This window comes from Dermacentor andersoni, chromosome 4 (genome assembly GCF_023375885.2).
Source record: "Dermacentor andersoni chromosome 4, qqDerAnde1_hic_scaffold, whole genome shotgun sequence".
NCBI classification, from domain to species: Eukaryota; Metazoa; Arthropoda; class Arachnida; order Ixodida; family Ixodidae; genus Dermacentor; species Dermacentor andersoni.
In genome coordinates, this window is record NC_092817.1 from 175,625,721 (window position 1) to 175,697,809 (window position 72,089).

The 72,089-nt window shown below is 45.8% G+C and overlaps 1 protein-coding gene across 2 annotated transcripts; it reads right to left on the bottom strand.

The window, feature by feature from the left end:
* Positions 1 to 4,906: 4,906 nt before the first annotated feature.
* Positions 4,907 to 55,070, bottom strand: LOC129384872 (uncharacterized). 2 transcript variants are annotated; one of them, XM_072287574.1, is made up of 7 exons: positions 54,852 to 55,070; positions 53,203 to 53,374; positions 47,816 to 47,931; positions 32,976 to 33,120; positions 15,841 to 16,044; positions 12,818 to 12,943; positions 4,907 to 5,777 (listed from the first exon to the last, which is right to left on the bottom strand). In XM_072287574.1, the coding sequence occupies exons 1-7, from the start codon at positions 55,013 to 55,015 to the stop codon at positions 5,583 to 5,585; spliced, it is 1,122 nt and encodes a 373-aa protein (XP_072143675.1). In that variant the 5' UTR covers positions 55,016 to 55,070; the 3' UTR covers positions 4,907 to 5,582. The 2 variants fall into 2 exon arrangements, with proteins under 2 accessions (XP_072143675.1, XP_072143676.1); XM_072287575.1 differs by lacking the exon at positions 12,818 to 12,943.
* Between the last annotated feature and the right edge of the window lie 17,019 nt (positions 55,071 to 72,089).

Genomic DNA, 72,089 nt, shown 5'->3' on the forward strand with positions numbered 1-72,089 from the left:
ATCTGCCCTGTATATCACTATTGTTGTGAAGTAGAGGGTCTGATCCGCCACGACGGCTCTATGGAAGGTGCAGTGCCAGGTGCCGGGACAAAGAAGGGTCCCGATCGACGTCCAAAAGATCAGAAAAAGTCGCAGTTTCGCCCGAATGGCGAAGCATCGATTGCCATAGCAAATAATTGGACAGGTATATACGAGATAAGATTAGTCGTTTTATCGGCCGCGTAAACCTGGAAACGTTCGCTTACTAACAGAAGTAGTAAGCATGGTGTCAGCACGCACAAGCAAACATGAACAGACCACACTCCATGAGCGTAGACATCCACTGTCAAAACGCTGGTGTGAGGAAGCGGGGCAACAACAGCGAGCAACATCGGCAGTAGCGAGGCGTCGGTGGCATACCAGGCTGGTGCTGCTTGCTGGGTGAGGCAGCACGTGGGCGCTATGGAGTCTGAAGCGTCTACATCATCGGCGGCCACAACTTTGGCAGTAGCGAAGCGTCGGTGGCATGCGGCATTGGTACCGCAGGCAGGTTCTTCTTGCTTCGTTAGGCAGCACGAAGAGCTACGGAGTCCGAAGTATCTAGATCGTCGGCAGCTGCAACAGCGGCAGTAACGAAGCGTTGCTGGCATGCGGCATTGGCACCACAGGCAGTTGCTGTTGTGCATGGTTTTACTGGCTGCGCGCCTAACTGCACTGAAAGTGAACCTATACTCCACGCGTAAGCTTTAGATAGCGACTGTGCCAATGAGCACCTGTATTTTCTTTATTCTGCACACAATTCTTTTAATGAATAGCCTTCCAGTCAACATCATGCAGTGCTTCTGCCTGGCTAATTTTGATAACAGCCATCGCAAACATTATGTATTGAGTAAAAGAACTTAAGTCGCATTTATTGCATCATTATTTACACAAATTAGGTACAAATAATACGTAAACAATTAAAGGGTAATAACATTGCCTATCAAATTTTACTGAAATGTCAGGTCTACTTCAAAACTTCGCAAGCTCGTCTCTGTACCTCCGTAAGCTTTCCCGGAAACTGAAACGGCGAAATGGACATGTCTTGCGGCACCATGGCAAAAGAGCGAATGCATGGCTTAGCGAGACCCTAAGAAAGGCTCAACTGCCATTGTGCTACTCACGCACAACCAACGAGAATATTATGTTTTATTTACAGGCAGTGGAGAAAACAATAAATGACGCTCAGTGGGCGCTGGCGCAATCATAACAAAACCACGACGCCGACGTGGGTTGTAAACGATTCTAATAATAATGACAGCCGTGCAGCATCCGTTGTCAGCGCCGATGATGTAGCAACGGTAGAGCTGGCCCACGTGGCACGCACTGCAAAATTAATTTCCCAGTGATCATTGACGCCGAAGCTCTGCAAACTCACAAGCCATGAACCCGACAGCGAGGCGCTCCGACTCAGTCCACTCTACATTGTGGCTTCTTCAGATCGAGTGCGTCTCCCGTGTTATTCGCATCACAACGCAAGTGGCACGAATGAAAGAATTCCGGAGTTTTACGTACCAAAGCCACGATTTGATTATGAGGCACACCGTAGTGGAAGTCTCCGGATTAACCTGTACCACCAGGAGATCTTTAAAGTGCCCCCAATACGCGGGACACGGACATTTTTGTATTTCGCCCCCATACTCGAACCCGGCGGTCCCAGGTTCGAGTCCCGGACCAGGACGAATTTTTTTTCAAATGCGAGGCTTTTCTTTCGTGGAATCCGTATGGGTTTCTTTTGTAGCAATTACTAGGAACAGGTGGATTTCTGATTTTCGCTTTAGAACTCGATTTGGTCACAAGGATGGGCTGTCCCTGTCACTTCGAAAAACCACTTGAAGGACCTTCTCGGCACATATGCGCAACCAACTTGGTACCCTCTTACCGAACAAGCCATACCTTTGCAGCTGCAGTGTGGCCATCAGCCTGCATTCCAAGGAAGGCCACAACGCGTTCCCCATACTTCATTGGATGCAGTCATTCGAAAACAGTCTCTGAAACTAAAGCTTACTTTAGTCGATATATCACTGCTTATTTCTGTATTGTAACGTTACCTGTCTGTGCAACATTTTCCCTGTTAACTTCTGCAAGGTTCTCTGATCCAGCACTACAGAATCAATGTTGCCTTGTAGATTCTTCATGCGCGCATATATATCTCCTAATAATATCCCCCCACGTTATTTTCTCAGAGCAATAAAAACACTTGCAATACGGTCAAACAATTCTTTGCTTCGATCTATGTTATCAATACCTGTTCACAGGTTAGATATCGCAAGAGACGCTTTTTTTTTCTTCCCCTGTGCCACTAAATCAAGTTGCCCTTGCAGGTCTATTTCACTCCTTGCCATTTCAGAAATCGCCTACAGAGCATGCCTACCCCACCGCCTACGCTTGAATCTCTCATTGTGTTGCTCCATTCCCTTGCAAAACAGAAAATACCAGCTTTGAATCTCGTAGGTGTGGTTAGGTCAAATCGTACACGCCCATACTTCGTCTTTCGGCGGCGCTTTGATTTCCAGCCCTTTATCGTGCTTGAAACTACCCAGAATGTTTGTGCAACAAATTGCACGGTCTTTATATACTTATCTTTGGTGCATTCTTTCTTAACTTCACCTATTTTGATCCGGCTCCTTGCTGGTGTGTCACTAGATTCCTCGCTCACTAGGAAGCTTTAGCTTAGGCCCAACTCCCACACGGCCTATTCAAATACATTACAAACGCAAAAAACGCTTTTCTGAGATGACCCATGGACCGATGTTAAAGGGAAGCTGAAAGGTTTTCCAGAAAAAATGAGTGAACATCTGTACATAATGGTTTTCAACCCTCCGAATTCGAATATCGTAATGAAATTGAGCGAAATAAAGCGCAAATTTATTTTATTTCGACGAACAGTGCAGCAGCGGACACGCCCAGCTCGCGCGTCTCGTTTCCGCCTGTGATTGGTCGGGCGCCTCGTGACGTCAACACTAGTAACCGACCGCTGCCGCTACACATGAAGCGCGGTGCAAGGTAGTTTGGTGCTATTTTTCTGAGACGGTAATGGAAAATTTAGAGAGACTGCGTTTTTCTGAGGTGTTCGGCGTTGCTCCCTACATGTACGAGCCGATTGCGAAGAGCCGGCCTCTTGAAGAAGCAAACGATGCTGGTGCGAGCAGTGCTTTCGACGCGAACGAAAGCAAAGTCTTGGGATCTCCTCGTGTTGGAAATGCTCTTTGGTGAGTATGTTTTTTGCAAAGCGATCTAGTGATCTCGCCGAACTTTCGCCGATCTAGTGAGCTTGTTTCCGGTCAAACAACTGTAGTGTTGTGTTCCTGCGTGCCTCCTCGTGGAACGTAAGCGGGGATGCGATCGTCGGCATTTGTGCGCTGTCCAAAGCTGTCGGCAATCTATAAAGACGGTTTAAACGCGTGAAAAGCTTCCTGGCTCATGCAGTACGTGTAGTGACCTTCATCTGTTGACTACCACGTTGACTACCACTCACGTTGATTACCACTCACGTTGACTACCACGCGCGTTGACTACCACTCTACATACAGGCAGACGCACCAACAAAGGAATGCATGGTCGATCGAAGCAGATTACGATGGCACGCACGCAGAAACAAGCGCGGTCAGGCACGGTCGCGGACGCTGCGAAGGAACGAAACACTAGAGTTGACGTCACAACACCGCGGTTTCCGGTCTCCACTCGTATCGTCAGCGTCAGCAGCAGCGCGCGGCATTCGACGGGGGGCGGAGCTACAGCGCAATTTCAACCGACGATTACGTCACTCCTGACTGAAAAAAAAAAAACCCAATTTTACCTACATGGTTTATAAGGTTCCCACATCCGTATATGAGCGTCTTCTTGAATTCGACAGACTCTTCAGCTTCCCTTTAATGAAATTTATTGCGTTTGAGACAGAAAACTAAGTTCTAGTGATTGTTGGAAGCGGAACTTCCATTTAGTGCCTGAATATTGTTCAAAGAACATCCAAAAATTCGAAACTTCGAAAAAAATAGAAGCACGAAGTATACACATTAGTAGCTCTGCATCAAGAATAGATATAGTGGTCCTCTAAACGGCATCCATTAGACCTTTCAAATCGGACGAATTCATATGTGAATTTACATGTCACATGAATTTGTTACGTTGTGTACAAGGGTTCTGCAGAAGCTGTATTTGAATATTACGAAATTTTTTGAGAATCATTTGTGACACATCAGTTTTGTGCACTTTAGACGTACTATTGATGCAATTCACAGAATTCTGACATAAATTTTCATTGCTGAGTTACGAAGTTGTAAACTTGTTTTGTTTTGAGAAAATTTGATTTTTGCCAATTTTCAATAAAAATTGGTGACTTAATTCGAAAATTCGAATCCAACAGTCCCTAGATTCTAAATTTTTTTTCTTTTTTAATCTAGACACCTCGTAAAATTCGTTGCAGTGGTTGCCGAGAAAAACGAATTCTCTTTTTATATGTATTTAGATAGGAGCAGCCGAGCTAGAGCTTCCTCTTAATCGACCTTTTTATACCTGAGGCCTCCTAGAAAAAGTACTGCCCACAAAGCGAATCTGCGTCTCGTCGTTGCAGCTACAGGACGGCTAAAATATTATGCAGTCTCGCCCAAAAGCGGAGTCGCGATCCGCTAAGTGGACTTGCAGGTTGACGTCAATGACTATAATATTCGTTGTTCTGACTAGCCTCTGTATCTTCCGGTGTATTGCGAGCCCCACTCGTTTTCTTTTTCAATTTCGCAATCTTGCCTTCAACATCTGGCACCATGCGCAACGTGATCTTCACATCCATAGAAACATTCCCGAACTCACTAACTTCGTTGGCTATTAGCTTCGCCATCCCTGCTACTTGTCCCAGAAGTACGTCAAGTATTCCTGCAACTAGAGCCACCATGTTCCGTTCCTGCATTGTATCACGTACACGTACCTTCGCCTTCGATATATCGCTGCACCGACCAGGTTCCCAGGAAGCGCTCTAATCTGGATTCGCTGTTCTGGCAGACGCACCGCAGTCTGGCGTCTCAAACGAGTTTCAGTTAATCGCCATATAGATGCAAAAATGACGGGTGCGCGCGCCTTGAGATTACTACATGACTCTTAGCCGCAGTTGTTCCTGCATCTTGGACGAGTTGAAGCATCGGGAGTAAAGTGCTACGTGTGTTGTTACCGTGGTGAGGGGCCATGCGTAATTCTATAATCGCGTGCAGGAGTGACGTTTGCAGAGCACAGAGTATCAACACCTCAGTGCATCTCCAAGTCAGGAAAAAAATGCATGACTTGTAGTGTTTGCTCCTATACTACTGCATGTTTTTTTTTTTTCAGTGACTACTTCTTTAAGGCCGCTTCTGGCCGCTTCTGGCCGCTTTCTGGCCGCTTTTGTATTGAACAGTGTAGTTGACTATACAGTTTAGCCCAGCACTTCTTGCGCAGTATATTTATTGGCCTAGTGACGTCAGGAATAATAGTGACGTCGAATAAGTTATTCATTTCAATGAAATTCATTTCGCAAGGGTATCACTAGCGTAAAAAATTGATAATAATTGATGGCATTGTGGGCGCGGTTCTTGCTATCTGGTCGATAGGCACGCCTGCTCTTGGCTGTCCGAGGTGTAGTTGAACGCGAAAAAGCGGGCCAGAGCCTTCAACACGCGCAGTCTCGGGAACTCTCCGAAGCCGCAGTAGTCCTTGGCATCCTCGAACTGGATGTTCACGGCGGCGAAGGTGTAATGCACGTGCGTCATATTCTTCTTGGTCTCGCACAACTGCATAAAGGAAAATAATTTCCAACCTTTATTTTAGCAGTCACAGTGTCAGCACTAAGCCATGAAATGACATGCATGATTGAAGAGGCGAATTGAGTGATTTATTTTGCTTATAAGACGTGAGCAAGAGTGCCTAATAATTTAATTTTGTTTTGGTGGCGGCGGCGGCGACGGCGGCGGTGTGTGTGTGTGTGGGGGGGGGGGGGGGGGGGGTTGGCATAACTTAGGTAAAGCAACAACAAGGTCATGTCGCGTCGAGACTGCATACTTTGCACATCTAGTATTTCGGTGCCTTAAGTTTGGTGGCAGAGTACGTTGCCAGCTTTCCTGGTCATACGGCTCGCAGTTTTGTCAGCGCATCCCTTTGAAACTATAAGTTGGCTCCACAAGGCTTTCCGTTTTATACTGGTCCCACTTAGCTTTCCCTTATATACTGCATAATGGCAAAACATTGCCGCAGCTGAAATACCACGACGTAAGTCGACTCCTAAAAGTGCTTCTGAAGCCTCTAGACAACACGCGATGAAGGCGGAAGGTTGCTTCGAATCTAGAGATTTATTTAAAATAAACTAATAAAAGGCTGACGGGAAGGTAATCTGAATGTTTTTGGACAACATTCAGATTACACGTTTGGCAAGCGGACTTATTTCTGTCGACATGAGGGTGCGTTTCTAAATATTACTACTTCTCAGCAATCGTTGACGCTTAATTATGAATGCCGTCGCAAGTACTTATGAGTCCCTACAATTATAGGATACATCTTGCGTTACCACAACTGCACTCTTTATGCGTGAACCTACCGTGTGTGTACATCTACGAATTTTGTGTCCGTTCGCTTTGCATTCACGATCCTTTCGGTACGGCATAGTCCGTAAGTGAGTATATCCTGCGATTTCAATGCCGAGCAAATGGCCGATATATGCACACCATTCGCTATATCTCGCGTGCTGAGATAGGTTTCCGCCAAATAACAGCTGCGACTAACTGCAAACATATTTCGACATGGACTTGGTATGTGGGACAGCATAGGCAGGGAAGGGTAATTGATAAAGCGCAGTGGTGTTGCATGCTGTCACCCTCAGAAAGTGGCTGGAAAAGCTATACATCTGGAGCCTGACTGCCAGATGACAACTACTTATATGTCGACCGCCTTGTGGCCATAGGAAAGTTGTAGGCTAGTTAATTCGTGAACGAAACATTTGGAACTATAAATTAAAGCTACTGCAAATTGTGTTTGCCGCTTTCCACAGTTACATTTAGGCGATTGGCCAAAATCTTTAACGCCACTTCCATTTCTCGTGGGGCATTGCTCTATGTTAGGGAGCGGTCTATGCATGAGGAGTGCTTATCCCTGCTTCTCCTCCGCCGCAGGTCTACCCGGCTTTGCACTATCTTAGGGATCGGCCCACGTACGGGGAGTGCTTAATGCCTGCTTCACCTCTGCCGCGGGTCGGCCTGGCATTGCACTATCATAGGAACGGCCTATGTATGCCGAGTTCTTAACGCCCGCTTCACCTCCGCCGTGGGTCTACCCGGCTTTGCACTATCTTTGGGAGCAGCCCACATAGGGGGAGTGCTTAACGCCTGCTTCTACTCCGCTGCGGGTTGGCCCGACATTGCTATATATGCAGGTTCGTCCTACTTATGGGGAGTGCTTAACGCCAGCTTCACCTCCGCCGCGGGTCTACCCGACTTTGCACTACTTTAGGGAGCGGCCTACGTATGGGGTGTGGTTAACCTCTGGTTCACTTCCACCGCGGGTCTACCCGCCATTGCACTATCTGAGGGAGTGGCCTACGTACTGGGAGTGCTTAACGTCTGCTTCACTTACGCCAGGGATCTGCCGGGTATTGCACTATCTTCGGGATCGGCCGACGTATGTGGAGTGGTCAACGCCTGCGTCAGCTCCGCCACGGGTCGGCCCGGCGTTGCACTACAGCTTTTGGATTTTTTTTTTCTACATGTGGACACGATACTGCAGTAGGTAGCCCTTTACACCTTCGCTGTACAAGATAGCTCGGAACTTGTTGCGCAGTCAGTTTGGCGAGTAGTAAAGCTGAGCGGGACATGTTTGTGACGCTTTGTTTTTGCCCCGGCGTTACTGTAACTCATTTCGGTACTTTTTATGGTAGCTTTTTGCCACGCTAGCCGCAGCCGGTGTTGCGACGAAATTAACGAAAGACAGGTCGGGCTTTAATGCAGTTAGTGTAACAGTTAGTGGACCCGTTAAGTGAATCTTACGGGTCCATGATTGTGGCGCTGTTCATGTCTCCGCTTCCCCAGCAACATTTGCCTTCGTTCTGTACTCACGCTTTTGAAAACGCAACGAGCGATTGCCAGCAGTGAAAACATGGGAGTGTGCACGTTGCTTGCGCCAGTAAAATGTGCAAGAAATAACACCGAAGATCAATAACCAGGAAATTGTATGCGGAGAATTCCGTCTTCCAAACGACTGACAGTAACCTTTAAACCCATGAACTTGTCTTAAGCGCGCCTAGAAGTCGTTCAGCTGGCGTCTGGCAGATAGCCTGTCTTGTAGCTTTCAGGTTGTGGACACTTTTTATATTTGGTGTACCGATGCGTCCACTGAGACCAAGGTCTGGCGAAGACGCGCAGTTGCCCGTGAGTTTGTGCTTGAAAGAGCACGAAATAAGACTAGACAATGGTCAATTCTTGGCAATAAGATGCCTTCGTCATATTTTACGGTATTGTTTTGAGCACGTCGGGTGCCCTCCACGCCGTGTTTGTAAAAGTGAATTACGTTTGTTCGTAATGCGCACTTTCACTATTTACAAAGGCAGTTCTTCAATAAGGTCTAAATACAAAAACGGCACATGGTTGTAATAAGTTTTTCCATATGGCGGGTGGGGGGATGCAATCCGGCGGAGCTTTGTACGGGAAGTACTGCTGCCTAGCTTTGTGCCATAACAATAGAAGGACGCATAGGAAACCCGGAATGGCCATTTTTTATAGAGCGTCAAGATTTCCTAATTTCATAAGACGTCTTCAGTCTAATTTATGAAATTGCACATTGCGCTGATGACAGCTTCGATGAAGGCTTGTCAAGAGTGCTCTCAATCGTATTTTCATAAATAAAAAAGAACTATTCCCGACCGAGACAGTGAGCGGTTGAGCACTAGAAGCAAAAACGAATGTCACGCTGATGTGAGCAATGTACGAATGTGATGTGAGCAATGCACTATGTAAAATGTGCCAGGTAGCGTTTAAAGTGCGCGCGCCCAAGAGCGAAACCGGGAGTGTAGTTCTGTTGTTCGCATCCGCGGCTGGGTGCGCTAAAGTCAGTTTGGTCGCTGGGTGCCACAGAGCCACAGAGTGCCCACTATTGTTGAATTATTTCTTTAGGGAGCGGCCACGTTAATCCACTCGCACCACTCGGAGGCACCGGCGGAACCCTCCTCTTCCGGTGATCTACTTTGGCTCCGCTATAGCTCGGCCCTCACAAAAACCCTCTCGCCCCTTTTCCCCTCCTAATTTCCCTTCAGTGGGTGACATAGAGAAAACTTGTCACTATAGGAAATGCTATTCGTTTTAAAGCCAAACAAAAGGAACCTCTTCCACACGAGGACAAAGTTAGATTGCAGGGTTCTAAAAACTTAGTATGCCCCTGGCGATGTTTAGGTAGGTGGTTACATAAAGTTGACGTCATGATATTGAAATGAAATCACAATAGTTTTAACTTATAGCCCTCAAGGTGACCGCAGCATGGGATGCAGGTGTGCGATATATTGGTACGACGAAAATAATCGCAAAATTTTGTACTAATCAGCGTGGTTGGCGATGTCCCGACTCTGAGCTAGAAGCGCGGTCATGGCCTTCTGTGCTCAGTTCCAAAGCTCCCGTACTGCCCGGTACTTCTCACAGCAGTGTTACCTAACTCGGTAGCATAGCGAGCACTTTATCACGACGGATTCATGTCCGGTTATCGTGAAAACCAAATACCTTCTCTAAGGATTACAAAAAAATAGAAACAAATGTGTTCCGTTGGTCTATACTAATAGTGATTATGGTCGATAGTCCAAAGATGCGCTTAGGAGTCGAGCATGATTTATGGAAGCTTTTCGACACGTTGGGGCTTTTGTAAGCATAAATGAGCGTTTCAGCCATCTCAAAGCTCGTGGTCCCGCGAGCGAAGGAGAATAGAAATAGTCCTCATTTTTCGCACTTTCCATGTCAGCGTCCTTTAAAATTTTGCAATAGCTCTCAGGGGCTTCGACTAGTTGGTGCATTTGTATAAAGTACACATTGGCCTGAAAAAAAAAAAATAAGAACATAAGAACGCCTAAAACATACACCCCACGCGTCGGTGGTGCTTGGTGTTTACTCTCCATTTACTTAGAAGGCGCCCATCGGAAGAGGGTTATGCGTCTGGTGCATACCTGCGAGTGGTTTTATTTATTGTAATGCGTGAGCTACCATGAACGACAGCGCATACGCAAGCATATGCTGCCTAAAACACGCCAATGTAATTCAGTGACATGTTGAACCGTGTGCGTTTTGCAGGAAGCTGGGCATTCCATCTCTATACAGAGAAAGAATTTCATGAACACTGCAGAAATACGACCCAAACTCGGTTGCCGAAATGAGCTGAAAAACAGCGAAAGCCTACAACTTCTCGCGAGAGGTGCAGTTGGGTCTCAAAAGTCTGTCAGGTTCGTTTGGAGCAGGCACGCTGATCACCAAGCGATAAATTGACCTAGCCACAAATCTCTTATTTAGTGAAAATTATGCAGTTACAACATGTGTTTACTATCTACGTGAAGAAAACTTTTGTGAAACGGTTACTGATATGCCATTAAAAGGTTATCTATGGCACAGGTTAGCAGCTACCGATTGTATTCTGCCTGGCAAATGTGGAGACCTACACTTCGCGGCCCACGTGACACCGAAATGATGCTATCACCAGGATCGGCCAACTTTCCATCACGCCATCTACGTGATCAGCAGACTTGACAATTGTGGTATCTGTAAGACCTGTGCATTTTACCCGTCAAGAAGCCCCTGAGCACAAGTGCGAAACTCCGAACAAGAAGGTGTAAAATGCTCATCTTCAATAAAGAAATTATGCGCTTTAAGGTGCAAGTCTGTTGCATTGAGAATATGTAGTTAGCATTTATAGTTTCACTGAGCTATCGCATGGAGAACAGACAGGCAGCTGGCACAAATTTAGTGGTTCTACCTACGGTTTTATATTGCACGATTCGTTGTGTGAGTGTAGTCCAGTGTGTAGGATATTCGGCGAGGCATCAGGAGCAGCAGTGGCTACAGCCAGGAAAGTTCGCGTGGGTTTGGTCAGAAAGTTTCGTTTTACAGAGCTATGAAACTCAACGAACTGCCTGAGTCGCCAGTACCTCACACCAGCTGCAATTTGGCTGCAACCAGAGCCCTTCTCTGCGTAACACTACAGTGCTAAATTACGCAATGCGCTACGAACGTCAACATGTTGACAGCGCTGATCATACTTAAACTACAGCGTGAAATTACAGAATGAGTAAGAATGACAGGACGTACACAGCCCGCCCGCAGCTTCTGTCGCAATATGTAATTTCGTGTTACTTTGCGCTGTCGTTTCAAGGACAGTTTACCAACATGCCGAGCAAACGGTTCTTTTGAACCCCTCGTTGGGGTTCAAACACTTCGCATCGTCAAAAACATTCAACATGTTTACTGCAAGTAGGTGGCTTATACAAGCCATTTCACTTGTCAAACTGCCTGCCTGCCTGCTAGGTTGCCACTACTTGCTCTCCTACTACTTTGGAGTGCGAACATTGGAATGAGTAGTTGCTGTCATCCACGGGCATCTGTAAGGTGCGTTTGATACCAGCTGGAAAGCTTCTGGTACATGTTCGCTACCGTGGTGATGTTACTTTGCACTCTTCCAGTAGCTTTAGTAGAGTACAAACTCAAGAATAGCAGCGTTCACCAAATTCTGGATGAAATCCAGTTTTGAGCTTCTTTTGTGGTCCTATTCACTAGAACAATGAAGGTAAATCGTGATCGGAGAGCAGTAATATTCCTTTGAGAGTCTGTATGGTCTGTCGAATACGGCCGGAACTTGGTAATGCGTGGCAGCGATATTTGTTTTTACTTTATTCTCAGCTTATCCACTATACAGTAGCTTTTGTCAACGAAAGTACGGATATGGTGGCATAAATGGGTTTGACACAATATGTGCAGTGAGCAGAAATTTAAGGACTCGCGCATACGCAGCTATGCGTCCTTCGCAAAACATTTCTAAGTGCAGAGAACGCGGTGACGACTCACAGGATACTCTCTTGTCCTTTTACCTTGGTTTGAAAAGGCAAATATTAAACTTCAGGTCCGTTTATCTAATTTATCATCGCCGGCGACGACTCTGCTGTCGGTTGCGTGGCGTTCTTTCCAGATAACACTGCAGCAGTGATGATTCCTGACAAGCCCAGGAATCGTGATCAATGATTGCTACCCAGAATCTAATGCGTCTTTGTTTTTGGCACCATTTATTGGCTCAACTCATGCATCCTGATATTTTGTTTGCACCGTTATTGAGTTTTATTTTCTGTGAGCAGTTGGCGTTACTTAACCGGTTTTTTTAGAGCAAATATATTGGCTTATTTTTATCCTCTCTGATGACGAGACCATTAGTCAATTCATCAGTCAACCATCAGTCATTAGTCATTAGTCAATCTGCCGGAAGCATAGAAGTTAGCTAATTATGACTGCGATCAGTGGTTATCAGATTGCAAATGGGATGAACGTGTCGGTGTGCCTGTTTGCAGAATGTGACAAGTCGATGCTACACAGGTGCGCCACTCAGAAGCCGATTCATTGCCTGAGCTGCGCTAAACAATCAGAGACATGCCGGAGGGATACTCAGTCGACGTGTTCGTCTGAAAAAGTTGACAACAGTACAATGCCCCAGTGGTTAATTGTGGTTCTTGCTGTCTCCTTACCCACAGGCACGTTCGCTCATTTTTCGTGGCAGTAAACGAAGAGTTAAACTATAATCAATTACGGACTCCTCCGTGAACTTATGCTCTTACCTTCAATCGAAGGGAACGTGCGGTGTCGTATGTAAACAGCCACTTCTCTTGCTTGTTGTAAGTGAATTCTGATTTATAGGCGAAATCGTATTTGAAATTGCTACTGTATTTTTGGTCAATGCATGCCTGTGGGAATTGGAAAACAAAAGTAACATTTGTTATGAAGTACTGAGCATGAAAGGCTTCTAATTGCAGTTGTATGCATCACTTTACATGGAGTTTAAAATAAAGCTTGTTCATTATGTGTGTTTTATAACAGTCTTAAAGCAAGCGCGAGCTCGTTCACCGTAACGCGAATGCACGCTTTGTTCTCGATAGCATAGAAAACGGATCAACAAATTTATCCAAGTGAGGTGAAGAAACCACCGGCGCTTCACTAATATTGGAGGAAGCATTAGCTCGGGGTCCACTCCACGGACTCGTATTCAAAGACTTGTAAAACGCGGGAATATTTTTATGAGACAACCGCTGGACCAATTTGAACTATATCACATTTGCGCGAAAAAAGAAAGTTCTAGTAACTCTATGAGCAGAATGTTGATTTAGGACCCAAAAATTATTATATGAATTACCTAAAATTGGCACGTTTCTAAAGACAGAAGCCCTAAGGTTTCGCATCCGTAACACTTCATCAAAAATAAATATTGCAGTTCTGTAAAAAACATCTGCTGACAACGTAAATGGAAAAATTACATATATGAATATACATGCTTTGTAAATACGCTAGAAAGGTTCTAAATATTCTGGAAAAGTTACACGCCCAAATTAGCTGCATCAGTTACAGGATTGTATAATGCATAAAAATTATTCACTTTAGGAGTAGTTTTAGATGCCATTTACAAATTTTCGATATCACTTTTCATCGCTGAGTTACACAGTGGTAAACCTTACAGCAGCGTTTCTTTTTCCTGAAATTTTACGATTTTCAAGAATGTTTAACAAAAAAATGAAGACTTATATAGTCTGCTGCCCATATTCGCTAGATGTTAACGTTTTCTTACAAATGTAACCAACATTTCTAGTTCACATAAATGATATTGCTCATCACATAAGTAACGACATAACCAACCGGTTATTAGCAGACGATTGTTTATTATATCGTGAAATCAATAACCAAAACGATCAGGCGTCACTTAGTCAAGCCCTTAAAGCTGTAGAAGTCTGGGCCGCAAAAAGTACAATGAAAATTAACGAATCTAAATCAGTCATGCTCAGAATTACAAACAAAACAAAGCATGTTATTAAGTGTAATTATGAGATGAACTCAACAATTGTAGCCGAAGCTGAAACAATAAAATACCTAGGTTTAAAAATTTCGGAAGACTTAAGTTGGAAAGCACACATAGACAGAATTTGTGGAGCTGCAGAAAAAAAATTACGGTTTCTTCGCCGAAAATTAAAGCTACCAACCACACCCGTCAAACAACTTGCATATTTAACTTACATTAGACCGACGTTAGAGTATGCCAGTGTCATTTGGGATCCGTTTCAATCAGGATTAATACACCGCATAGAGAAGATACGGCGAAAATCTGCAAGGTTCATTCTTTCCCGGTATTATCGTACTGACTCTGTTTCCGAAATGCTTTGGTTGCTTGATTTGCCTCCACTGGCTCAACGGCGGAAGTTGGCTAGACTTTTTGTTATCAAAAGGCCACGTCAATATTGAAACCACACCCTATCTTGCTCCCAGGCAGGCTAGAAACGTCAGGTCAACCAATGATTGCATGTTCTCAATTTCAAAAGCATATCTGGATATGTACGCTAATTCATATTTTTTCGCGAACGAATAAGGAATGGAAAAGTTTGCCGGCGTCTGTTTTGCAGTCGAGTAGCATTACAATCTTTGAGGAACGCGTTAAAACTATTTATGAAATCGAATTTTAGTAATGTCGTGCAAACGTTGTCACACTATTCTAGAAATACATACAATAGTCTTTCTTTTATGCTGTTTCCGATTTCACTGTCACAATGTTACAAACGTGTATTTTTTAGCCAGAAGATTGTATTTGTATTTGGTTATTTGTTTTGCATTGTATTTTCAACATTCATTGCTTCATGTCCTATTTACGTTTGTAAGGTGTTTACATTTTTTACGCTATGTGCAAATTTGCTGTACCCACCCTGTTACGGCCAAGACGACCAAAAGTATTTAAAAATAATAAAATAATAATAAAAAACATTATAAAATTCGGTGCAGTGCTTGCCGAGAAAAGGGGTTTTATACCGCCCGTGATTTTACATAGCAGCGCCCGATATATGCTTCCTCCTAAGTACCTATAGCGACATACTCGCCGTAGCTAATTGGCATTATAACATGCATACACTCGTGCACTTACGTCATGCTAGCCATGTCAGGATAAAGGTATGTTGAAATTAGTGTTTTGCAATGAAAATAATATATGACAAAGCAGAGTACCTTGCATAGTAAAAATGCATGAAATGGAAGCTAAACTCAGGAACTATATTACCTTCCCTCTTTTCAAGGTGACTCCGGTATCCTGCAGTCAAAAGGAGGATAGCCGCACCCAAGTTCACCTATGATGTGCGAGACGGAGAGCCCTATTCAAAGAAAGCGGAAGCTTAATCCTGCGTGATCATTGCTGTTTGTCATCACTCCGGCACATTGGAGGTGTGTCTACCATGTGATCCCAGCTAACGTTAGTCAAGCTGTTAAAAAAAAGATAAGGGTTACAGAAACAAGGTGCAAGATTCAATCATAAGACCTACGGTGTTTGATCGCCAAAGGTCTGACGACCAAATACAGTAGGTCTAAAATCGTCTCTTGCATCGCATTTTTGCGATCTTTTTTTTTTTTCGTTGAGGAGATTTGCTAACCTTAGCTGGGACACCTTGTACGCAGACGCAAATATCCAGCCGTGCTAACTTAGTTTGTTCTTCCCAAAGAGCCAGCTTCTTTCCGAGCTGAACAACGGGAACCGAGGGCGCGTTAACAGATGTTTAAGGCATTGATGGTCGTTAGTTGTACCAAGTTCACAAAAGGCACTAAGTTCTTTGCTCACCTCAGTAACGTTGACCATCTGACCCATTGGGGCGTGCTCGTCCGCTGCGCACGGAAAGCCAAGCGTATAATTTCCTGTCGAGGGGTACACGTTGTCCGGATATTTCGGCCTGTACCATCTGCCGGCCATTCCTAAGGTGACGGCGAACGCAATATTGGGTGGCCAATGGTGAGAATCGACCGCTAGGCTCCAGATAGTGTTGCCCTGAGAGGGAGAGACGGTAACACAACTGTGAACGCCTTACACCCCGGCACAAGAGAAGAACGCGTTATTGTTAAGTGGTATATGTGGCTTCACGCAGAAGGTGGTAATATATGTAGCTTGCCATCCAAAAGTCTGCCCTCACTGACACGTAAAATGCCTCTTTCAGGCCGCAACAGGAGCTTTCACTCTCAAGCCATACATAAGCCAAAGTTTATCACGGCCCAAACTGGCCGTGAGAACCATGCTTTTGTAACGAGGAGAAAACCGCCAGCAAAACAAGTAACACTCTTCTTTGGCTAGTCGGGGGGATCTGCCCGACATTGCCTTTATAAAGAAACGTAGAGAATACTTACGAAGGGAGATAGAAAGGCATATTGAGCGTGCCATTCGCTTGGTAAGACTCAGGGCAAAAGTGACGACCAAACAGTGTGTGAGGTCATCGAAGCATATTTTTTTTCAGAAAGTTACTGCGTGCGTAAATAGAGTGTTTTAGCACAGAGTTTACGGTCCGCTCCGCTCAGACTGGCCTATCACAACAATTGGCACGCAGCCGCTCAGCAAAACGCTACTGGGAACACTGACGCGCATGCGCACAGCACACATAGCGGCAGCGGAACGTGGGACGCTGACCACGTTCCGCTAGGAAACTGATTTAGCGGTGCGTCAGGGAGCGTGTAGTTGCTTTCGTAATCGTTTTACCGCCAAGCTGAGAGCACGTCAGTGGCATCTCTGGAAGACGCTCTTGTTAGATAAGCGAAATCAATGCATTCTGTGCAGCCACCGGTGCGCGTGAAACATGTGCGGAGCGGAGCACAAGCAAACGCTCTGCTAAATCTGTCTAATTACACTTCCATGGCATTGAAGTCCAAAAACAAGCAAGGGGCTGACAGATGGAGCAGCACACTGTGGTATAAAGTTTGTAAATAGGGATATGGTGCCTCAGAAAGGCTGGCCAACGTTTCGATAGGAGGACCTAACTTCGTCAAAGGCGGACTCGTCATCCTCGGCGTGTTAGCTTTAAAGGGTTAGTGCAGTGACGTCACGTGCGGGTGTTGTGGCTGGCGGCTGGTTTTAAAGAGAGAGACTACCAGAGGAAACAAGCGCTGTCGTCCGGCGTCTGTGAGCTTCATCCCCAAGACGAGGGGGCAAGACCGTGATAGTGGACAGGCGGGGAGAAAAGAAAAGAAACAAAAGCAGAAAAAAAAGGAAAAAACAAAAAAAGAGAGAAAAGGGGGGGGGGGAAGCCAGGGCGGCACCAAGAATGAAAAAAGGGGGGAGAGTGAAAGAAAAAGAAAGAGAAAAACAAAATTTTTAAGAACGACGGGGGCTTGGGAGCGTGTTGGGGAAGCGAGAGGTTAGGAAGCATTCAGGGGGAGTCGTTGGCGGCATGCTTTTGTGGCATTAGAAGGGGTCAGTGCGCGAGTAAAACAAAAGACAAAAAAGAAAAAAAACACGCACACACACAAAAAAAGAACATGAGTTGAAAGTGACTTGAGTAGCATAGCAGCTATACGTCGAGTAATTTTGAAATACTTAAGATGACGACGAGGAGTCTGCGGTGCAATGTATGGCGTGACTGAAAGGCAGCGGCATGGTCTTTCAAGGGGCATTGCCCCAGTCACTCAACGTAGGTGTCGTTACGGCGGAATTCAGAAATGGCGATATTATGGGTTGAGGCACCGAAAAAGGCATATTGACTTCGGCATATGTTGATGAGGGGGTTAAAAAAATATAGATAAAAAAAGGAAGGGAAAAGAGAGGGGGAGGGGGACCAAAACCGGAATAACAAACAGGAGGGTGACGCGCGCAGAAGCGGGCGGGGGCAAGTGTACACGGAAGAAGGCGGTCGTAAAGTTGGTATAGACGTAAAAACCTGACAGAGTACATCAAATTCAGTAGTAGGCAGGAAAAAAGTAACATTTTCCACGAGGCCCACACGCGCCATACATAAGACACCTTAGTGGGGCACAAACATCAGATATTCTACCGCTAGTTTGTGGCACGCCAGTTGACACCACACACTTTATTATCAATGCAGGCACAAACAACCTAAGAACACAAAGCGCCGCGGACACGATAGAGTCCATGAACGACGTAATAAGAACCATTCAAGCCGCTCGCCCAAACGCACATATAACCATAACGACTATCGCTCCCCGCCTACAAAACAAACACCGCCCACTAATATACCAAACTAATGCACTCATGAAGCACAATGAGGAGATTAACAAGCTCAACTCATTAATTTTCAACTTAGAACACGTCCATAAGAATGTTGACACCGTGCACCACGCAGAAATACACGAAGCGCCACACGAACACCTAGCTTGGGACGGCTTGCACTTAAACCGCAGTGGAATAAAGCTAGTTTCCCAACACATCAAGTCCTTTATTAAGCACAAGTACCGAAAAACTCTTTTAAATTCCACCTCAAATACCACCCCCACCAACTCTGCAGAGCGTGCCACCGCGAACAACACAACTGCGACAGTCACTCCGAGAACACAGGGAACACAGACAGTGGAATGTGAAGCAAGCCACTGCACAAGTGAAACAGTCACCACAAGAACAGTTGGAACACAGACAGCGGAATGTGAAAAGAACCACAAGGCCCACACTACACCAAAAATGACATCAACCACAGTGCAAACGGACACAACTGCAACAGACAACAGAAAACCCACCACCGAAATCTTCACACAGACCCCCACATGCCTGCCTGCACACACACAAAGTCAAACAGAGACTGAGATGGAATTAAGCCAGGCATACGATAATAAACCGGCCGAACAGAAAAACACCCCACGCAAAACTACCCGCAAAAAGACAAGTAAATGACAGACATCGCAAATCAATCTCTTCACTGCCACGAAGCACCGAATTCCTACAGGCTAGAAAACACCAAAAAACATGTGAGCTACACCTCCCATATGAAAACCTACACAATCTGCACAGAGAAAAATATAATTCCTAAAGGTCTAACACTCAAGCCTGTACCAGCTCTAGGAACACTCCCACCACACCATCGTGCAAACTGACAAACAACATTACACAATGCCTCACTTTCACTTTTGAATATCCTCAAGAAACCCTGCGAAGAGCAAATCGAAACTTTTAGCCACAGACTTCGGAACATAACCCTGACACCAGATGAGAAGAGAGATTTAGAACATAACGACGAAATACAGTCTAGAAAAATGGTTCAAGAACAAAGGAAAAAAGCAAATTTTAATCAAAAAACAACCTTCCAGCCAAACAGCCACCACATGCCGACAAGAGGGACCTCGAGTTTAGAAGTACCAGACAGGAAGGAAACTTCCACAGAACTAAACCGATCCAATGTTATAGACATTTAAAGAACATTAAGTCAAAAAGAAATAGACGTACTCAGCAAGGGCGTAAACAATTGCCCCACGAACAACACAATAAATGAATTCGAGCTTCACAAGGACCTCTCAGAATTCTCCCGACGAATGCGTATCCGACACCTTTTTGCAGACACACTAGACACCGGGACGACACCACTTAAAGCCCAATCCAGTTGGACTCCCGAACCAGAACAAGCCATAGAACTGGACATATACCTTAAAACTGTCACCAAAGAAATTATAAGCCAATCCAAGACATCTAAGCGACCTATAAACATAACTGCATCGGAGAGTCATCATTTCAAATCTGAGTTGCCGGTATGACATTGTTATGAAGGAGGCAGATAAGGGTGGAAGTATAGTTATTTGGCCAATAGAAAAATACAAGCATGAGACGTACAGACAACTAAACAACCCAGAACATTACCGCAAACTAGATAACGATCGGACATTCTCCTACACAGTGACAATTACCAACAGGCTGAAATCACTTTTGGCTGATGAATTGATAACACCGTCAGAATACAAATTTCTTAAACCAAGCAACAAAACTGCCGGGCGTTTTCACTTCCTTCAAAAATTCATAAAATTCGATCCGCTGAACTATACACTGCTATTATCCCAGGCCGTCCGATAGTATCAAACAACAACACCCCGGCAGAGAGCATCGCCACATTCCTTAACCACTACCTTGGTGACTTGTCAAAAGCACTTCCGTCATTTGTACAAGATACGCTTCACCTGCTGAGAATTATAGAGGACATTAATACTAAAGGCACACTACCCCACAACACAATTCTCGCAACACTAGACGTCACGGCGCTGTACACCAACATTCCAATCGCTGATGGTTTATCTTCGATAAAACAAACGCTGTCTAAACACAATGCACAACACTCTACTGTAGTCTACTTGTCTCTCCTTGAATTAGTTCTAACACATAACTACTTCGAATTTGAAGAGAGTTACTACTTACAGATACATGGTACAAGCATGGGTACGCCTTTTGCACCAACCTACGCGAACATATTTATGGGGATTCTAGAAACAGATATCCTACCGCGCTGCACTACCAAGCCCCACACATACCTACGATACATAGACGACATGCTCATAATCTGGGGACATGGTCAAGAAGTCTAGATAAATATGTAGCATTTGTAAACTCTGTTCACCCAACAATAAAATTCACACCAGAATCCTCAACTGAACGCATAAACTTTCTTGACACAACAATATACATTGACAATGGTGAGCTAAAGACAACGCTGTATAAGAAACCTTTCGACAAACAACTGTACCTAGAATATACTAGCCACCATCCCAGACATTGCAAACAAGGCATCTTTAAAGGCCAAGCCACACGACTACGTCGCATTTGCGCTGAAAATCAAGACTACATAGATAGACTCGATCACTTTAAAGAAACCCTATCAAACAGGAACCACCCAAACAGTGACCTTCAAACAGCCTACATCGCTGCAACCAAACTTGATCGAGCCGAGGTCCTCAAGCCCCGCCTGAGAATCACAAGAACAACAACGCCTCTTCTTACTACTAAATTCTCAAATGCACTCCCAACCGTGAATAACATCCTCAGTAAATACTACCCGATTCTCACCAGTAACCAGAAACTGTCCCGACCCTCCCAGAGTAGCCTACAGACGCAACACTAATTTTAAAGATGTTCTTGTGCACGCCAAACTACAGACAAAGAGGAAGTTGGGAACCAATCCCTGTGGCCGCCCCAGGTGCTCTACATGCAAACACATTCAATCTACAACTACAGTTAAAAGTACAGCGTCGAGTTACGCACACAAGGTAACTTCGGCTTTCACCTGCACATCAAGCAACGTACACTACTGTCTAGAATGCGCCGCTTGTTGCAAACAATACATAGGTGAGACAGGACAACAAATTAATACACGACTCAACGGTCACCGCGCGGACACAAAACACAATTTACCCAAAGCAGTAGCCAGCCACTTTAATGAACATGGTCATATATTTGACAAAGCAAGGCTCTATATACTACAAACAAATTTCCGTTCCCCTCGCGAAAGGAAGTATGCGGAATCATACCTCATACACAAGTTTAATTGCCTACACCCGACAGGAATTAATTTGGCACGCGGATACTTGGAATCTTTAAAAGCGGTAACCTAAATCTGAAATTCTCATATCATCAACCAAGACACAAAACACATTAGGCCACCAACTAACCTTAATTCGTAACCTCACCTACTCTTCCCTTTCGAAAAAAGATTTTTCCTGCCTACTACTGAATTTGATGTACTATGTCAGGTTTTTACGTCTATACCAACATTACGACCCCCTTCTTCCATGTACACTTGCCCCCGCCCGCTTCTGCGCGCGTCACCCTCCGGTTTGTTATTCCGGTTTCGGTCCCCCGTCCCCCCTCTCTTTTCCCTTCCCTTTTCTTTTAATCTATTTTTTGAAACCCCCTCATGAACACATTCCAAAGTCAATATGCCTTTTTCGGCGCCTCAACCCAAAGTATCGCCATTTCTGGATGCCGCCGTAACGACACCTACGCTGAGCGACTGGGGCAATGCCCCTTGAAAGACCATGCCGCTGCCTTTCAGTCACGCCATACATTGCACCGCAGACTCCTCGTCGCCATCTTAACTATTTCAAAATTACTCGACGTACTGCTGCTATGCTACTCAAGTCACTTTCAACTCATGGTTTTTTTGTGTGTGTGTGTGTGTGTGTGTGTGTTTTTTATGTCTTTTGTGTTACTCGCGCACTGACCGCCTGACCGGCCCTTCTAATGCCACAAAAACATACCGCCAACGACTCCCCCTGAATGCTTCCTAACCTCTTGCATCCCAATACGCTCCCAAGCACCGGTCTTTCTTAAAAATTTTGTTTTTCTCTTTCTCTTTTTCACTCTCTCCCCTTTTTTTCAGTCTTGGTGCCGCCCTGGCTTCCCCCACCCCCGCGTTTTCTCTCTCCTTTTTTCTTTTTTTTCCTTTTTTTCTGCTTTTGTTTCTTTTCTTTTCTCCCCGCCTGTCCACTCTCACGGTCTTGCCCCCTCGTCTTGGGAATGAAGCTCACAGACGCCGGACGACAGCGCTTGTTTCCTCTGGTAGTCTCTCTCTTTAAAACCAGCCGCCAGCGACAACACCCGCACGTGACGTCACTGCGCTAACCCTTTAAAACTAACACGCCGTGGATGACGAGGCCGCCTTTGACGAAGATAGGTCCTCCTATCGAAACGTTGGCCAGCCTTTCTGAGGCACCATATCCCTGTTTACAAACTTTATACTTCCATGGCATTATATTAGAGCGAAGCTGCTGATGCGACTAGGCACGTTCAAAGCGTTATATATCTGTTTTCACGCTTTTTTGAAGAAACTAGATCGCTCACAAAGTGTGTGTTCTGAGCAAGTGTACATATTGTTAGGTGAGATATGCAAGCAAATTTTAATTCTTTTGTGTTACGGCTTCATCGTCATCATGAGCAGCCTATCTTTATGTCCACTCTAGATAGAAGGCCTCTTTCATCGATCTCCAATTACCCCTGTCGTGGGCTAGCTGATTGCGCCTTGCGCCTGCGATTGTTCTAATTTCTTCCCCCCACCCGGTTCTCTGACGTACTCTAGTGCGCTTGCCTATCCTTGGCACTAATTCTGCAATCCTATTGGTGTTGTTTAATGAAGGCTAAATGAAAATTGTTGCAACCTCGTCCACGGCCTACTTGGAGGTGTTATATCATATGCTTACGAAGTTACATTGCTTCCCATAACAGACACAGAGCAGCAGTGATATTACACTCGTAGGAAGTGATGGTCATCCCTGGCGTGATGCGTGCAGATATATTGAAGTGAGTAGGCTGATTATATGTTTTGAAGACAATTGCAGAGTACTGGTTTTCTTCCAATTTCAATGCTTTTTAATAGGCATGTAGTTGGCTTTCGTGCTCTCCGGTGTAAAGTACGATGCACGCTGTTTATATTTGTTTATGTTTATGTTTTATTGTTTATAGAACTATGGGGTGAGTAACAAATAATGAACGTGTGGAAATACTTCCACATTCGTTGATTTATTAGAAGAGTTACAAATAATTGCGTAATCTTTGTTCTAACCAAAATTTCATTTACTTATACGATCTTCGGAGTTTGTTTCCCAAGAGTCCTTGGTTAACTAAACAAAGCATCCAGTTTCTAATGTGCAGAAATAAAAAGCGTATTACGGTTGTTTTTAGACAAAGAACAACTTTATTGTGTTTTTTGGTGGGTTTTGCAGTATATTGCGTGACCAAGTACTTGAGAGCGTCATGAGGGTGCTTTTACGAGCTTCGCAATATTTAACCCACTACTTTGGCATGGCTGCAACTGTCAGCAAGCTCAAGTTTAGTGAGCACGTTGGCAACGGGATGGAAAATGTCTGCACGAAGTTACATCTGTGTGAATTAAATACAGCATTGGCGAAAATTTTCACTAGCAACTTCAAGATTTCGTTATATAGCAATTTTGCTATATGTTTTACACTATTCCAGGATGCTTGCCGAACACCAAGATTATATATGCTAAATATAAAGGGCTTGTTATCGGTTCTGTATACGAAATAAAGAATTAGACGGAAACTGTTTGGCCGAGAACATACACGGCAGCAATTAAAAAACGGACACCGATACGGAAGTTTATAAAAGTAGGTGAAGAATAAGAAACGTGTTACTTTTATCAACTTTTGTGGTCGGTGTCCGTTTCTAATTGTTGTCGCGGTTCTATACTTGCAGAGTATAACGTTTTTGAGGTAACTGGTAGCTTTTGCAATATATTACGTGTTCAAATGCTTCAGTAGGTATAAAAGAGTTTTAGTACCAGCGCAATATTTTCCCCAGTGCTCTCACATTGCTCCGAGCGCCACCTAGATTTTTGGAGTGTCACTATTACGGGTTCAAATAAGGCGCGCTATAAAATAAAGGTATTCCAAACTTTGCTATTCCATTTCTGTAATCAGCCCACCACAATTAGTAAAACATTTTCGACGAGCCTGGCTGCGCCTGTCTCCCAAGCGACGCCACGAAAATACCCGATCTTATAAAATTGCTGAACACTGATTATGCATGATTAGACCGTACGATAGAAAAATAATTTGTGATTTGATGCCCTTTTCGTTATTAGCAAAAAAAAAAGCGTTGTCTGATCGATTTCAGTTGGTCAAACGTTTTAGGGCTGCGCCCACTTCGCCTGTCTCTGACGCAACGTCACGAAACCGCAAAATCTCGCCGTGTCAAAATGAAGTAGCGTTAAAGACGGATTATTGCGCCGAAAGAAACTGGTCTTTTTTTTTTGAATAGCCGGAAGCTGCTCCTTTCTGAGAGGAATAGAATATGGCTCTCCGCGTATCGCTCTGGCACTGACTACTTGGTGCTGCCGCCAAACATGAATTTATTTGCGTGTAATAAAGGATTTTGCGTGGCCGTATATCGTTATCGAGACCTTTCAGCACGCATACGACATCGCTCTGCCAACATTTCTTTCCTGAGGAATCATTTTAGCGGCATTTTTAACCTTGCGTTGCACGCCACCCTGATTTTCGACCAGACACCGCAAGCTATAAGTAAGGGAAGCGGACCAATCGTAGACGCTGTCACCAGCCTCCTCATCAGGTCATTTACTTTCATTAGGCTGGGCTAAGCCCCATCGAAGCTCTCTCCACTTGAGTGTCCTCGTCTCCTCTTGTATGTCAATTAGACAAGAAAAAGTGCTCGATCTAAGAAATGCTATTCGCTTTGAAAGCAGAACAAAAACTGACATCCTATAAACGAGAAGCACGTTTGACTGGGCTTTTCAAACAAAGCTGCGGGTTAACGCCTGATGCTCGCGTCAGTGGTTACGTAAATTTGACTTCAGGAGATTTGAATAAAGAAAGATTTGAATAGTTATACATTATATGGGCGAAGCTTTCACCTGACGACCAGCCTTGTGGTGGTAATTGAAGGCCGCTTTGAGATTGACACCACTGAGAATGCGTGTTCGAAAGAATAAAGAGAGAAATCTCACAAGCCTGTCTTAGTACGCACTGTTTATTATTTAAGATTATCACTTATACTGAATCCCACCACAAATCACTAATTCGTAAGTACGAGAAGAAAGGGGCTTAACCTAGGGGCCCCATTTCTGATTTCGATTTCTGAAGCAAAATCCGAAGGTTGTGGGATCGTTCCCAACCTGCGGCAAGTTGTTTTTCTTTTTTCATTCACTTTCATTTTCACTAATTTAGCGTTTCTTTGTTTCCCTTATTAAGCACAAGTAATTTCCCCTATGTTGTCCTATGTGTCAGTGTTTGTTGGCTCCTGATAATTCGTAAGTACGTTACCAGTAAAATTCACCGAGCTAGAATTCAACCTAACAACACTGCCTGCACGCCAGACACTATTCACTATGCGACACGATAGTCACGTCGCAGCTCTTGAGATAATGGTATCAGTTCTAAGTACGAGAGTTGATTCATAAATAAGGTTCCCAAAGAGCTCCAGCCACACCGGAACGTGCGAGGAGAAATCCGGCAATACTGCTGCGCGCGACTGTTCACCCACTCTCTATTCCCTCCGGCTGCAGTTCGCTGCGCCGCTCATTCTTGGCTTAGCAGCCATCCGACATAGAGGTTCCTATTGTTGACCCTCACGAAGTGCGAGATTCGTTCCGTGATTCACTTTTTGCGCGCCAAAGCGACTTCAGCTGTGGATATTCATCTTGAGTTGACAGACTTGTATGGCGAGAAGTGTGTGTCCGTTCAACACGTCAAAAGGTGGTGCAGGGAGTTTAGTACCGGCCGGAAGGAAGTCCACAATGAAGAACGGATTGGAAGACCATGAAGTTCGGAGGCGGTTATGCAGATGGTCCATCGAGAAGTGCTTCAAAACGGGAGATCGCAGCACCTTCGGGTACAGCAAGCAAACGGTGTCTATCTCCTCCTCTTAAGATATATTTTTGTCGTGACTTGCTGATTAATATAAATGGCCGTCTACATTGGCAGAAGTGCGATCAAAAGAATATAGAGAGGTTGATTCTAAAAAAAAAGCGTATCATTGCTTACGTACTGGAAACGTCCATAGTAAAGCATCTTCCAGAATACAGCACCTGATCTGCAAATGGGGGGGGGGGGGGGGGCACCGCAAGCTTAATGATATCAAAGGAGCTACGCTACCTAATTTATTACATACGAGTACACACATTTACTTATGATCCTATACAAAATAAGGGGCACTATAACGCAAGTGATTCCAAATTTTTCTATTACAATTCTTCATTCAGCCCTCCGCGATTGGTCAAAAACATTTTTGGACCACCCCACTTCGCCTCTCTGTCACGCGACGTCAGGAAAACCGCGATAGCTTCCCATTTGATATGACCTATACTCACTGATTATGCTTGATTGGAACGTACAAAAAATAGTTATTTCTCATTCGATGCCTTTTCCCCATTCTCCATCGGCTATTGGCCAACATATTTCGGGCTGCAACCCCTACACCGGCCGGTCACGCGACGTCACAAAACCGCGAAAACTCACCGTTTCAAAGTGACGTGTACGCGTTGAAGACGCATTAATAGGCCAAACAAAACTGATTTTTTTTTTCGGAATAACCGCAGGCTGTCCCGTTCCGAAACGAAATAAAAGATGGCTGCCGCTGATTGCTCAAGTGCTGGCTACTCATACCTGCCGGAGAGCATGGTTTATTTGCATACGATAAAACATTTTTTCATGACCGTCTGACGTTTTCGAGCACTTTCAGCATGTTTACGACCTCGCTCTGCCAACTCCTCCTTGCTGAGGACCCACTTTAGCAGCATCTTAGCCTTCCGTTGCACGCTGCCGCGATTTCTGACCAGCCACTGCAAGCTAAGTAAGGGAAGCGGACCAATCAGAGACGCCAGCACCACGCTCTTCATCCGGTTATCGATTTTCATTGCGCTGGCTCGGCTCCAACGAACCCTCTCCACTTGAGCCTGCTCCTCGCCTCCTGGAAGCGAATTATAAACGAAAAACCGCTGAATGTAGGCAATGTTATTCGTTTTGAAAGCAAGGAAAAGTGACCTCCTTAAAACTAAAAGGGCGTTTGATTGGGTTGTTGAGGCAACCCTGCGGTTTACCGCCTAATGCTTGCATCGGCGGTTACGCAAATTTTACGTCAGGAGATTGGAATAAAACACACTGGAATAGTTTGACCTTATCAGGCCCAAGCTTACGCCTCGCGTGAACGAAGCTCTGTGAACGAGTTGTTTACATCGAGGATTATGATGCTTAAATTTAAATTAATTCAAATTTCCGACTAGCAAAATGCGTAGCACGCACTCGCAAACAAATATAATGTGCAGAAACCATCTACGACCATTGTCAATGTAAGGGAACAGCCCGAACTAAGGAACGAATGTGCCAGCGAATGAATGAACTTGAAAGCGACTGTCCCGTCCCCCTCCCTCGTGCTCTTCGCAACTCGGTTGCGTGAGAGCTAACGCGTGACAGTGCCCTTTCGCAGCGCATTCATCACCGCTTCGTGGCGTGAGAGCATGCACCCTTCCCTCGGCGGCTTCGACGGTGAGTTGAGGGACGCAGACGAGCACTTGAAGGCAACCTGAACAGCGACTGCACAGCTGCGTTTTAAGCGCAAACATAACATAAAGGCCCAGCGTGCCAATCAACGACGTTCTATAAGAATCCACTGGACACATGCAAGTATGCTTACAGCTCCAGACCTAGCGAACGCACCCCTTGACACAAGATACGGCACTCATGAAGTGGCGAAAGGAGTTCGCGAGCATCGGAATCACCGCACATTGCATGCGCCGTTCCGACGCCCTTACCGCTCAGTAACGCGCAGTGCGCTGTACCTCGGAGTCACGTATGATATCTATTTGAAGAAGCAAAAAAAAAAAAAACATGTCAGTTCCGCCTACCGGAACACATGATCCAGGCGCGAATAACTCAGTCTTTTGCCCAATGCACGCCACCAGTGCACCGCAGGTCTCGAAGGGATATGGCCGCGGCGCTCGCCGTGTAGCTTTGAGGTATCCTGAAATTTCTTCCAGTGACTCGAGATCGGGACGGCTAGTGCAGCTACGTGCAGCTGTAGTTCGTGTGCGCAGCGCTTGCTGTGTCCACAACAGGGCTGGAGTGCGCGCTCGCGCTCTCCTGCTCCAGTCTGGCCGTGCTAAGGGGTGCAGACCGGCTTTCTCCTGCACCACCTTGATGGGCGGATTGTAGAAACATCCAACTTGAACATTCGAAGACCTGTCCATAACGGAACAAGAAACAATGTCTGCCAAGGCGTCTAGCCCGGAGCAGCCAGGAATAAACGCGCGCTGGAAAGTCTAAGTGTGGTCTGACCTTAAGTTTTGCGTGGCTCGAGGCTGGTTGAGTGTTTTAAGGTATTCGAAATTAGCATGACTAAAACTGTTAATTAACACGGCAAGCTGGGCGAGTTGATGATTGAACATGTTCCTATGGGTGGGCAGCGCAACTCGGGTGGAAGACGAGAGGAAGTACACTCATGATTACACTCAGGAAGTGCACTTAGATTGACTCATGAACTGCCGAGTAAGAATGAAATTCAGTTTGTGGATTTGCAGGTAAGGTTAACACAGCAACATATTTGTTGTCAATATAACCCCAGGACAAGCAAACCAATTCTAAACTACGCCTCGGCACACTCATCATCATCATCATCATCATCATCATCATCATCATCATCATCATCATCATCATCATCATCAGCCTAGTTACGCCCACTGCAGGGCAAAGGCCTCTCCCATACTTCTCCAACTACCCCGGTCATGTACTAATTGTGGCCATGTTGTCCCTGCAAACGTCTTAATGTCATCTGCCCACCTAACTTTCTGCCGCCCCCTGCTACGCTTCCCTTCCCTTGGAATCCAGTCCGTAGCTCTTAGTGACCATCGGTTATCTTCCCTCCTCATTACATGTCCGGCCCATGCCCATTTCTTTTTCTTGATTTCAACTAAGATGTCGTTTACCCGCGTTTGTTGCCTCACCCAATCTGCTCTTTTCTTATCCCTTAGCGTTACACCCATCATTCTTCTTTCCATAGCTCGTTGCGTCGTCCTCAATTTCAGCAGAACCCTTTTCGTAAGCCTCCAGGTTTCTGCCCCATATGTGAGTACTGGTAACACACAGCTGTTGTACACTTGCCTTTTGAGGGATAGTGGCAACCTACTGTTCATGATTTGAGAATGCCTGCCAAACGCACCCCAACCCATTCTTATTCTTCTGGTTATTTCAGTCTCATGATCCGGATCCGTGGTCACTACCTGCCCTAAGTAGATGTATTCCCTTACCACTTCCAGTGTTTCGCTACCTATCGTAAACTGCTGTTCTCTTCCGAGACTGTTAAACAGTACTTTAGTTTTCTGCAGATTAATTTTCAGACCCACCCTTCTGCTTTGCCTCTCCAGGTCAGTGAGCATGCATTGCAATTGGTCTCCTGAGTTACCAAGCAAGGCAATATCATCAGCGAATCGCAAGTTGCTAAGGTATTCTCCATCAACTTTTATCCCCAATTCTTCCCACTCCAGGCCTCTGAATACCTCCTGTAAACATGCTGTGAATAGCATTGGAGATATCGTATCTCCCTGTCAGACGCCTTTCTTTATAGGGATTTTGTTGCTTTCTTTGTGGTGGACTACGGTGGCTGTGGAGCCGCTATATATATCTTCCAGTATTTTTACATATGGCTCATCTACACCCTGATTCCGTAATGCCTCCATGACTGCTGAGGTTTCGACTGAATCAAACGCTTTCTCGTAATCAATGAAAGCTATATATAAGGGTTGGTTATATTCTGCACATTTCTCTATCACTTGATTGATAGTGTGAATATGGTCTATTGTTGAGTAGCCTTTACGGAATCTTGCCTGGTCCTTTGGTTGACAGAAGTCTAAGGTGTTCCTGATTCTATTTGCGATTACCTTAGTAAATACTTTGTAGGCAACGGACAGTAAGCTGATCGGTCTATAATTTTTCAAGTCTTTGGCATCCCCTTTCTTATGGATTAGGATTATGTTAGCGTTCTTCCAAGATTCCGGTACGCTCGAGGTTATGAGGCATTGCGTATACAGGGTGGCCAGTTTCTCTAGAACAATCTGACCACCGACCGGGGGAGTCGGCACACTCAAAACTAGTCAAATGAGGAATTGCTATGACGTGTTCAGTTTTCCGCACTTAGAAAGTCATGCCACCACCTCGCCAATCTGAGCTTTTCGCAACAACTCATACGTCTACAGAAGGCCGGTTTTCCAAAATCTATTATTGTGTCAGTATGTGGAGGGCTAGTGAAGAAAATAAAAAAAGGGAAGCACCCCAAGTACAGATCGAAAAAGTTAAAAAGTACGCAGTCAACCCTTCTGTACATGAGATGAGGCCTGGGTTAAAAAAGACAGCCATGGAATATGGTGTTCAAGTAGTCTTCTCAGCAAAGAACTCGTTAAACAAGATTTGCAATCTTGTCAATAGACCTAAACAGGCGTCCAAGGCTATGGCCAGCGTCAAACACTCGGGGCAGCTTGTGGCATGCTCGGTGGGAGTGGGAGATTTTGCTTAGGCAAACTTATGTTTGAAGAAGCGGAAATATTGTATAAAAATATTAATGAAATCAACCGCGAGGTTGTGGAAGCCTACTTCATGCATGTGAACTCAGGCACATGCTTCAGCCAGACTTCTATCACTCTTCAGGATAAAGAAACTGATTTTTTGAATGGGAAGATAAGCTAACACCCTTGTAAACGTCACTTTACACGTACTTACATTTTCTGTATATTGTAGTCCCTTGTTTGAAAAAATAAACCAGTTGTTAGTGTGAGCTCATATTGTGTGCTTTTTCTCGTCTTACGTCCGGGTTGCGCTGCCCACGCATAGGAACATATAAAAATGTTAAGCAGTGTGGGAACAGTTTCATTCTTGCGTCTGCAGCCGTGGTCGAACTTGATCAGACGATAGTCGGCTTCCTCCGAAAGTACGTCGGATTTATCGAAATTTTAAACGCATATTTTCGCTTACTTCATCCTGTTTTTAAAATGCTGCAATAAATATATACAGTAACAGTAGCAAGAAACGCTCTGGTCCAGACACCTTGACTGATCTCAGCTATCAGCCAATGGCAACCGCCTATGGGAAACTTGTATATCACGACATATGAAAGCCGCCGGCAGCTTGGAAACGTGTGAGGAGAAGACCGTGTTGAAAAAGAAAGTGAGCGAAAAAGGTGATATAGTGCTCTGCTTCTGAGCTCCATGCATCGCGCACGAATGCAAAATTTGGCTGAGAAGTTCACAGCAGCGTATGCTATCTGTGGACTGTGTTTCTCATAAATCTCGAAGGATAGGCAGCGCTCCATTAGGCCAGCAAGCTCTCCGATCGACATACATATCTTGAAATATAATGTGACTTACGTTTAAATATTTATTTGTCCGTAACGTAAGATAAAGGAAAGCGATTGTAATGACATTATTATTAGTTTTGGAGCCGGACTAAAGCCATCGCCGTGGTGCTTTGTTTGTTGATCAAAGCTTACCGGCAGCCAGCTTTGCTTAAAATGCTAGGGCAGGGGCGCACTGTTAACATAAACCCAACTAAGTGGTTGAGAGGCCAGGGCCACGATAGGTTTCGATGCTCCCATTTTAAAACCGCCTGCCTGCTGTGTTTGCATAGTGGCTATGGATGATGCGAAGCACAAGGTAGCGGGATCAAATCTCAGCCGCAGCGGCCGCATTTCCATGGAGGCAAAACGGAAAGAAACCCGTGCGTTGGATCTACGCTGAAAGGCGCCAGGTGGGCAAAATTAATCCGGAGTACCCCACTGCTGTTTGCCTCATCATCAGATCGTATGTTTCGCACGTAAATCACCAGGATAATAAAAAACAGTGCCTGCTGTCTTCTTTTTTTATTGTTTTCGCGTCACACTGTACAGTGCCTAAACAAAAGCTGCGGATACAAGAGCAGAAACGAACGAAAACGATCAGCCGACTTATTATCGGAAATCTGCCATAAAAGTAAACAAATAAACGGAACTCCACACAAAATAACGCCCAAGAGTAAATACTTGTACGAATTTGAATTGCAAGAGGGTGAAAACTTAGGCAACTTTACCCATGTTCATTCTGAAGGCGCAAAAGGGGACGGCGACTCAGAAAGGTAAAAAAACTAAATCACTCAAGGTGTGACGAATTGAATTCGTAACGCAGTCAGTGCACCAAGAAAGAAGGAATGATCATTTATATTAGAAACTCAGTTGCTGTTAGACGGAGAATGATACCAAAGTAACGAGTGAAAACAAATTTTGCTGAACATTAGTTAAAGCCTCAAGCGAGTATAAACGCAAGCCAATAAATAACAGCGTGTTTCTTGTAGCTACTTACGAGGCGAACAGGATAGGCGTCACCAACGACGTGTCGTAGTTAGACGGAGAATGATACCAAAGTAACGAGTGAAAACAAATTTTGCTGAACATTAGTTAAAGCCTCAAGCGAGTATAAACGCAAGTCAATAAATAACAGCGTGTTTCTTGTAGCTACTTACGAGGCGAACAGGATAGGCGTCACCAACGACGTGTCGTAGAAGCCGTTTGGACGTTATTGTTGGTGGTACCATGTGGCAGTCCGAGTACATGTAGTCGGGTTCCGGGTGATGCCCAATGGCGACAAAGATGTCCACAGGGTGAGATCTGTGCCAAATAGAAATTGTAGCTCCTGTCAATGTGTTTAATGTGCGAGAAATCAGGTGCGGTAATCTAAACGAGACCTCCAGTGGCACTACAACTGCTGCGCAAGTATCCGTGTTGTATATATGCGTACATATTCGCTGCAGCTTCAGCCATCTTTAACTATTTTGACTCTAAGACGCAACATAATCTTGACTTCATTTGGTATGCATATCCCCACCTTTAGATTTGTGCCCAGTTCTGGTTAATTAAGCTTACGAATTTCCAGATAAATCTGAGAAACTCCAAAAAAACGCTCGCCGGTAAAATTAGTTATTATTCTGTTTTATCGAAAAACTGATTTTGAGGGCACGTAACCTTCAAGTACTCCTAGATGGCTTTTCTTTCTCGGACTTCTTGACAATGCATTTTGCCGCGAATACCGCAGCGCGTGACATCTTCAGAAAAAATCCACACGCCAAAGCGCAACAAACTGGGCTGGAAATACGAAGACACAATAAACAAGTTTTCCTAGTAAGAAACGGCGCTGGTTCTGCTCGCGTACGCTGCTGTCTTCGCCACGACAATACCTGCGCCTGCAGTTGCGCACTACACGCCCATAAATGAATTCTATGCGTCACTCTCTGCAGCTGGGAACCACAACGCATAGATGCAGTTTCTGCACGCCTCCGCAGCCCCTAGGTCCGGTTCAGAATTGTATGCCCTAAACTGGGCCTCCTGTCCTCAGTTCTTTGCGTACCGAACACAACCGGGCCATCTGCTTCGCGCGTGGCTTTGCTGGCCATGCGGCATGGTTCTGCCGCTTACGAGGTTGGTACCTTCTCGACTCTGCGATGCCATAGGACAATGCTCCTGACTCCCCATTACGATACGCTACACCAGTTCCGCACTTCTATTCCTCGTCTCTTATTCCCCAAATCTTCAACACTTCGGTCTTCATCGCTCCTTCTACATTCATTGTTCCCCGTTAACCATCACCCTCCAGCCATGCAGGTGGTAAACTAAGAGGTGCAGTTCTGCAGGCGGGAACTGCCATCTCGTCGAAATGCTCAAGGCTTCATTTATTCCTTGAAAACAATATAGAAGTTTATGCCTAAGCTATTGCTGCTCATGCACTTGTCAACACGGGTGCCGCCATGTCAGTGGTTGCCGACCAGATTCGCCGTACCACATTATAGCACTATGAGTTATTGCTTCTCCACTGGGCTCATGCCATCATTCTAGGCTGGGGCTTCCTCTCGTCTCAGCACGCAGTTATCGCTTGAGCTTGTGCATCCATCTTCTGCTCGAGTGTTCGTTGTTAACGATACGGATATTCCAGCTTACCGTGCCTTGTGCCCGTTTCCTGTGCTGCATTCTCCATATCCACAGTGCTCTTCAAGCCGTCTAAACTGGCTGCATGCCTTCATCCCTTCATGCTTCCTTTTGCTCATCTTCCCGTTCGTCTGGGTTCCAGTGCACTTTATATTTGGTATCCGCTTTCATGCTCATCAAGCTTTCATCATAGCGAATGCCTCGGCTCTACTGACGAATCCCCCACGAGCATTGTCTACGATGCGCCTGATGACTCTTCGCCTCTTCAGGTTGAAGCCATGGCTTTATCTTTCCCTGCGTCTGAGACGGCATGTAACAGACTGTTTCCTCGGTATGTCAATCCTAACCTCACTCTGAGTCAGCGCGCTTGTAGTCTACTTTCTTAGCCCTTTATGTACTCATTTTATATCCAACAGCAATGTTTAGGACGTGCCTCCAGAGTCGTTTATCACAATGACACTGGCAACTATGCGCCAATGCGCTACCACCCATATCCGCGAAGGAGCGCTGCGTCACCGAAGAGCAGAAGGAGATATGCTCAAACGCAGAATGATGCAGCCTTGGCACAGCCTCTGGGCCTCTCCAGTAGTGCTGGTCTAAAAGAAAGATGTCACAAATCGTTTTCGTGTGGGCTATCGACGACTCAACAAGACAACCTGGAAGGATGTTTACCCTCTTCCTTGTATGGACGACGGACTGGACTGCCTCCAAGGCGATGAATTCTTTCTCGCCCTTAGACTTACAATACGTTTATTGGCAAGCTCCGATGCCTGAGGCAGATCGCCCTAAAACGGCATTCTCACTCCTGATGGCTTATATGAATTTACTGTGATGCCCTTTGGTTCGCGGAATGCGCCTGCCATATTTGATATGATTACGGATAATTTTCGCCTTGGCTTCACATGGCAGACATGCTTTTGTTATCTCGACGACATTGTCATCCTTTCCCTGGACTATCCTTCTCACCTACTCCGTCTCGAACGCATGCTCACTTGCCTCGCCAATGCTGGACTACAGCTCAACATAAAGAAGTGTCGCTTCGCCATCCGGCTGCTAGTCGACCTTGTCCACGTTGTTCTGAAGAATGGTGTGCTCCCAGACCCAACCAAACTACAAGCCATCGCTCAGTTTTCATGAATGACGACCATAAATTAACACCTTAACTTCGCCACAATAATAGAACCTTTGACGCAGCTTCTCGCTAGCAACCCTGACCTTTCGGCCTATAGTCGCCGTCTTGCGATGTCGCGTTTCCGATGCTGCATTGTATTCTAACTTCACCCTGGATCCTCAGGCATTTCGATCCAAGCGAAATACCTACGGATGCCAGTGGCATCGGCATTGGCGCTGTTCTTGCTCAACGAAAGGCTGGCTTCGATGAGTACTTCGCTGCCTCCGCCAGCCGCGCGATCACTAAAGCGGAAGTCACCCATTCCGTTACGGAAAAAGCATGCTTGGCTGCCATTTGGGCAATAACTAAATGCCGTCCTTACTTCTACGACCGCCCACTTGACATCATAACTGAGCACCAAATCCTCTGCTGGCTGTCGTCGTCAAAAGATATTTTAGGTCGGCTGACGCGATGGGTGTTGTACTGCTTTGGCCATAAGCATTGGGGCGCGGAAGCGCTGTCTCACTCCCCTGTGTCAGGCCAGCCCGATTTTCCGGAAGATGCAATGTGCGAATCCTGCATTAACGCCACGCACATGCTTTTGGAGCAGCAGAAGGGTCACTAGATTGTTGCATTCCTGTTTTTTCTATCGCACTTCTCAGCGCCTTCTCCTGACCGTGCATTGCGTCGCCAAGCACGCCACTTCGCAGTTTGTGAAGAACAGCTATACCACCATAACTACCTGTCGGACGACCGCAAATTCTTACTTGAAGCATCTACGCTCAGACATATGTGCAGCGTTTCACGACGACTAGCAATTCGTGCCTGCAGAAGTAACAAACATACGCGCGCCTATGACTCTATTACTATTGGCGGGGAAGGTACCAATTCGTCCGCCTATATGTCAGCTCCTGCCTAGCATGCCAACGCTGCAAGGATCATCTTCATCCCTCAGCGAGCCGCTGAGGGACGATACTCCACTGCAACCATTGCATTACCCAGTACGTACCTTTGACTGTGTCCGAGTTGATTTTTATGGGCCCCTTCTTGATATTTCGAAGAACAGCCGCTCGGTAATTGTGGTGATCAACCACCTTACACACTACGCGGAAACTTCGCCTCCGCCCGACGCGTCTGCGCGTGATGCTGCCTGGCTCCTCTTGCGCCACATCATACTCCGCCAGGGATCACTCAGAGAACTGCTTAGTGACAGGGCTCTCACTGACCTTATAGAAGCCCTAATCAAGGAATGACACGTAATTCATCTTACCACAACTGCATACCCTCCGCAAGCTAATGGTATGACTGAGCGCTTTAACCGCACTCTTGGCGGCAAGTTGGCCATGTAAGTCGCATCTGACCAGACCAATTGGCACCGCGTTCTACCTTTTGTGACGCTTGCTTATAACCGCGCCACCTTGACGACTATGGAATTTTCCCCATTTTTTCTTCTATACAGACGCGAGCCCTCCTGCACACGGAGTGAACGCAGTCCACTACTCTTTCCAAAGCTGCTGCACGCGTGGATGAGTCCCGAAAACTCGCCCGCACATATACTTCGGAACACGAGAAGCGCCAGAAGCACCCCGCCTCTGCTGCTCTCTCTCTCTCTCTCTCTACATATATATATATCTATATATATATATATATAAACTATTCCCGCCGGCAGTCCTATCATGAGGTCAGTCAAACGTCTCCTGTGAACTATATGATGCAACTCCGGGAGCCACCCTTGGGTAAGCGCCGCCAGGGGCGTGAAATCGCGCAAGTTGCTAAAAGCTTACTTCGACCCACCTGGAAAATTCATTATAACCGTAGGTCGCCAGGATGGCTCCCCTTCTCTGGGGATGTGATTGTTTTGCAGAAGAACAAGAAGCATGCACAGCTTCGAGGAGAAACAGACTACGAGTTGGTGCCTTGTGCCTGCATTGCCTGCTATAGTATATGAGGGCTTGATTAAAGCAGAATGCCTTTCACGACTTCTTTCACTGTGCATAACTTCTACAAAGAAGTAGTTAGCTTGGTGGCTCACACTTTGTCGCTGTTTGTTTCTTCACCATTGCCACCACGCAGCAATACTATAGCCACAAGTTGAAACGAAAATAAGCTGTAATTTGTGCCGTTGAAGGGATGCCCCTGCGAGCTTAGAACAATCGTGTGTCGCCTATCGTAAGTTCATTGCACGCTCTTATCGCATCGATACGGGACCCTCCTCTTATCAGCATAATTGCAGGATTGTGTTATACAGGGTATATTCTTTAGCTGCACGAAATTTTTAGACAGTGTTCTGTGGCGGATAGCACAATTCTAATCCTTGATCTAAATTACTCATGAGGCATCCATTACTTCTACGAGAGGTCAAAATACTTAAATAAATGAATATTACAATTACGTTAATTACCTTTTTAATTATTAACATTACTGCCAGTACTTCAACGTACGAATTACAGCTGATGAGTTCGCATAGCTTTTGTTCTTCAATGAATAAAACAGCGTTTTCATGAAAAAAAGACTGGAAGGCAAATGCATTTTGTTCCACACTGAAAATTATCACTTCGAAACTGGTGCCGTCCGGAGAACCCTTTATAAGTGGATTCGCCTTGCGAACTCAGCGGCTATAATTGTACATTGAAGTACGCCGCCTAAAGTAAATAATTGGAAACACCAATTGGCGTATTTGCGTTAATTATTCAATTGAACAATTTCATTACTCGTACAAGTAGTTTAGATAAACGGTTGGAATTCTGATATCTGCCATAGGCAATTTTTAAAAATGTGGTGCAGCTACGAAAAAGGCACCATGGATTTGCGCCATGGCACAACGTTTGCATGAACATTGCACAGGGCTTGCATTATCAACGTTATATCGTAATGGCATCATTTTGCGCAAACATTTGGGACATTAGCGTTAGGTTATTTAGTTCACGAGTTTTAGGTGCCAAAACCACGATATGAGAATATGTACAACCTGGCGTTCTTTAACGTGTGCCCAATGCAGGCCACACGGGTGTTTCTGCATTTCGCTCCCAGCGAAGTGCGGCCGCCGTGGCCGGGATGTGACGAAGCGCCCTGGGGCATAACAACGCAACGCCAAGGCCACTGCACCAGCATGATGGTTCATTAGCGTTGTGCTTTGAAATAATTTAATTTATAATTTCTGTAAACATCAACGAAAGCTTCCCTGATCACTAATTTCTGTATGTTCGGGCCTCCTCCGCTCCATTTTTTCTCACTGAATGTCCCGTCATTGCCAACACAAGAGCACCGCTCTTGTGCCGTTGTCCTCACCGTCGTGCGAGATCTATTGCTCACAGGGGGCATTAAAATTTGCCCCTCGGAAGACACGCTCGCCAGTCTTTTTGTTATAAAGATTTCATTTTTTGATAGAGCAATAGATTAGGGAAAATTCAGCACATCAAGAACGCCAGCTCTGGACACCACACTAATCTTTTTTGGGACGAGCACACGTTCGAAAGAAATAAATTGTACTTTTTTTGCAACTAAGACAATAAAGGAGGTATTTGTGGGACGAATGGCAATGACACGACATATTGAATTTAACGTGTCGCTGTATGCAAGCACTGAATGTGTTCTGGGGAGGTTTAAAGCCAACGTGCCGCAGCCTTCTGAAATATGAGAAAAAAGAAATCAATGCCAATAGACCCAAAACTTGTAGTTAAGGGAGTTTGCTGGGCTGAATGCAGGGCTTTTGAGCCATTTAACCTATTTGTCTAAAATTTAGTGCGAAGGATTACTCTCTTGTCATTACAATACATTTCGAGAATGTCACCCTAGCGCGAACAGAAAGAAGTTATGGTGATCATATTAAGCAGTTCAATGTGTCAACTTAGGAAAGCTGGCATTTGAAGAATAATAAGGATGTAAAATATACTTTTCAATATATACTTTCTAGGTGGCCTATGATGAAGGATAAGCGGAACCACTTTCTTTTTAGAGTGTTTCTGTAAAAATTTTGCCACTGTTAGACCAAGTTTGTTTTTGTGTCGTCACGATAGGCATATATTACTTTGATTGTGTTCGAAGAAATTTAGAAACCTAACAACTACCTTACCCTTTTCATGACAAAATTTCAATCTAGAAGCGACTTTGAAAGCAGTTCATGGCAAAGCAGTTTGGATACAATAGATTTCTTCAGAGTGTTCCTTGGCCAAAACATGCAAATTGAGAAAAAAATCTATTCAAAGATGCCAGAACAAGCTACTAAACTTTATTGTGGACGGTGATCATTCAACAGCCCATACTGTATAATTTGTACCCCCTTCTTCAAGACGACACTGCCTGTTGACAGGTGCGTCAAGTTATCTTCTGTTTTTCTTTTTCGGATTAGACTTGTCGAGCACCGTTGTCTGTGCTCGTGAAATGCTTCCCGAAGTTTCATGCTGGACTTGCTATGTCATAGGAACTCCACAATCCAGCCCCAGCTCATCGAGTACTCTCTCGATGTCGCGTGCATCCTCATGGAACTATAGCAGAGCTGATGTTCCAGCGATGCTACAGTCTCCACTGTTCTCAGGAATGCGAACGCCACTCTAATGCAATGGAAGGTTCAATTGCACTCGGCCTCCACATTTTCAAACATCGTGCAAGGTAATATGTATTACTGTGCCTGTTCCATAAAAACACTACCTCTTTTGCAAGGTCTCGGCTGAAGGCTTGGCGGTGGATACTTTGCACCGACGCCATATTGGCATCAAGCAGGGCTTTATGGCAATTGAAGTCCCCGTGTTCACCAATTGTAGTTTGATCGTGATAGACAAATCTGAGTTTCAGTGTTCGTTTGCCATTCAATAAAGACTCGTCGTGACTCAAAACATTCAAGTTTTGTCGTCTTTCCAGCAAATGCAGCTGCAGGTTTCGTTTGCCACTCAATCGCGGCCAGCGATAGCGGAAAACATTTTCTTTGGCACCATTTCTTCACGTTATGCTGCAGCCCCAATAAGTCTGTCATGACTAAAGAGCGCAGGGAACTATCTTTTTAACGAAGGCACTCACTCTGCGGGGAGTTTCTCTAGTGTTCTGCAGCCATGTTTTCGCAATAGAGCTCAGGAGTGCGTGGGTGGCCGGGTGGGTGGGTGGATGGATGGATGGATGGATGGATAGATGGATGGATAGATGGATGGATGGATGGATGGATGGATGGATGGATGGATGGATGGATGGATGGATGGATGGATGGACGGACGGACGGACGGACGGACGGACGGACGGACGGACGGACGGACGGATGGACGGATGGACGGGTGGATGGATGGATGGATGGATGGATGGATGGTATGAGCATCCCCTTAAGAACGGGGTGGTGGGTTGCGCCACCAAGCTCTTGCTGTTATGCTGCCCAATGCCCTACCTAAGAAAAAAAAGCACAATGAATTGCTATAACCAAACTTTCTGACCCCTTATTGTGAATTTTGTTTTCTACGTGTCCGCTTTTTGTCGTTTCCCTGCTTTTCTTTCATCAATCTTTCAATCGCCTCTTACTAATCTCTGCTGCGGACGTGTTTACGTTCACCCTGCTCTCGCTTAACCCAAGGGCTTCAACGAGTCAAGTGGTGCCTAAATCTACCGCTGGACAGGTATCTTCACAGTCTATTAAAGCATGCTCTGTTGTTTCCTTAACTTTACCGCAGCAAGCACATGCTTCTTATTCCTTACTATATCTCGCTTTATAGGTGCGTGTTCTTAGGCATCCAGATACCGCTTCGAAAATTAACGAGCTTCCCTTTGAGTTATCATAAATTGTTTCTTTACTGACTTCGTTTCTTTCCACTTAAGTAGTTACTCATGGCAGGTTTCTTTTCCATTGCTGCCACCCATGAGATTATTTCAGCCTCTCTGACTTTCCGCTTGACGTTCTTTGTTGATTTGTTGCTCACCCTACAGGCCACATACTTGCTGGTAAGCTTCCTAGTTATTTTCCTCCACTGTGAATCATTCTTTTTTCTGTACAAATACCTCAACACTCTACCAGCCCATTTTCCTCCATATTCCTCAGCCGTCCTTCATAATCACTTTTACAGTGAGCTTCCCTCACTTCAGAACTTGTGCAGCCCATATCACCCTGCACAGCTTCACTTGTAGTCTTGCCGTGAGCGCCCAATGCGAGGCGTCGCACTGAGCCTTGGTTGCCATGGAGTCTTCATTGTACGCCTGATTTCAAACAAACAACCGCCTTCCCAAAAATAAGCCTTGGAACCATTGCACCTTTCCACGTAGCCTGGATCATCTCGTAACTATTGTATCCCGACCGAGCTCTGTGCTTGATTGTGGCTGCATTTCTCTTCCCCATTACTGTTATTGTTTTTTCCTGTGTTTTCATATATCTATTACCTTCGTTTATCCATATACCAAGATATTTATATTCTTTTACTCGAGGTATTTCCTGGCCCTGTATTGCCACTGTCTGTTCACTGTTTTCATTGAATACCATTACACCTGATTTTCTAACGGTAAATTTCAGACCTAGATTCTCGCCTTCCTTGTGCTTGTTAGCTAGAAACACTATGTCGTCCGCATAAAATAAACCTACAAGCTGCTGCTCTGCTACTGTACCCGCCTATTTGTATGGGACATTAAACCCGATAATACTTCCTCCTAGCGCCATCTCCATCCTCACCATGTACATCATAAACAGCAGTGGTGATAAAGGGCACCCCTGCCTCAGTCTCTTGTTGATATCAATTTCTCCACGCTCCTTATCCCTTCCCATTCAATGCAAATGGCATTTTCTAGGTAAATCTCTCTCAAAAGCTGTAGACAATCGTCGCCTAAGCCTTCCCCTTCCAGATTATCCCACAAAATGTTGCGGTCTACGTTGTCATACAATCCTGTAATGTCTAAACAGTCCAGATATAACGGTCTGATTTCTACTCTAGATATTTCCATACACTGAGTAAGAATGAACAAGTTTTCATCCATACGCCTACCTATTCCGAAGCAGTTATGAAGTTCTCCCGAAATGCATTGTTATCTGCCCATCCTTACAGCTTTGATTTGATTGCCTGCATTGCTAACCTGCAGATTACCGATGTAATGGTCAGTGGTCTATACGACTGAATTCTATCTTTCTCCCCCTTATCTTAATAAATTCCATTCATTCTAATTTGTCGCCAACTGTCTGGTATTCTAACTTTTAAAGTTTTTTTTCTTCTGCTTACACCAGAGGTTCCTTACTTTTTGGTCGTATTCCTAGGTCCTCGTCTAGCACTGTGGCTGTGCGCCTAGGAATTTTCTCTTCGGCTTTCTTCCCGTTGAAATTTTCCAGCACCAGCTCCTTTTCCACCTGGGTCTCTCTCATGCTCTTTTTTTTTTCTCAAATACAACTTCGTCATTGCCGTTAAAGCTTCGGCTGTTATTTTTCGGATTTAATTTATTGCTGCTTCCCATTCCAGTTTGTTTCCATCTTCGTCTAGGATATGCTGTTGTATTGTTGTTGACTTTCTGCCTAATAATTTTATGCAGTGCAAAAATATTCTAGGTGCGGCCTTCTCTTTCTCACCTATTTCTGACAACCAGAGTTCACTGTCACTTTTTACCTTTGCTTGCACCAGTATTTGAACCATAGATTTTTTTCTCCCGCTATATTTCTCATTTACTGGCCACTTCATCCTGCGGCAGCTTCGCTTTATTTGCCTGCCTGTGCTTTCGGGATGCCTTCTGTCATTCGGCGATCGCTTCTCGTATATCCTTGTTCCACCAGCTTTTCGTTTTCTTTTTTTTTCCTTTCCAAATAACGTGTTCTTTCTCTTTCCTTATTTCCGACGTTACTACACTTAGAGGCTCACTATATTCCCACTCTTTAATTTACCATTCGCAAAGTTCTTCCTTGACTCTTGTGACTATATTTGTTATTTCGACGTGCTTTCGACCGAGTAGTTTCGACGGCAAGTGCTGTCTATTGTCACGTGAAAAAATGTAATTTCCTTCTATTCTACATCGCGCATAACACCAGACTTAGTGAGAAGGTTCTTTAGTTGTTGAAGAATCGAAAACAACACTTGTCTAAATATGTTTATGTTTGGTGAAAATTGCGGCTTTAACCACAGATTCCCCCTTTACCTCTTCATTTGTGTGTGAACAATTGCATATACGCCAAGATAACACATCAAATGCAAACCAATTCATGAAAATAATAATATTTGAAACAGTTCGTATGCACCCTTAAGCACTTCTGATGCAACCTGTTAGGCAACATCTGAATGATACATTTAAGATGCCTCGCTAAAACAAGCTACCGTGTAGACGGCCGGGTGTTTGCTCTCCGCGTGGTTACGTTGTCACGTAGCGGTTCACTTCTTTCATTGTGATTGAGAATGTTTTACATCAGGCAAATTTTTAGAGTAGCTAGATAGCGTATTTACAAGTAGGCTCGACAATAAGTAGTTAATCTCGTATGTGACATTTCTGCTGCGAGTTCTCGCTACTGGTTGAACCGGCCTCAGTGCGCTGTTTTGTTAACAGTGCAGTCGATAAACGCACGCCGAGTTCCGTTTGCCGACGCGACTGCCTTGGAATTGTTGTCGCCGATGTCTTCTCTTGCACTTCGCTTTTTGTATTCCTATTACGCATTCATAAGACGTTTTGCATATTCCAGAAGTTTACGAGCACAGCCTTCCGCGTCGGATTTACCAAAGCGCAGCGTTTGTTTACATAGACATCTACAGCCGCAGATCGATGTTAGCTTCGGATATTGTGCGAATGGTGCATCGATAATATGAAATAATGTCCAAACGTAGCAAAACATCTATACCTGCGCACATGCGTCGTGTCGTTCCTGCCTGAGACGAGTGAATATGGGGGGCCGAACCACTTAAACGGCGAATGGGATCTAGACACATATATTATGGGCTGGTATTGAAGATTCTCGCTTTTCATTAACCTCATCATACTTACATTTTGCGCGTGCCATCAAATATTATTAGAGAAAACTGCTCAGTGCAAGCGCTTTCTTATAGGCCGTGTAGTTCTCTCCCGAAAACGCGGATGCCATCGCTGACACCGTTGGTAACTGAGCGAAGCGATTGTTTATGCTGCTGTGCGAAATGCACAGTCTTCTGTTTCTTGTTTGACGTCGAGATAAACAGTGCTTCTGTCGAATTAACAAATATGTCAGCATAACCACGTGCACAGACCCACCCTTCTACTCGCGGATGCGACAGGTAGCCTTCAGAAACGGTGACGTGCAGATGTTGGCACAGCGGTGTGTCGCCGCTTATTGCGTCGGCGCCGTGGGAAGTGAAGCGTAGTTGACATCAAATTGCTATAGGGCCACAACAAAACTATAACAGCACTTTTCGTCGCGACTGCTTATCTTTACTTCAGTTCTGCCGGTAGTGGGTGTACGAACTTGACGGGGCCAGGCGTAACTCAACCTTAGCTAAACAGCATGAACCGTGGCTCAAGCTTCCTATCCAAGCGATGTATATGCAAGCGAAGGCGCTGCGGCTATCGAGTTGTCGGTTGGAGGGCCCCTCGCGTAGGGTTCGATCGAACGATCATGATGGGCAGGCCGATTTTGTCAGTGCCGTTGACAAGAAAGCCCGTCGCGCTACAACTCGCGCCCGTCGGTTGCGTTGTTTACGGCATATAATGATACAATGTTATGAGCGACACACTGTGCTGAGTAGTCTGCCACTCATTGGTGTCAGCGTCTTGTCGGTCTCGTATCGAACCAGTGTTACCACGCCTTGAACGAGTATGTTAAGTCAGGCACGTTCTACCTCCACCAACAAGAAAGTGTCGACGCTCCAAGAAGACTTCATCAGCAATGTGGTGGTTTTTGAAGCGTAGCCCGAGTGTATCGATGAATTTGCTGGCCATCAATTTAGGGCGGTAACTACGTGGTTCACGGTGCAGTCCGAAAGAAACTTCGACCACTTTCTGCTTTAAAGTGGAGTTGCAGTTTACACGCTACGCACGTTTTTGGCAACGCACAGACGTAGAGCTATATACCAATGAAGTTTCAACGCGGTACGCGGCACGAGTGTTAGCTGTAGTCCGTGCGCTTTTTTAGCTCGACAGCTTTAAGGAGCTCGTGTCGCCGAAAAGCCGGTGTCGTCGGTGTCGGCGCCGGCGTCAGCGGCGTTGGCCGTGAGTGATAAATCCCAGAAGGCACTTCATAAATAAAAAAAACACCTTGCAACGTGGGCTGGTGGGAATCGAACCAGGGTCTCCGGAGTGTGAGACGGAGACGCTACCACTCAGCCACGAGTTCGTTCCTTCAAAGCACGACAAAATCGCCTCTAGTGAATGCGGTGTTGCCTTAGAAACGCGCCGTAGAACGTTATACTGCGGTGTATATCGGTAATTATGACCATGTAACTTACAGAAGTCGCAGTTTCACGAGTAGCGAAGTACGTTTCCGCTACATTTCTTCTGCGCTCTGCGCACACGCAGAGCCATCTTGCGGCAAACACAGAAGACGCCCTCCTCGCAATGTACGGCGCTGCCCCGACACGCGGTGCGCCACTCGTCTCATGATCACGTCCGCCTTCATGGCGTGCCGCGGCCCAGTTATCTGTGGCGATCGCGACGTTGGGTGGCGTAGATCGTTTGAGTAGGCGGTGCGAACGGGGTGCGATAACGCTATCGCGTTCCACTCTTGAAGGCGAAGCTTAAGCGTCCTCCAATTTTTTGTTCTGGGACTTTCCCCAAATATGAGACCGCGCGGCCGCACGCGCGACTCTTCCAAAACGTTTCGCGACTAATCCGCTAGGGCATTGTGCATGCGCAGTCGCGCCATGGAAAACGCGGATTGGGCGTGCGGGAAGACCGCGTGCGTCAAGCCACCCTCTGTCTCGGCTCTCTCTCCCACGCTTTTCCTTGTGTCCACAGCACACGGCGTGCAGGGCGCGATAGGCTCATATATCGCACTTCCGAGATTACACGGCACCACACGACGATCCTGACGCCAACGGTGATAACTTGCCTGGAGTGTTCTACAATCGCTATCCCATTAAAGGTACACGCATATGTATTAAGCAAAATTATTGCCGAAATTTTTATTGCTTTTAATGTTTGCCTAGCATGGAGCCCATGTGCAATACCGGCTGGGGCTTCGACACGCCCGTTTATAGCGCGATAAAGTAATCCGCATAAAAAGAAACAGCAGGTATGTAAGAGACAAGGCGTCGAGACGTGAACGCAAGGCTTTAATAAAAGAATGATGCGCTTAATTGAGTGAGTCCAAATTGTGAACGTTTGCTGCTTCATATGGCAAGTTTGTGCAAAAGAGGTCCGGCGGTGCACTGACGATACAAGCTCATTTGTTAGATACTTATCCTGTGGAGCGGCGTAAGACAGTCACGTTGAAGGCGACTGTCCTCCTCCTCCTCCGTAACCGCGAGAGGACAGGGCGGCGCAAAGTGAAAAAGCTTTTGATGAGCGCCGCGGGTGGCCCCTCTGCGCTCCCGAACAATGTACCCTTGCAGAAATGCCGCCGGTCATTAAGAAACCCGGCACCGCGAGCAAACGAAGCCACTCAGTTTAAACTATTGTCTCCTTTGCACGTTCAGTTCAATTGCACCGCTCTCGAAGCCGTCAGGATTGGTGGATGCTGCCCTGCAGCCTACACCACTGTTGCCGCGCCTTCGTTGGAGAGGCGTCCTCTTCGCATACGTTTCGCGAACCGTTTGAATCACAACCCGCATATACCGATCTATCCTACCTCTAGAAGGCGTTGCTGTGACGCGTCATAACCTGATCCGCTGGAATCTGTTGAATTAAACTAGCGGATGTAACATTTTTAAGAGGCCAACTATGTTGTCTCACGTGTGATTCGCGTTCTGAACGTCTGCGGTTTCACTTTTCCGAGTGCCTGTGGAGGTACGTGGCCAGCTACGCCCATAACGTTGAAAATATTCTAACAGGTAATCCAGCAAAGTGAATGTGTGACAGTGTTTGTATAAAAATAACGAGCCAATGAGTCGCTAAAAGCAAATGATCGCGGCAACCAATTTTCTATTGTTTAGAAGGAGAGGAGAACCTCTGTATCTCGGAAGTCTTATTTCCATTACTGACATGTAACAGACACTGTACCACGTACTAGCAGCTCAATTTCTGCGTGGAAGTATTTTGCTCCCCTATTCTGCGCTCTGGCGGCACTTTACAATTAAATAAATAAACGTGTAACCTGGAAATATATCAATATAGAAGTTTACTTCTCTGCCATCGTTTTTGTAACTCTAATCGATGCAGCTCAGTCGAAAATAGGTTTATGTTTGTGCGCTACGGTTCCTATAAATATCGATTTCTTACCTGATTTGCCGGGCAATTATTCGCGACCATGCTGGTTTAAGTAGAGGGAAGTGGAGTATGGTGTAACTTGGCCGGTGCACACTGTCCTTCTTGTCGTTCATCAAACTGGAGATCATCTGCATTAAGAGCACAGTTGCGACACCGCATGCGTAAGGCGCTTTGAAAGCGTATGAATATCGCAAGAGAGGTGTTAATGTAGAATATTTTTTTTTTCTGAAGCAATTGCATTATTCAATATTGAAGTAAAAAAAGCGCGCTGTCTCGCCCGAACGCGGAAGCATTGATAACGATACCCAAAGTATTTGAAAACAACACGCAGCAAGGTTCGTAGCTTTATCGGTCATAGGAATCGAAGCAAACATTTGCTCACTAAACAAAAATTAATAATAACAAGGATGGTATCGCGCGCGCGTGGTCAAAGGTGAATATATCTCACTCGATGATGCCGAACACTCCCAGTTTACAGCGGTGTCCTACTGAAGAGCGGCAGCAGTGGCGAGCGGATCACCCTTCGCGCTGCCTTTCTCGTGACCACGAATTAGGCGCGCCCGAGAGCACAGCGCACGCGATATAGGATCAGTGATCTCGTGTCGCTTATTCATTGCAGCCACCGCAGATTACCTCCAAGATAAAGGGCGCGCGCAACCGTGGGGCTCTGTAAAAGTTGAGACGCGTGTTAATCTAACACCCTCTAGAGCACTTAAGGCCTTCTGGCTGTACCATCTCCCCTTGAGATACGTCACGGAAAGGAGGCCCACATACAAGTTCCGTGTAGCGTGCTACGAAGCTACGAGCGGCGCGCCTGTGTTGAAAATTAGACGCGGAAGACCGAGTGGGCGACGACGGCGTTAACAATTCGATTAGTTCCGGGAAACCTGCCGCTCCTTGGATAGCTTCGGGATTAGAAAAGTCCTGGCATGCTGCGACATTCTTCCGAGCGCCCTTTTTTTCTCGACGTGAACCGTGCATGTAGTCTCTGCGCTTGAGCTGCGATTGCGGTTCTGTGTCCGGCAAGCCTTCATTGCCGCGGAATGTGGATGAAGTTCATGCCAGGATATGCCTAACAAGTGCTGCGTGCCCAATTGCTGGAGCAATTACAAATCGGGGCCAGAAAATCATGCGTTCATGTTTCCACAAGATCACTGACAATATTGGGGGCAATGCTAAGGCAAAGAAGAGAAAAGCTGGAATTCTGCGGAATAAGGCAGCTGTTTGTAAATACGCGCACGAATGTTTTGTATCTCCATCGCTAAACTCATATGAGGTGTTGTAAATCTGTGGACTGCGGTACTGTATGTAATAATGCCTCAAAAACGAAATTATTCGTTTAGAGCCTAATCTAGACTGGAATGAATACATGTGTCCCGAATGTGAAGAAGTGTACACCAGTGAAGCTATCATGACAAATATGCTATGGTGCAGTTCTAACATTTTGTTGAAGAACGTTTGTGGTCCCATGAAGGGCAAACTTTTTGAGGCCGACGATAAATCAAGGCAAAGAAGCTACTCTGAAGAAGAGGGCAGCACTTTGACTTTTCAATATAAGCCGTGCTCCCTATCATCATTTACCCGAAATTCGTTCTTAATCCGAAGGTTGAACCATTTTACTTTTTTATGAACGGGCTTTTTAAGAATGCAGCGCGTGAATAGTTTTACATAAATAAAGTAATCTTGCAACACCCTCTGTTCTCTGCGGGCCATCTGCTGAACTATGCCTAAAAAAAGAACTGCGCTGTGGTTAACGTTGCCCATAAGGGCGCGATCCCTTCATTCAGCCCGTATCCCCGAGCACGATGCCGGCATCTTCTCCGTGATGTGACTCGCCGAGCGCTCAGACTTTCCCTTGTCGAGATGGTGTTGGTTAAGCTGCCCCCTTATCTCCCCCTCCACACTTGTCATTGTGAAAAGAAAGAGGCGCCATTCCAACACCCTCTAGAGGGTGTTTGCCATTCTCGCTCAGTCTCTCTCTCTCTCTCGAGCGCACGCGCAAGGCAGGAAGCAGGGAGGTCAAAAAAATTAAATTCTAGGGTTTCGCCTGCTAAAACCACGATATACTTATGAGGCACGCTGTAGTGGGGGACTGGGGAATAATTTGTGCACCTGGGCTTCTATAACGCGACCCAATGCACGGTGCAAGGGAGCTTTTTCATTATCGTTCCCTGCGAGATGTGGCCGCCGCGGTCGGGATTACATCCGCGCCCTCGCACTCAGCAGCGCAGCGCCAAAGGCACTTCGCCACCCCGACGGATAGCAGAGAGGTGATCGCGGAGAGGGAGAGAAGGGGGGCAGGTGAGTACGCGTCCCCTTTTCTATCGCAGCCTCGGCTGCGCACACCTTAAGAAGACGCCGCATGCCAATCCACCATACTTCTCAGGTCCCCATCGCACGCTTTCTCGTGCACCTGCAGCGTACGGCACGCGGTCGCATAACGCACTTGGCCTTTTTACGGAACCTCAAGGCGACGACGACGACGGAATTTTCCCTAGTGCACCGATGTAGTTGCTATCGCAATAAAAGAGCGATGCCGTCACCAACGGAATTCTTGCAAAATGTTGCCGTTCTAATGACGACGGCGCTACAGAATAGACGGCGGCGTGGATACGATCTTGTAGCAATTATTTCGCCACTTCTTCCACTTTTTCCGTACTTATATCCGGACACAACTAATTTTCTCGCGATTGTATGCGCTGCGATTATGATGATCAATGGGGCACTAAGGTGTAGAGTGGCTCTTCCTTCCTCTAAATATATGCGTATTTCTTCGTTTTCTAGTCAGATAACCCGAGTGAGCGCATCAAACTGTACTGGTATTTCGCAATAGGCGTTTTGCGTGCCCAAAACACGCGCTAGAACCGAAATAGAGGCATTTTTGCTTGGGAATACTGAAATATTCGTGCCATCAGCTACCCTTCACCATCATCTCATAAACCCCTTTCCCTTGCTAACCCTTCCTTGCGACGCATGTTGACGACGACATTAAAAAAAAGTTAATGACACGAGAGTGACGTCGATAACATAGGGAGGTCACTGGAAAACAAAGAACCATATTTGCTCACGCAAGGTCTCCGCATCTGCCGACACCACACTGCCCACGTTTTAACTAGCGAATTCAGAAAAGCAAACATTTTGCCAAAGGGCACTAACAACAATGTGTGGTGCACAACAGAGCTTCAGTAATGGCGGCAGCGAAAGCGAAAAGGCGCCTAATACTTGGCTTGCATGCATAGCTCGTTCTTGGCATTCATGCATTTAGTAGTCTTGGTGTATTTTGTGCAACAAGAGCCCCACAATACACTTTCTCTCCATGTCTCATCCCGTGAACATTTCATGATACATTTGGCCCCTCTAGAGGTTTCCATATCAAACTGTGAACTTTACTTACAAGGCAGTAAATGCAGTAAGCATAACAATATGCGCGAAATGAACCAGCGAAGTCAAGCTTACTTCAGCTCTAGCGATAACATTTTTGGCAATTATGTAAGAGCACAAGTATGCCCTCCGCTGAAGCATTTCATGAAGAATTGGCTGACATCGATATCTACAATAAAATGTTTTACGACTACATTCTCTAAGCAACATGTTTTAACAACGTTTGTGTCATCTTCAGATGCGTATCTATCAGAATGACATGAATCTGGCATATTCCACTACACCAGGCAGGGGAAATTGAAAAATTGTTTTTGTCTGCCCTTAGAATGCATTGAACATGATGAGCACGCTTGAACACATGCAAACACGAAAAAGTCAAATTGCCTACTTGGGATATGGTTTCATGTTTACAAGACGTTTGCTAGAAAATTTGACACTTTCGCGGCCGCTTGATTATTTATTCGAAAGGATATCGCAGTTTATCACACAGGAAGAAGTACGGACAGCGATAGCAAAGTACGTGTAGTTGGCCGCTACTGGGAGTATGGTTGATATATTAATGGAATTTTTAAGTTGTAGTAACGATTCCCTTACTAATTAAATGAGGAAGCATGGTGTCCCGCAAGCACAGGCGAAAATGAAGAGCTCTCACTTGGTCACCTTAAAACCCTACGAGTGTCCTTGTATTTTCTATACCAATAAAAAGCCAAAGACGCACTTGTCCATAAAGACTGCAGGTGGACTGTATTTTGATGTATTTCTGGATGTTATTCTACGCTCCGATTTTCAGCGATGTTGCCGTTCCGGCTCTTTCAAAAGGAACGGCACAACTGGAACTGCTTTTCCCCAACAGCGTCACACATATGTCTCACAGGGAAACAAATTTCAGCGCAGACTAGCGCTTATAGTGAAAGGTGTTCAACTTAACAAACACGGTTACCGCAATCGTATACCGTACTTGCGTATGTGTTCCTAACATTCCCACCACGTTGAGTTTATAGCAGAAATAATCATTTGGTAGACTTTTAGGTCACCGGTTTGCAAGGGTTGCATAATAAATAAAAAGGTTATTTGCGGTTGAAGGTCAACAAAGTAGCTGCGCTTTTGAAGCCTCAAGAAATGACGTACAATGCAGTGATACCAGTGCCACCTTTTTCTGAAGCACACTCGACGCCTGTAGATAATACAAGGATGTGTAGAGAGAGAAAGAGAGAAAAACTTTATTGATGCTATCAATGGGTTTAGCGCTGAGCCGTCTTTCGCTTGCTGCCTGGCTCTTCAGCACGGGTGTGCCCCTATTCCAGGGCTCCACTGAGCCTGGCCACTTCGCACGCATGCTGCACCATTGCCCTTTGGGGGGTGAGCTCGCTGCTGGTGAGCAGGCCCTCCCATTGCTCCGCACTCGGGTTTTTATGTTTATGGAATGTGTAGTTATGCTTACATTCCCATGTTATGTGGTAAAGAGTTGGTATTTCTCCGCACCATGGGCAGGAGTTTCTGTATTGTGTCGGGTACATTTTACTTAGTATGTGTTGATTATAGAAAGTTCCGGTTTGTAGCCTTCTCCAGTCGGCTGCTTCCTGTTGTGTAAGTAGTGTGTGTGGCGGAGGATATTTGATTCTCTGCCCTCTATAGTAGTTTAATATTTCCGCACACGTCGGCTCCACCGTTGTAGGGTTCTCGAGAGGCTCTATCTCTCCAGCTCGGTATGTGATCTCGCGAACTAGACTGTCTGCTCTCACGTTCCCTTCTATCCCGGAATGGGCCGGTATCCAGAAAAGCTTGTGTTTAACTTTATTTGTAAACGTCTAGGCAGTATTTATAGTTGCAGCTTGCGCAAGGATATTCTATTTAAGAGATAGCCTGCCATACATTTGTGTGCACATTGTTTTCCTATACTTTCCAAGGCCGGTAGAAGTATACCGAAACTTAGGAGATTGTTCGAAAATTGCAACCTTGACGTTATTTTTCAAGTGTACAGCGGCATAACAGTGTAAAACAGAATTTATGAAACAGACCTGCAGTCCTCGCGCTAAATTCCCAGTGACTTCAGGTTTAAGGTCCTGGCCTCGGATGAGCTGGTGCACTTGACCGTAGTGGTAAACTCGCTGGTCCCACAAACCATCGAGAAGCGCCTTGGCGCTGGGTCTTCGGACAAATAATTTGACGCGGGAGGGGTCTCTGCAAAACCTAAGGAGGCAAAGCGGTATAAGGTCATTCATCAGTATGCAGCTTTCCGCATTTCCCGAATTTATATATATATATATGCAACGAGAAAGGGTATTTCCACTTTCGGATAACGTTATCTTACCGGAGCTCTTTACCAGACCTCTCGCGCTACGATTTCACCAGAGCGCCTGCGTTTGCCATTTGCGCTCCTGCCATTAATATGCAGTCATGCCGAGCCTGCGTGTGCTAAATGAGTGGAACCCTGTATTCTCAAAAATACAAGAACATTTCGGTAGCGTGCGTTAAAGCAACAAATAGGACTACTATACTGTAGAGGGAGGCTCAGCATTAGCTTAGAGCGTGCGCGCGTTGTATTTGTAGCTTGTACTAGGTGCCTGACATGGCAGTTTCCGCAATGCGACGATGCAGGAATGCAGCAGCTGCTGACGGGAATCGAGCCCAATGCCTTGGGCGCAGCGGCAGAGCATCACGGCCGCTAATGCACTGCGACAGTTAAAAAGCGTTCAGGAAAACAGATTTAATGAAGGGTTACTCCTTCCACATTCCATTATGCGCGAATGTACGCATGTATGAAATTGAGGCTACATTTCAGGAATACCCTGAAGCCTAAAATATGGCCCATTTGCACAGCGACCTTGTATTATTTTCACTGTATCAATGTTCGCGCAATAGGTCTATTCGTAGGGAAGCCACGCACGTCATGCGTGGGTTTGGGTTCAGATCCCAAGAAGCCTCTCGGTGAGCCCCGACTTTTCTTTCTTGACAAAGTTGTTCGCGTCTAGCCCCAGTACGCATCCCCAGCACACGTTCCGAGAAGAGGTATCCTGTGCGGCTTGCGTCCGTATCGTGGACAGGAATGCGTGTGCAGCCGACCGTTCGAGGGAGACGTGGAAAGAGTTTGGCGGCGGCGCCTGTGCACGTGGCCAGCGCTTTTGTGGTTATGACGTCACGCACGTCGGTGGTGCCGCCGCGGCTGCAGCAGTGGTTGCGGCAGAGGCGTAGGAGATAGTGTGGTGTCCACTGCGGCGCTTGTGTTGGCGTAGCGTGTGCCGTGTGAAAAAAAAAAAAAAAAAACAGAATGTACGATTTCATAATGCATGCAGCCCATGTGTGCCGCTTAAACAGCTTTGCTCGTAATCCATCCCCATATGAATGCTGCGGCTCCACCAATATTCTTTTTTTCATTTCGTTTTTTTTTTTTGCTTGCTTCTTTCTTGAGGCCTGTTTACTTGATTCCTCGTGGTACTTTGAAGCTCCGCGCACTACTATGCTATCACTTGTGCCAAGAATGTACAACGATTCCACAAGGTGAAAATCCCAATTCGCGGTTGTAGCGCTTGGTACAAATGTATAAAAGTTAAAGTGCAAATAAAATGCGTCCTAATAATCATTATTTGATGAACAACTGATGTAACTCCACTTTTTCAGGAAATACCATCCGTGCAGCGAAATTAAGGAAATGAAGTGCGACTCTCACTCGTAGTCGATGCCGATGCCGTACTCAGTATCCTGGTGGCTGCGTGCTGTCTCCAAGAAGTAACTGAAGTCGTCACTATATGTCCGGTTCAGTGTGTTCACGGGAGCCTTGATCAAATTGAAGAACGTTATAATGGTGCACAGGCCATCCGGCGGAAACTGCATGGTGCTCCTTGTGAATCCCTCCCTTAGCGTGCACAGTAGGGAACCCGGCGGCAGTGGTCTCTCTGCGGCGAGATATTAAGAAGCAGTCAATGTGCGACGCATAGTAGCGCATTCGCTGCATACGAGGCATACAGGCTGCTAATCCTTCAACCAATAAATTTACTTGTCTTTCTGACTTCCTCGTAACAGTTAATATATACCTATGGTACTAAGAATACCACACCGAAGGACAATTCCAGTTGTAACCTGTAGTACATTCCAGATCTAGTAAATTGATAAATGTATGCAGCAGTCTCTTTCTCGTTGCTGTAAGTTTCTTCTGAAAATAATCCGTTCAGAAGCTTCCTCGATACTAATACCCATCTGATGGTCGCAGGAAAAAAGAAAAAAATGCGATTTCTTTGACTGCTCACTAACAAGATTTTAATTGGTAGAGAGAAAGCAATGACGATTTGTTTTCGCTGGCAGAAGAATTGTTTCATTTGGGGCAGCAGTAGACCGGTCCTCACTTATCTCGATATCAAAGGGCGCCTGAACACTATCAGCAGACCATAGCACCTCAACTTCAGTGCCACCCGTGACCCTTGGAATACCTTAGAATAGCGCTTTCGTAAACACTTTACAGACTATTTCAGCCTTACCAACTTACAAATCGAGCAGAAAGGACGCCGCCAGTGCTAAAGTTGCAGCTGACGCCTGAAGACATTGGATTGCCGCATGCTCAAATGCAGTGACGATACCTTTAAGCTAGTGTAGTTATTGCTTTGTAATTGTTTCGCACGCGCATGAAATTTACTAGTAAACATTTCCTGAAAAAGTGCAAGTTGCACTCAGTGAAATATGGTGATAGTCATTGATGACATCATGGAAGCTACCAGTTAGTAATGCAAGGCTACTTGGATCACGTTGGCTGATCAACACGAAACTAAATATAAAATACTGCCCTTTTTACCGACAGTGAGTTTAAAACTGAGGCGCAAAGCATACAAGCTAGTGCGACTAAGCGCGGAGCTTAATACTAAGACTATAACAGGAAAATCCAGTGATAGACTATGGGCGCCGGCAGCACCGGGCGCAATCCAAAATCGTATCTATGTGCAGCGTATGGCATTGTCTATATTTAGCACTTTGGTTTCCTAGTTTAAAATGGTCTTCAATCGCAATATATTGCATGACCCCAATGAGTCGCCATCTTTTTTTCCATCTTAAGATTTTCGTAAAGTTATATTAAATGGTTAAGGCACGAAAGAATTGCCCAACTCCAGCGATCCATATTTCTTAGACAACATACTACTAAAGTAATTCGAGCTGCCGGTTCCTTGGTGTTGGTTTAAAGAATTACACACGCCGTTAAGAAGATTGCCCCGCTAAACCCTGAAACATGTAAGCAAACTTCAGTCGCACTGGAAGGACTTCGAGAGGCATTAGGAAAACGCGAAGAAGCTTGCACGCGAAGTGAGAGAGCACGCAGCTTGAATTCCACAACATACTCATGCTTGTCTGGAAACTCATGCATTTATATGGCAGACACGCCCCGCTGCCGAGTACTCCGCAAGGTGCCCTATACCGCTTCTATGTACGCCACATTTTCGGGAGCATTTATTTCAGCAAACAGGGCATCTCGAAAACACTTGTACTGCCATAACCTTATCGCAGCACACTAGATATTCTTGTCAGTATGTCGAGTCCGCCTCGCGACAACCTATTTTAAACACAGCCACCAACCCTTTAAAACACAAAGCCTTTGGTGATTCCAATAGACCGAAGAACGAGTACACGACAACGCGCGTTCACTAACGTCGCAAGCGCAGCGTCCGCGCTATACCAGTATAAGGACATCGAACTATGCAGTGCGTTGCATGAGGTGTGCTCGACATAAGATCACATTCGTCTGTCAATGCATATGCAAGTATATTCTATGAGAGAACTGGAATGTTGTGCTTAGGTTCACGGGCTAAGTCGGTACGTTCTATATACCTTTCTTTTTTCGATCGTGAAAGAGAAATCATGAGAAGATCACGCAGGAACGAACACCATCGCAGAGTCCACTGCCGTTTCCAGTAAAAAATTCCTTCACGATGAACATTAATGTTGATATGTCTTCATATCTAGAAGAACACGATTTCGAAGTTGAGACTTGCCTGAGTATTTAAATTTAGCTCACACATGAATTTTCAACGTGGGATAAAGAATATTGGAGTTAATTGGAGCAAGGGCTACATGTTGCCAAAAAGCGCCAATGCCATGTTTGAATGTAAAATACCGACCTTGTCTATTACGAAATCCTGCAATAAGCATGCAAATAGCTGAGCAGCAAATAAAGTAATAGAAGCCGCAGAGTGCACTTTCATAGGAGCGATCCCAAATCACACAAAAAAATCGATCAACTATTAATCGCTGCCGCTGTATATTAGGGTACACTTTTGGGCAACTTAGTTTTGATGCATTCTGAATGGAGCGGCAGCCAGGAGGCTAAAATAGTTATGCCTCGTTTGCCCCTTCTCCACCAATTCCAACAGCTCGATACCGGAGCAGTCGTCTCTTACAAAAATGGTTGTTGAATTTCCATAGTTGATCTGTTGTACAATTTTTGATTCAATGGAAACTCAACAAAATTACAACATTGATTGAGCCAGCACAATGGTAGTTCACTAAAATTTTTATTGATAACTACACAATAATTAAAACTTCAATATTGAAACTCCGATGGAACAACGTTGCTCCATCGGAGTTTCAATATTCACGCAATACGGCGTCCACAACAGCAGAACTTGCGGCTCTTCTAGATGCACTCAAGTACGTGCTCCAGCAGCCACCAAATCGTTGGGTCATTTTCTGCGATTTCAAAGCTGCCCTACAAACTCTCCAGTTTGCTCTAGGTCATGGCTTACACGAGCAGCTAGTGTACGAAATAAGGCACGCTCATCATAACGCGCTCGAGAAAGGCCATGACATTGTATTTCAATGGTTGCCAAGCCATTACAGAAGTGTCGGCAGTGACAGCGCAGATGAAGTTGCGTGTTCGACTCACCAAGAACATCAGCGGGTTCCTATACCACTTTCAAAAACTGATGGTGCGCGACCACTTCAATCGTTTGCTCGCCACATCACGCTTCTGCTGTGGACTTCAACAAGTTTCATGAACTAACGCTTGCACTCTCTCGGCCCTAACTTGCGACTTTGCCTGCCACGTGGACTCTTCCATCTCGAAAGAACTTCACTGTGTCACATGTGGTTGGGCGTCCCATTTAGAAATTCCTGTTCATTCCTGATACGAATGGCCAGCAGTGCGGCGTGCAATTTGTGCGGGTGCGACAGCACTCAAGAGCACCTGCTCTGTAGCTCCCATCCTTTGTCACTCAACGACGTACTTTCCAAGCGACATTATACCTACTAGACAAGAGAGTGCTCTCAGAAGAAAAGATCCTTGGGCCATGGCTTATGCATTCTTGCATGCAAAGGGCCACAAATTCCCTTCTGCGCTTCTGAGAGGACACTGGATTGTATGAATGCTTGTGACAGTGGAGATTCATCTGCGACTGACAGTGAATGACTGACTATTATTTTTCTTTTTCTCTTCTATTCTGTTCTACCCTTTTCCCTCTCCCCAAGTGCAGGGTAGCTAGCCGGGCACGTCCTTGGATAACCTCCTTACCTTTTCCTCTTCGTTTCTATCTCACTCTTGCCCCTTCTCTACTTTTCGCTATTCAGTATAGAATATAGCCACGATGATGGTGTCACATTTTCCCACAGTTACTTTAGCACCTCTATTGGGTATGGTCATAATTTTCTGACCAATGTAAGAATACTGCCTGTGGTTTGAAAAAAAAAAGCCCTATAGGCACACGTGAAGGCTGGGGCAGGCGAAAATAAAAAAAAAAATAAAGCTACAATGAGTGTTGACCTTCTAAATAACGGCTGGGCCGTCAATAGCACATACACGATGGTGGGAAAGAAAAAATTTCACCCTTGCTGCTGCTTAAGATGTCGATGAAACTGGTGCTTAGCTTGGCAGCGAGTAGAAGCACTGTAAGTGCGACCTTTAGCACGTCGACAGAGGCACGTTGGGCACCCGAGAACGCACACATTCTGTATTTCCGCCCTACTTCTTTCGATTGAAAACAAGCCAAGGCTAATTCTGAGAACTTTAGCACTGAAGGTTTCTGTACGCGCTGCGCGTCTTCAGACATGGAAATATTTTTTGACAAAAAGAAATTAATTAAATATTGGTTCCATGAGAATAAATACTGTTACGTGGCATATGTTACGTGGTTACGTGCAATATTAGGAAGATAAAACGCACGCCCTGAAGTCTATGCGAAGCAAATCTTTTGTGAAGCAGAATAATAAAGGTTACAAAAATTACATGTTAGTGGTAGCGTTTTGCAGCGTAGCCATTACGACGTTCCCGACAAGATGGCATGACGCCGAGACCCCCACCACGCAACCCACGTGACCAACACGACCGTGGATAATACCTCCAAGGAATAACGCATAGAAAGCTTCCCTATATATAAGGAAAATATGCGCTTGAACGCATATAGGCGTACGTTATCCTTGCACCGAGGATGTTTAGGTACCCCGTTAGTCTGTAGAGAATAGAGCTGGACAAAAGCACATAAAGAAGGCTAGAGCTGAGTATACATATAAGCCACTTCATTGTGAATGCTTTCCAGTGTATGAAGTATTTCGCAAGATTAATCCCGAGAACCCCACAACGACATCCCTCATAATTATATCGTGGTTTTGGCACGTGAAAGCCCATAATTTTTTTAAATACAGCAGCAGCGGCAGAAACCACGGTCGGCGCAGTTGTAAAAGATTCACGAAGGCTTCAAGTAAAATGGTGGGCATGCAAGCTCACTGAGTCATGGTGCCTATCACTGAGTCAGCCCGTTTCATGACGAAACGCAGCCGCTTTCGCATTTACGTGACAAGTGTATGCAACATAACATCCTTGCTATCAAAATTGCTTCGAAAAGCAAAATACCCTAACGATTTTTCCGGCACTGCTTTGTAGCATGTAGGACTACGTCGGACGTGCGTTGCTTCAACTAACTCCCTACAGAACCTGGACTCACGCGGGGTAGGCGTGGTTGCCGGCGAGCTGGCAAGGCTGAAGGTTGGCGGGCTTGTCATTGTCGCAGAGGTCATTGTCGCAGAGGTCATTGTCGCAGAGGTCATTGTCGGAGAGGTCATTGTCGCAGAGGTCTTTGTCGCAGAGGTCATTGTCGCAGAGGTTCCTGTTTCTTCGGGGCTCGCAGTGAGACTTGACGTTGTAGCCTCCTTCTTGAGTGTCGGTGACATCGTGCTTGAATTTCCGCCTGCGATATAAGGGGTAGAATTTGCGAGTGGAAAGCTCATCGATTCACGTAACATATGATCGAACGCACACACAAAGTGTACACTGCATTAGCAAGCATGTCCCTTGCCAACTCACCCATTCTTCAATTTTAGCTACGGGTCAAACCTAACAACTGAGGAAGAAACACAGAAAAAATAAATACTTATGAAATATGCAAAGTAGCAGTTTTATTTTGTCCTGATTTTTTACAATGTATTGAGATATGGACTCCGACCTCCGTTTAGCTGTCGACAAATGCTTGTTTTTATCTGTTACCCTGCTTTATAGACCCCCCTGAGAATTATACGACAAGCACATGAAAAATATGTAGAATCATTCGACAGCGTGTGGAACATTTCAGTAAATTTTGAAGCCTCCAGTACTCTGTCGTCAATTTTCACTGCTTCAGGGATGTAGTCATATATACAGAATCTTGTCAAATGTACCACAATGACAATGTATGTTCGTCAGTGGTCGGTGGCTAATCGCTGGGCAAAGGGAAGCGCAGAACTCCGGAAATGCCAGCGCTTGTCGTTTTCCTCTATGTGCATGACTTTCTCTTCTACCCCGCTCAGGATGTAGGGGCGTTTGTCCATATGTGCATAGCAAAGTTAACGGAGCATCAGGTGAGGGAATGTATTCGGTGAAACACAAGTTCCTATCTACACTATGCGTCGCAGCCACGATATGCAAAGATTGGCTTTTTATTTATTAGTGGGATTTGCCGCAACGGGTGTAGGGTAGTAAATTATCACAAATTCTGCACCAAATGACATCAGTTTTTTGCGGTGCAGATAGTGCAGCAATGAGTTGTCCGTAATTCAACGTATATAAACCGTTATCTCATGTGCGCCGCCATTGTGGCATGCTGGTCGGCATGCAGGCTTGGGCGAGCGCATTCTAATCTATGCCAGGTATATGCGCTCGGCATCAGTTTCTGGTGGTCATTTTGGTGCTCGCGGGGTCTCTTTATTATGATGTGGCGTCTTCTATAAGCAGGAAACTGTTCTGTGAGACGTACTCAAGTGATCGAAGTCATTATGGCTGGAGTTTCTGCTGGCGTTGGGGGTGGGGGGACACCCAGCGCGATGTGTGAGTGCGTGTTTGAGCCTACAATGCGCCTCGGAGATCAGTTATGTATTTCTGAAAATTCGGTTCACGAATATGAATTTAATGCCGTTTTCTCATCGCAATTCTAAAGCGTGGGTTATCAGCAACGAGTACTTGCGAAACATAAGACGATCGTAACTGCGTAGATACCGTTATGGTACCGAAGAAGATGCGCTGTTTAATTTGACAAGAGCTTTAATTGTTACGTGTAGATACATTGCGCAACTCCCACGTTTGGTAGACGACGTTCCCGCCCATGAATGAAATCGTTTTCTTTACTAATAACTGCATATCGCACAGTATAAATCACATTTCTTGAGTTGTCCAGTGACCTGCTGCGGGCAGCGAAAGCGTCCGAAGCAGTGGAAGATGCGGCATTGTATGTCTGTTCTTGCTTTATAGCTCATTCACCAATGATGCGCCGTGGCTACGCAAACGATGATTCTGTCATTGTTTTGGCGAAAGAAGAAGTTGCCTTTTCCTTTCACTGTTGTTGGTCCCATCTCCTACGATTCACTCACCCGTCACACGGAAGTTATGTTCACACAAATAGCCATTGGATTCTTTTTATGCAATCCCTTTTGGATATTATGCCTTACAGGGCAAAAAGGGCATGGCGAAACACAAAGCCTATATATATATATATATATATATATATATATATATATATATATATATATATATATATATATATATATATATATATATATATATATATATATATATATATATCGATCATGCTGGTTTGTCAACCGCAGTGATCGCACTGTTGAGCATGGCCATGGGCGTCATTCAGCGCGCTAAAGTAGACAAAGCATAGTGATTTCCGGCCTACTAGACGTGAAATGCATGAGAACGATGCCGGTGGCTGACGCAAATATTTTGTAAGGATTGGCGCTTAGATGTTTCGGGGCTGCATTGGGTTGGCCTACACGAGCATGCTCATTTATGTTTTCAGTTCGCACGCGAAACTATCAGATAGCAAGAAGATTTTTCTACTCACGCTGGCAATTCACAGACGCCGGTTCTCTTCGTCGAGTAAAAACCGATTCCGCCAATATAGTTCACAACATATGCACACACTTTTGGGCAGCCTAAAGAAATTCCCGCATAACATAGCTACTTCTGCGGCTAAAGTCTACGCAGTGGTTGTTGGATGACATCGCTATGATATTACATCGTTAAATGTCACGCAGAATGAGCTAAAACATCTCCAGATCGTTCCACAGCACGCGATAGCAACACATTCAAGTGACTGTGAGCCGGCTCGCACAAGCCAGAAAGGAGGAAAAGCTCGCCGCGCGACCCATCCTCCTCGCCCCATCAAAATGTCGATAGGTCTGCGGAAGATCAGGCTGTGCTTGGCCTCCCTGAGCACCTTGTCGTAGTACGGACTTAGTTACGCGGAAAAGTAAGGAAAGTGCAATGTCACACTAAAGGAGAAGGAAAACAAGAAGGAGCAACGAGTAGGCCCACCTCATCCGGCACTGCTATGTACAAGCGTGCGTGCCATAAAATGTCATTAGTAACATCATCGGAAGGTGGAAGGACAGTGATACCGGCCTTGCAATTGAGGCGCATGATATTTGTTAAAATAGAATATCCGGCTAGTTTCCCTGGCAAGTTGCATAACTCATTAGATAGGCACGGCCGCAGAAAAAAAAACAAGCGCCGTGTTCCTTGCTTCTGAGGTCGTCCTTTCTCTCATGCGCAGTGATTTACCTATTATGTCTTATTGTAAAAAAAAAAAAAAAACTACGCATACAACAGTCATCGGCTCATCGCGGTACATAAAAACAAAAACGCCTTCTTGATGAGCGGTAATTCATTGATTCTGTCATTATGCTTATGTGGATTAACACAGAGTTCTTGCGAATGCTGAATTGCATATGGGCACGTTATATTTTGTTTCTTAGCGTTGTCTTCCCCATCCATAAAGATAAACCGCGCGCTTCTTTTTTTTATTACCAGAGAGGATTTCCTTTAATCCGCACTTCATCAGGTTTGGTGACTGCAAACAAACAAGAACGGCTAATACATGACGCGGTGGCAGTGGGTACCCAGAGCACTGCACAGGGCCGGGACGGCCCGGCCCGCGGTCCGGTCCGGGCCCTTCGAAGCGTTTTTTGGCGGGCTCGGGCATCAGGCCGCGGGTCCATGCCGGACTAGGACCCGCGTGTATTTGAGCCCACGTGAACATTATGTATCGCATGGTGCAAGGGGTTATGTGCCAAATTGAAGTGACACGTGCAAAGAGGGGGCTTTTAGTATACCTTAGCAAAGAAAAGAGAAATACAGATACAGTTATATATTTTTTCCAGGAGAACAAACATTCTTTTCGCCTACGGAAAAATATATTATTCAAAATAGCACTCTTCAAACCATCATTTCTATGTTACAGCTTTTGCTATCGTACTATTACCACTCTCAATACTACTATATTATCTTGGTGCTACCGCAAGGTCGTGTCAGTTTCCAGGCATGCATATTATTTACGCTACATGGTCGTAAATTGGCCTGCTTGTATATGTACATATATGTATATATATGTATATATATATATATACATATTCGCATGATGAATGACCTTACAGGACCAAATCGTGCGATGAAGGTGCACACCAGCGGAAAAAGTACAGCACAGGCAATGGGCCAGCTTACTGATGCTACTTTGAGAGAAACAAATAGTTCGGTCTTTAATGGCTTATGCAGTGCAGCTTATTGGACCTCGATAAGGTCAGGCTGACTCATGCGCTACAATATGTGAGTAAATGATTATTTTTTTACTTATAGGCCGGGCCTGGTCATGCTCACACAGGCATAGTGATGAACGCCCGGGCCCGGGCCAGGCCCGGAATTAGTAACACGGGCCCGGGGCAGGCTCGGGCGATAGCGCGGTCTTCGAAAGAGGTCCCGTGCAGTGATCTAGCGGTGCCTTCGAAGTATCGATGCAATTCACAACGCAACAAGGCTGAAATATTACAAACGAAAGCCCCCGACGCCCCCCCCAGTTTTGAGAGAGAGTCTCGCTCTCAGCCAGACAGTCAAGGTCACCCGCACGAGTGCCTCTCGTGCGAGCCGCACTGCTTGCGACGTCACCGATTACACCCCATGACTTCGGTAAATCGTCAACTGCAGCACGAGCAATACGACCACTGGAAGGGCACCGCTTATTCTTGGCATCAAACCTATTTCTTTCCTTGTTAGCTTCCTTCCGTTTTTCTCGCACAGATCGACAAATTATTAGCCAGCTTGCTGGCTGCACATGACGCTACGGTAGCTTCATGTGGTGGAGCCACATTTTTTGGTGCTCCACTTGTGGAAAGGGAAAAGAGCACAAGCCAGGAGGCATTACGGAAGTTTCAGTATGCAGCTCAAATAAGCCGACACCGACCGGTGCAAAAGGCACGGAAACTACGCAATACTTTCCGTGATAACACACGGATGCCCGCATACGTTTTCTTTAGCCAGAGAGAGAGACAGAGAGAAGTTTAATGATACGAAATGCTGAGAGGTCGGCGTGAGGTATATTCCTCTAGCCAGCTACTCGGCATTGGGGGAAGGGGAAGAGGGAAAGAAAGTGGGAAGAGGTGCATGATGGGTGACGATGACGATAGAAGGAAGATGCAGAACATATCGCAAGCAATTTGGCATGCTCAAAGTCTGCAATCCAGGCCCGTAGTTTTTAAAAAGTTCTGTAATGCCTGAATGGCCTTGAAACACTTTCTTTAGCCAGATACATCAAGAAAAGCTCTGTCCTTGGCAATAAGCGTCGCCATGAGTGCTCCTGCGTTGCAACATGCCTGGTGCCTGTACTCGCGGACAACTTTTCTTGGCTATGAAGTGAAGGCTACGGAAACTAAGCGCGCCTCTTTTACCGCTGCTGAAAGTAGACCCGCAGTTTTGCTTACGTTTTCTTAAGTGGGAAATAGAAAACAGTACATTTTTTGTTTCTTTAGAGTACCTAATATGGAACGATACGTGACATTCACCAGTCAGCTATTGGCATTTTATTGTGTTTTTAGTTTGCTCTTTCGAGTTTTCCCACACCCGAGACCGTCGTACGTTTTGCACATTCGTCAAACTCAAAATCATGCACGTGTCTTCTCGTGAGTGCTCGTCGCTAGCTGTCCCGCCAACCAAGTCCTATGAGAGGCTGCTGAACAAATCTAGCAACAAAAGACTGTTGAAGCGCACGAAAAGGTTTTTCCAGCATCTGTGCGGTAACCAAGCGAGCCCCTCAGGAACCATCGGCATGCCGAAGCGAGGGGCGATGGCGGTGGTGAAAAACATTTATTGCTCTCAGAAGAGAAGCACATGGAGGTACACATGAGCCGGCCCTTAAAATACTAGGTGGAATCCCTAGTACGGGACCCCAGTGGCGTGGGCCGCTGCCCGGGCGCGCTCGACCAAGGCTCTTTGGGCATGCAGTTCATAGCAGCCGAGCAGGGTTGCCTCCCAGTCCTCCCGATTGGGGTTGCGGTGAAGGGCAATAGCTAGGATACATGGGCAGGCCCACACCATGTGGTAGATGTCTGAAGACTTCTCTGCACAGTGCGGACTACTGCTCGTAAAGGAACGATCAAAATGTTTGAGTGCTACCGGGCACAGCAGAATTCGCATAGAGACGGAGTAGACGCCGCTCCTACGTCTTAGATAGTCCTTTACTCGGGCTAGGGTATATTGATAATGCAGGACAATGTCTTTAAAAGGATACGCGGGATTGAATTCGTGATCCTGATGTAGGGGGTCGAGAAAGGAAGCCCAATGAGAGAGCGCGCGGGCGGCGGCATCGGCTGCCTCATTCCCCTCGAGACCCATATGAGCAGGAGCCCATACTATGTTCCGGTGAGCGGGGTCCCCGGTGTAGGTGCAACATTGAAGTAGTCGATAGGCTAAGTATGGAGCCCAGCCTTGCTCAACGTTTCGACAGGCCCCTCGCGAGTCGGAGATGATTGTTTTGGAATCAGAGTGGGTAGCAGCCAGTGAAATGGCGACCTCCTCCGCATGAGTTATGTCGCGGGCGCGAAATGTAAGCTCGTTAACTGTTCTGGACTGGTGAACGACTGCAGTCATGTACCATCCCCCATGGTGGGGGCCGGAGGCGTCCACGTAAAAAGTGCCGGGTTTCGATCCATAATGGCGGCTCAGGGCTTCCGCCCGGGCCAGGCGCCGACCATTATGGTCCTCACATGTCATGTTGTTAGGAAGAGGGCGTACGTGGAGGGCGCATATTCACTCGAAAGGGAGTCGTACTCGCTCTTCCATAAGGGTGGTGTGTAGCACGTGTAGTCGGGCAAGGAGGCGGCGACCCGACAGTATCTTAGAGAGGCGTGTGTATTGGTTGGTTAAGTGAGCCTGTCGGAGCTCCCGGAACGTCTTCACCATGCCCAGCCCCAGGAGACACTGGTTGGAGGTGTTCGTGGGGAGATCAAGGGTTCTCTTAATAATTTTGGGAAGGATTACTTCGAGTGCATCCCTGTCTTGTTTCCGAAGGTGAAGGCAAGCAGTCGAATATGAGATTCGACTGGTAACGAATGCATGCGCGAGCCGCAAGGCGTCTTTGCACCACAACCCCCCACGCTTGTTGGAAACCCGGCGGACCATGCGGCCCACCTTGTCCCCCACCTTACGGAGCTTGGCCAGGGTAGTGATCGACCGTCTATGTTAATGAATGAAAAGCCCCAGTACCCGGACTTCTGTGTGTTCAGGCATTGGTCCTGTCTCCAGGGAGAGCTCAATTTTGGCGGTACAGTTTGGTGAGGGGCGTATGTGTGCAAATTCAGACTTTTAAGGGATCATTGCAGGCCACAGTGGCGAGCATAACGGTCCACTACGGCCGCCGCATGTTGCAGGTTGGCCTCAGCGTCTCCGAGGGAGCCCTGCGTGGCCCACAGGGTGATGTCGTCGGCATACAGCGCATGCTGCACACCAGTGACAGCACCCAATTGGGATGGCAGGTGCATCATAGCCAGATTGAATAGGAGAGGAGCCAGCACTGCACCTTGTGGTGTTCCTCTGGTTCCAAGTTAGAAGGAGTTGCGTTCAGTGTCCTGGATGGTAATGTAGGATTCACGATCTTTAAAATATTGCCGAATGTATCTGAACGCGTTGCGTCCGCAGCCGGTTTGTGAAAGATGGGTGAGTATTACCTCGTGAGTAACGTTGTCGAAGGCCCCCTTCAAATCTAAGGCGAGTACGACCTTACCGTTGCGGGGGAATTCGACGGGATCAAGGATTTCTCGATTGAGTTGTAGCGGGCGAGTTCTTGTGCGGGCAAAATCGGAACATGGAGTCTGCGAAGATGTGTTGATTTTCCATCAACTCGGACAACCTGTCACGCACCATCGTCTCCATTAGTTTGCCCACACGCGAGTCGAGAGAGATGGGGCGAAGGTTGTCCGTGTTGATGGCCTTGCCAGCTTTGGGAATGAAAGTGACCACAGCGGTTTTCCAATCGTTGGGGAGTGGCACGTCTCCGAGCCAGATTGAATTGATGTAATCCAATGAGGACTGGTAGGCCGGGTCGGGTGAGCGTGCTGACAGCCGTGCGGCTCCACCGACGGCATACGGCTGCTTCAGAGCTCCGATGAAGGCTGCGATGCTCGCTGTTCAAAACTTGGAGCGTATCGGATCCGAATAAAGATTGATTCAGGCCGAGTTAGTTGTATCTGCCGTGACTAAAGCAAAGAGGTTGTGCGAGGCTGGCGAAACCGAAGCCGCTGCCGAGGGCGCCCGGACTACGTTGCGTACGAATGCGTTCATGTGCAGAAGATCCGCCCCCGTAGCTTTCGCTTTACAGCCAAGAAAAGTTATCCGCGGGTATAGTGGCGTCAGAACCTGGGCAAATGTGCTTCAGCACGAGTTGTGAACTTGCTGACGCATAAACTCTCAGCATTTGCTTCTGAAATACTCTTCCTCCACTCGATAGGGTGTGTGTTACGGTGCTGATGTTGGCATACAAGATTTCAGCGCTGATTGTCCATAATGGCTGTCATTTTATTTACGCCCGGCGGTGTTTCCTTCGAAACAGAAACACTGTGCACAATTGAGAGCAATATGTGAACACGGCTGCAAACTTGACAGTAGGTGTATCCCGCGACTATCAAACTTCCAACTTGTTTTGGATAACTTCAATTGATAGAGAGCGTGGATGTGCGATCATCAAAAGGGTTATCGCAGGCAAGATCTAGTAATGTCATTCTGCACAATCTTAGAGTGCCTGCAAACAGAATTCAAAAGGAAATTTGCTGATCGCGAAGAATAAACCCAGCACATATGCACATTCACTAACCTGAGCTTAACATCTAAAGCTGGAGTTTGTTGTATTCCGGTACCTCGCACATAAATTAGAAACTAAAACCTCTTTCACTCTTGGAATACGCTGATCGCACATTTCAAAGGAAATGAAAGGAAATTATATGTTTATTTTCATATTATTACACACAAGTAACAAGCACTTGTCAGACCTGTAGCCGAAGGCTAGTTGAAGGTCCGCTAAAAAATAAATAGAAAACAAATCCTAGCATAGCAAGGATTAAAGAAAGAGCAATAGTAATTGTATATATAACGTTGTTCATAGTAAATTCACAAGTCAACAAAAGGTAAGTAAATAGAACAAGAACCGGTTGCCGTCGAAATCAAATACCGCTCCTTTGAAGTGGCGCGAACGGCAAAAGCCCACCCTGTGGCCTCGTTAAGTCAGGATAGCATAAATGTTCTCGACATGTTATTTCCCGTCTTGACTACTACAAGGGACGCCAACAGCTAGGGAAAGAAGAGGGGGAGAGTACCTTTCAAAGCCACGAAGAGAGAAGGTGATCAAAGGCAGAAAGCGCGACGGAATACCCTGCGCCTTTTCCCGCAGACTTAGCCGTGCCAAGTGCATTTCAAGGGTGCCAGCCTTCCTGTCTATCTTACTTCGTGACCCATATTCTCGCGGAAGACTATAAAGTGACGTTATCCTTTGTACGTTTAATTTCGCTCACAATTACAATACTTGTAGAGGTTTTTCTACCCTTACGAAGAAACAATATGAATGGGTGAACCGGCAGTTAACGGCGGTTCACGTAAGAATACTACGTGATTTGCGTTTCCCGTGCTGCTAATGCTGTAATTACTTACTGGCCTCACGTGAAGTTATACTTAACGAAAAATGGCATCGCACAGTACTTTGCGAATCTAGCGGCTTAGCCACAGTCTTTTGTAAGCTTTCCACATACGCGGGTGTGCATGACTAAGGCACCACTTTCTCATACCATATAAAAGAAGAGGATTACCAGGCTCATCTTACACGCCGCGTGAGTGGTGTGTTGTATTTTGGTGTCGTGTGTTTACCCAGAGTACATACCTGCGCTGGAGGGGCCAACAGGCACGTAGACGGGCATGGGTGGTGGAGCTCCGCCGCCACCATCGCCTATGATATTCCTTTGGTCGGTTGCAGTACTTTCTTGATCATGGATGGCTGCGTAGACAGTATCATATGCAATTGGCGGTCAATCAGCTTTAACTGTTATCTTCACATCTAGTGATTTGACATGTTTCTAAAGCTGGTTACGCAAACGCATATTTTTTGCAGGGATTACAATTAAATAATGAATGGTGGTTGTTCTCTTTTGTTTTGGTTCAGTGACGTTTTCCTCGCACAGGACTGTAAGCTTTTGTTTCTCTTATTCCTTACGTGGAAGGTTACTCTCTTTTAATGCGAAAACTGTTTATGTACCATAATGCCAAAATCCGGCGTTGTCGTCGGAGGCGTGACCGAAAGCTGGTACAAGAAACTACGGGCGACGCGCAGAGTAAAAACACGTAAATAGTGCCCCGATTGATGTCAAATTTATCAGGCAAGTTTCTATAAACAAATCCAATTATTGGAATTGAAGGTGAAATTCGGTATATTTAGGTCTGGGTAGGAAAGGAGCACGCTTCCCCGATGCAACGGTAGCTCCACGGTTATGGCTGACTATAGTTGTGCCTATAGTGCCTGTGTCATTGCACATGTCACGTCACTGCCTCCGTCACAGCGCCCCCCCTCCCCCACCTATCAATTGGTCTTCGGATTTCATCGGTGTTGTGTCTACTACGATGCATTCTCGATGCAACATCAGGAGTCTATAAAAGGAGTTATGCCTAGTGTGTGCGTCGGTGCACACGTCACGTCGCCGCCTCCCGTGCGTGATTTGCTTTTCTGATTTTATCGGTGCTGTGTCTGCTTGGATGCTCTCCGAAACCTATACGCAGCGGCATCTGTGAAACGTGGTCGCCCACGGAACCTCGCCGCAGAATAGCAAGCAAAGCAACATAAAAAGGAATGCCATGCAAGTTCGCAATGTGCACGATGACATACGGATGGATGCCTAAGCGAAAACATTTCCTCAAAGCGACTACAATGCTTTCGCATTCCCACACGTAAGTAGTCGGAAGTGTCCCTGCCGAGCTTTTTTTTTCTTTATTGCTACGTCGTTCGTTTCGAGAGTGAATGGTTTGGCTCCTATGCACACCTGTTTCTCGATGCAACATTGTCAGCCGTGCTATGCAGAAATAATGACCAAGTGGGGGTGCGTTCAGTGACAGCAGCCTTCATCGGACATAGCTTCCATGCAACTCAGTCAATATTTACTTCAATCCAAAAGCGTTGTCAAGTGGTCAAATCGCATGTGCCACATTCTTCCAGCCGCGACTTTCTTTTAATTCGGTACAGACTTCTGCCTAGACATATATACTAAATAGTGTAAACGCTGTCTGAAACTGCAGCCGTCTGAAAAAATAGTGCAAGCGATTCTTGGAATACTTAATAATTTTGCAGATAACGCATCCGCTGTCACCACCACGGCTCAAATATTGTGACCTCGTCTCCGATAATTCATCGATTGTGTACGGGCTTGTTTTTTTTTTCTTTTTTTTCATGTCAGGGCTCCGACAGTGACCAGAACTTTCTCAACAATCAGTAGAATGAGAGTGCGATAGCAGAATGTGAATGGAATGCGATATACCGAAATGAAATATTACATTACCGGTACTAATGTCGTCGTGGTCATCATCATCATCATTCTATTTTTTTATGTGCACTGCAGGACGAAGGCCCCTTCCTGCGATCTGCAATTACACCTGTCTTGCGCTAGCTGATTCCAACTTGCGCCTGCAAATTTCCTAACTTCATCACCTCGCCTAGTTTCAGCCGCCATTGACTGCGCTTACCTTCCCTCGGCGCCCATTTGGTAACTCTAACGGCTCACCGGTTATCTACCCTATGCATTATATGACCTCCCCAGCTCCATTTTTCTCTCTCAATGTCAACAGAGTATCCACTATCCCCGTTTGATCTCTCATCTTGGTGTCTCTTAACATTACCCATAACATTTTTCGTTCCATTGCTCCTTGTGCGGTCTTTAACTTGTTTTCTAGCGTCTTCGTTAAGCTCCAAGTTTCTGCCTGATATGTTAGAGCCGGTAGGAAGCAATGATTGTACATTTTTCAGCAACAGTAGTAAGCTGCCAGCTAGGTTTTGGCAATGGCTGCGGTAGGCAGTCTAGAAGCTGCTTGACGACCCTGAATTCTTATTCCATAGCGAAGCTGTTGAACACTACCTCTGTCATCTGCATAATCATCTTCAACACCACT

What these genes read in the sequence shown, in the direction of transcription:
- LOC129384872 (XM_072287574.1), bottom strand. Translation starts at nt 55,015, where the DNA reads ATGCAGTTTCCGCCGGATGGCCTGTGCACCATTATAACGTTCTTCAAT. An exon ending in ATTTAGCGCGAGGACTGCAG is followed by an intron (nt 47,932 to 53,202) that starts GTCTGTTTCATA and finishes CTCTTAATGCAG; the next exon opens with ATGATCTCCAGTTTGATGAA. An exon ending in CACGTTCCCTTCGATTGAAG is followed by an intron (nt 5,778 to 12,817) that starts GTAAGAGCATAA and finishes TCCTTTATGCAG; the next exon opens with TTGTGCGAGACCAAGAAGAA.